At 39.3% G+C, this 70419-nt stretch overlaps 3 protein-coding genes and 1 long non-coding RNA gene across 8 annotated transcripts in view; 1 reads left to right on the plus strand and 3 right to left on the minus strand.

The window, feature by feature from the left end:
* The first annotated feature begins 972 nt into the window (after positions 1-972).
* Positions 973-30256, plus strand: TERT (telomerase reverse transcriptase). Of its 4 annotated transcripts, none has more exons than XM_066185004.1 (15): positions 990-2813; positions 5744-5939; positions 10111-10300; positions 11663-11845; positions 13159-13320; positions 13692-13787; positions 15770-15855; positions 17666-17779; positions 19494-19565; positions 21099-21284; positions 22799-22925; positions 23209-23270; positions 25029-25153; positions 25505-25642; positions 29430-30254. In XM_066185004.1, the coding sequence occupies exons 1-15, from the start codon at positions 1013-1015 to the stop codon at positions 29531-29533; spliced, it is 3642 nt and encodes a 1213-aa protein (XP_066041101.1). In that variant the 5' UTR covers positions 990-1012; the 3' UTR covers positions 29534-30254. The 4 variants fall into 4 exon arrangements, with proteins under 4 accessions (XP_066041112.1, XP_066041106.1, XP_066041101.1 ...); XM_066185011.1 differs by having other exon boundaries at positions 994-2354; positions 29430-30251; XM_066185009.1 differs by lacking the exon at positions 21099-21284 and having other exon boundaries at positions 987-2813; positions 29430-30256.
* A 2537-nt stretch (positions 30257-32793) lies between these two features.
* LOC136290690 (sodium-dependent neutral amino acid transporter B(0)AT3-like) lies at positions 32794-58330 on the minus strand. Of its 2 annotated transcripts, XM_066185019.1 has the most exons (12): positions 58151-58330; positions 49133-49273; positions 47427-47564; positions 46226-46407; positions 45715-45825; positions 40207-40319; positions 39824-39952; positions 39066-39222; positions 37582-37786; positions 35821-35980; positions 35189-35351; positions 32794-34102 (listed from the first exon to the last, which is right to left on the minus strand). In XM_066185019.1, exons 1-12 carry the CDS (start codon positions 58305-58307, stop codon positions 33890-33892), a joined length of 1869 nt encoding a protein of 622 aa, XP_066041116.1. In that variant the 5' UTR covers positions 58308-58330; the 3' UTR covers positions 32794-33889. The 2 variants fall into 2 exon arrangements, with proteins under 2 accessions (XP_066041116.1, XP_066041122.1); XM_066185025.1 differs by lacking the exon at positions 32794-34102 and having other exon boundaries at positions 35345-35422.
* Positions 42326-44008, minus strand: LOC136302357 (uncharacterized). Its single transcript, XR_010724044.1, has 2 exons — positions 43697-44008; positions 42326-42776 (listed from the first exon to the last, which is right to left on the minus strand). It is a non-coding gene; the product is annotated as an uncharacterized lncRNA (long non-coding RNA).
* Positions 58331-60418: 2088 nt separating the features above from the next.
* The window catches only part of SLC6A19 (solute carrier family 6 member 19), a 21144-nt gene continuing 11143 nt past the window's right edge, over positions 60419-70419 (minus strand). The window contains exons 4-12 of the mRNA XM_066205833.1: positions 70149-70330; positions 69283-69393; positions 68420-68532; positions 66025-66153; positions 65119-65275; positions 64777-64981; positions 64042-64201; positions 61655-61817; positions 60419-61116 (exon numbers count right to left, since the gene is read on the minus strand). Coding sequence (XP_066061930.1) covers positions 60910-61116; positions 61655-61817; positions 64042-64201; positions 64777-64981; positions 65119-65275; positions 66025-66153; positions 68420-68532; positions 69283-69393; positions 70149-70330 — 1427 coding nt within the window. The 3' untranslated portion in view covers positions 60419-60909. The remainder of the gene's footprint in view (positions 61117-61654; positions 61818-64041; positions 64202-64776; positions 64982-65118; positions 65276-66024; positions 66154-68419; positions 68533-69282; positions 69394-70148; positions 70331-70419) is intronic.

Below are 70419 nucleotides of genomic sequence, written 5' to 3' on the forward strand. Positions count from 1 at the left end.
CGGCTCCCGCGGCCATCCGCCGCTCCATCCTGGCCCCGGAGCCAGCGGGGAGCGGTGGGAATCAGCCCCTGCCTGTTCTGGGGGCTGGGAGAGCAAAGCCCAGGTGCCGGCCTAGGGCGGGCGGATAGCGCTGCGGGTCTGTGCGTGGGGCTCGTTGACTCCCTGCCTGCCCGTGTGGGTTGGGATGGACAAGCCGACTGTGGCCGGGGAGCGACTGGGGATGGAGAGTGATCCCCACTCTTGAGACATTAGAGAAGAGGCGGGTAGAACGGGCTGCACATCAGTATTTAGGTAGAGGAAAAGCTTTTCAGAGAGGGAAGACCGCTTTTTTCTTAGCGCCGTATGAGTGAAACTTCTGTGGTAGGAAGCAGATGTTGCACACCTAGGACGACTTTTAAATGGGTTTTGGAATTGTGTGCCGAGTCGTTTAGTTGAATTTTCCTTTACATAAAAGGAAACGGAGGCCTCAATAAAATTAGCGTTAGTTCCCTGGAGGTTAGAGCCTGCGCGAGCACGTATGTATATGTATGCGTGCCTGCAAACGTGGATCTGCGAACATGGATTCACTGGAGGCGGTGGAGTCTGAGTTGCTGAGGGACTCTAAGGGAACAGTGTAGGGCGTTTCCTGGGCATAAAAGCCAGGATCAAAAGGGCAGATGTTGAAAAGACTTCCTTCAAGCCGTCAGCTTACATTACTACATGTGAGCATCTTGCATTACACTTGGAAAATCTTAATTTTTGAGGATGAAGCTTGTGAATCGTTACTACTGTTTTGAAAACTGATGTCTAGGGCTGTGTATTTTTGCATGTGTTTTTTTTTTTAAAGGATATATTGTAGTTTATGGAGAAGTGAGTGAAGAAAGCTAATTTTCTCTTTTCCTTGTTTCTTCAGTTATCTAGTCAGAGCGAGGTCACCGCAAGAATCGTTCAGAGACTGTGTGAAAAAAAGAAGAAGAATGTCCTCGCATACGGATACTCCTTACCGGATGAAAACAGTTCTCAATTCCCAGTCATGCCGTTTTCAAGGGTACACAGCTACCTACCCAATACTGTCACGGAAACTCTTCGTATCAGTGGCTTCTGGGAGACACTGTTGAGCCGGATAGGGGATGATGTGATGATGTATTTATTGGAACACTGTGCAGTCTTTATGCTGGTCCCCCCTAGTAATTGTTACCAAGTTTGTGGGCAGCCAGTTTATGAGCTTATTTCACGCAATGTGGACTCATCCCTGGTGTTTGTTAGACAAAGGTTCGCAAAGCGTAAATGTACTAGCTTGCTTAAATATACGCGAAAAAGGCTTACGTTTCATAGAAACTATCTTTTAAAGTTACGTGGATGGAAAGACAGACAAAGATGTGAAGATAATGTCTCCAGAATGAGAAATGAAGGAAATAATGAGAGACAAAGCCTAGTGCCCACTGACCAGTGTTCTGCAAAAGCTGTTTCTGAAGCAAGCGAACAGATTAGAATGGTTACTGAACATCAGGAAAAACAGAGTAGCTCCAGTTCATGTGTTTCAGTTACAGCTCCATCTCTAAAAAGGAAGATTCATAGGGAACAACCTGAAATTCCAGCCAAGAGGGCAAAAATAGGGGAGAAAGTGAGAGAGGAAAAGGCTTGTAGTCTTGCTCCTGAGGTAAACCAAAGTAGTTCTGAGAGGTCTGAAACTGGATGCGTAGCTACAGCTCCATGTGTAGCACCACGTTCTGAAAGCATTTTTAAAACCCCGCATGTTTCTGAAAGAAGTAACAGTGCTGTGTCTGGTCCTTCTTTAGTTCATGCATCTCTTGGCAGGAAGAAGTTTGTGGCAGGTAAAAGCTCTCTTCTGCAGGGAGTTCAGAGTAACAGACCTTTAGAGTCCAACACTGAAATGCAAACAGAATCCCGTAGGAAAAGAGTAGAGATGCCTATGCATGAATCTCAGTTGGCTTCAAGACAAACCAGACCCATGGAGCGCACTTCAGAATGCAGAGGGCAGGAAATTCCCCAACCTGGTTTATCAAAGAAGTTACCAAATAGACTCCTGAGTTCTGCAGCACACATTGAGAGGAAGTCTATCCTGTATTCTTGCAGGAGTTTCCGAGAACGTTTTCCTAAATCGTTTGTGTTGAACCGCTTGCAGGGCTCTCAGGCAGCTGGAAGACGGCTTGTAGAAGCTATATTCTTGAGGCAAAAGCAGGTGCAGCAAAGGCGTAACCAAAGCCTGCCAAAACGCAAGCGGAGAAAGAAGAGGTTGCCCAAACGCTACAGGCAAATGGGGCACACATTTCAGAGACTGCTAAAGAACCACAGAAGGTGTGCTTACGTAGCTCTCTTGAGAAAAAATTGCCCCATCCGGATATCTGAAATCGGTATGAGAAAAATCCAGCTGTCTTGTCAGGCAGCCTTGCCTGGGGAAGCAGAGGTTCAGAAGCAAGCAGAACAGTTTGGGAAAGAGCCTGCTCAGTGTGTGACAAGCAGCAGACGTGAATCTGGTCACACTGATGCGTCAAACAACTTGGCTGCTTCCCTTGTAGAATCTGTGTGTGGGGAGTCGCTGCCCAGTGAGGAGCAAAACCCAGGAGAGGCACGTGATTCAGCTCTCCGGGAGCTGCTCAAGCAGCACAGCAGCCACTGGCAGGTGTACATGTTTGTGAGGGATTGCCTGGAAAAGGTCATCCCCCCTGAGCTTTGGGGTTCAAACTGCAACAAGTGCCGGTTCCTAAAAAATGTCAAAATGTTTATTTCCGGGGGAAGGTCTAAGCTTTCGTTGCTGGCATTGATGTGGAGGATGAGAGTGAATGACTGCATGTGGCTTCGTCTAGGCAAAGGTATTTCTTTTATTAGAGAACTGAGTGCTGGGGCTGTCAGATGATTTGTGTTTATGTTTAAGGTGGGAAGGGAAGGATATTGAATCTGGACTCAGAATTGCTGAGTTCATTGGTGATAACCATAGCTGAGGGAGCAAACCCAGTAGCGTTTGTAACTGATGGTGGAAGGACGCTTAAGCTTGTCGTCTTTCCAAAACTTGTTTGCATTCATGCTGTTGTTGTTTAATAGAATGATGTTTTCATAAACATGAATTCAGAGCCCGGGCTAAACAAAACCTTCCCATCTACTCCTACTATCCAAATTGCAGTAACTCTGAAAATCCATTAAAGTATGACGTAAGTATGTAAGGAATAAACACTCTGCCTGTTTGCTACTGTAAGAGTTCAGAAAGAACTAAAAGCGAGTCAAGACGCTTGCAGTGGCATGTGTTTCTCTGCTATGGGAGTGAAAAAACCCAGGATTTTTTACTCTTTCACATCAGCCCTGTGAGAAAGATGTGAGTATGAGACCCATTCAATACAGGGATTGCCTGCTATAGAATCACAGAATGGTTTGGATTGGAAGTGACCTTAAAGATCTAGTGCCAATGTCCCTGCCATGGGCAGGAACACCTTCCACTAGACCAGGTTGCTCAGTTCCCAATTCAGCCTGTACTTGAATGCTTTCAGGGCTGGAATATGCACAACCAGTCTGGGCAATCTGTTCCAGTGCCTTACCACCCTCGCAGTAAAGAATTTCTTCCTAACATCTAGTCTAAACCTGCTTTCTTCCAGTTTAAAACCTTTCCCCCTTGTCCTGTCACTACATGTCCGTGTAAAAAGGGCTGTCACCATCTGTCACCTTTTCTAGAGCCCTTCTCTAGGATCAAGAGAGCCTTACTGAGCACTGCTTCAGCCTGGCTAATTGGTGGTGCAGAAGTCTGTGGGTCAAGTGGTCCCTGGCCAAAAAGCTGTCGCAAGAGCAACAGCTGATTGCTCCAGACTGTGTATGAATCCATTTCTGTTCAGTTCTCTTTTCAAATGACTGGTGAATCTTCCTTTCCTTGAGTTTGGTTTTTCAGACACTATCCTAGGATTTAAATCCAGGCTGAAGCCGTGCTTCTGAGGTTGATTGCTGTAGGATCTAGTGCATATTTTCATTTTTCTGTGCTTCTGTTCTTCATCTATACAATTATGGATTGCACTCCCTTAACTGGTACGCTTACAATGGTTTTTTTTTTTTACTCAGTGTTGGACTTGGATCCTACAGTAATGCGAGCTGAAAATGGTATTTTTTTGTTAAAAGGTGCAATAAGTTCTGAAATTGTTACATGCTCTTTCAAGTGTAGGAGGAAAATCAAAAGCCTGATGTTTGGGAGCTGATCTCAAAAATAAGGGAGGTTAAACTTTCATAAGAAACTCTTAATTCTAGGAAAAAGTATTTATTTATTCAGAAACTGTGGTTCAAAACTACGATTTCAAATGCTGAGAAGTTAAATATTTTGAAAGGCTTTATTGTAAAATATGTGTTTAATTCATAGTAATTTGGAACATATTATCTTTAAAAAAATGTAATGCACTCTTCTCTGCCTAAATTTCCAGGCAAAGCACTATATGGGCTTATTTTAACTTTCATGGAAGTTCTCCTCTGGGCTTGATGTTTAAATGTGCTTTGAATTGCTTTGCTGCACTGTGGGTGGAATTGTTTTTTCCTCCAAAAGTGGTAGTGGTTTCTTGACAATTTGCTGAATTGTACTCATTGTTTACATCTGTTGTCAAGAAGTTAGAATTACCGATTTCCCGGGCAGCGACCTATCAGCATCCTGATTCAATTCTCGTGTTACAACTGCATGTTGCAACTCTTCAGTTAGAGTTTTCCAGCGGTGGAATTTTTCACTGATGTTTACTGGCTTCTGTTGAAGTAGTACTAGTCTTCTTTAAAGTGCTGCAAATACACAAAAATATCTCTTCCCTGGAGCATGCAGAAACTAAACAGAATAGAAAACTGAAAATTTATTTCTGTTTAATAAGTTTTCTGTCAGGTCTGTTGCATCAAAATTAAGCTGTTTTTAACACATTCCTGTTTTGTGATAAGCAGTGAAACTATTATTTCTGTGTAGTTTCCTTAAGAATCCTATTGCATCTGGGCTAAATTCTACTCTTTAAATGTAATTAGAAAAATTATTATTGGAAGTTGGCCAAAAAAATCAGTATTGTAGCCCAGGGTCTTATTCCCTGTTCATCCGTATTTAGACGTAATTACAGATCTATGAGATCATAAAGTTGACAGTAGTTAGGAATGTTCTGGGTTCATAATTGTTGTCCCATCTAAATATTGGAAGTACTGATGGACTTCAGGTGATACGAATTTTTTCTTTGACTGCAGCAATAGGTTTTATATAGGATGTCTGAAATAAAACCTAATCCTCTAATTAATTGATTTTCACTTAATTGGGAAATATGAATATCATTCTTATCCCCAAATCATCCCAGTTTAATTTTGTTAATTTTTACAGTATACCTAAGTTCTTTTCAGTGTTTTGCCTCCTTTTTTTTAAAGGTTTTGTGTTGTAGTAGACTTGTTTCTTTTTATTTTACCTCTCCTTTCACAATAATCTTGCCTTTGTGCATTACAAATCTTGCACAATCAATGCTGGGGGAAGAAAGTATTTCTCTGGGCTACTATGGCATGTATTTGTATCCTCTATCTCAGTTTGTCACTGCAGAATAGTTCTTGTGTTTATGCTTTAAGCTTGGGTCAGTTGCATTATTTAATGCCCTGAAAATTTGGAATGGCGTCTGTGTAATTGTTTGTACTTAACCTTTTTTATTTCTCATGACCTCGAGCTGAGGCAAGAATGTTGTGCATGTTTCTTGTTTGTATGTTCTGTTTTTTTTACTCATTGCTAAGTTAATAGTTACTATAACTACCTTTGAATTGTTTATTGAAGGTGATCACTTTGTTCCTGGCGATGAACATTGTTTCCGTGAAGAACTTTTGGCCAAATTCCTATACTGGCTGATGGGTACCTATGTCGTTGAGTTGCTCAGATCATTTTTCTATGTCACCGAGACCATGTTCCAGAAAAACATGCTCTTCTTCTACCGAAAGTTTATTTGGGGCAAGTTACAGAACATTGGAATTAGGTAACACTAGAAAACTAATTAAACATTAATGGATATGTAGAAATCATGTGTTTTGTGGTGTAAAGCTATATTTCTCCTTTAATTTATTGCCCATTTATCTTCATTTTGTTTGCTTCATTTCCCAGAGGAAATTTCAACCTGTTATTGTAGCATGCACAGTTTGTAATTTCACAAATATTTTGTGGGAGAAAACGAATTCAAATTTAGACTTCTTTATTAGAAGAGAAATCTTTGCATAATAAAATCCTGGATGAAGAGGATTTTGTTATGATAAATCCATTTTTGATACCTGTTAACAATGAGTAAAACATAGTGATAGAATCCCAAAGTAACCGTGTGAAAGTTCATTTTTAAAATACTCAATTTGCTTTATTTTAATTTAGAAACAACGAAACCAAAACCAAGGCTCTCTGCCGAAACGCTGTAATACTTTATTCATAAAAAGCAGACAGTAGCCTAATGGGTTTAGGGGTTTTTGGGTTTGTTTTTTTTTTTAAGGTTAAGAGTTTTAGAAGCCACAGCTCCTTTTTTAGTATGGCTAGAATTCCATGCTGGGTTTTTTGGTCTTAAAAATGCATGCATGTATTTAAGTTCAAACATTATTTCAGATAAAATTTTAAACAATTAGGTGAAAAAATAGGAAAGGCAATTTTAATGAGCAGTGTTGTGCACCCATCTCCTTAGTTCACATCTTTCAGGTTTTCGTTAAAAATTGCAGGTGTCTGAGAGAGCTTTGGAACTGTCAAAAATTAGCATATTTTATGCCTTGTGTTTTAGTGGCTCTTTTGTATGGTAAACCTTTTGCTTTGCTCTGATCTCTTCGTCCACAATGTTACATTGTGTAATTTTTCCCCTGCTGCCCTGTCACTCCGATTTCAGCATTGATATCTCCAGTACCACTCTTTGCATTTGTGTTTGCACTTAATGGGGTCTCCATCCTGTTTGCAGTTGCAGCACAGAAAATGCACTTTGAATTACAGTAGAACGTAATTTTCAGTCCCACACATTCTGTTTGTCTTGTCTTCAAACTAACAGCTGTAGTGTTGCAGTTAGTGTTTTATGGAGTTTTAATGTACTTAAAGGCTGTCTTTTGTCACAAATTATGATTAAGTACTGATCTTCACTTAGTAGAGATACAGTAAAAATAATAGAAGTAGTAAATAATAGATTTTTGTGGGGTTTGTGATTAAAAAAAACCAAGTAACTTGGAATTTGACTCTTTTGTTCATGTTCCCAGTTTCCCAGAAAACCCAATGTGTAAGGACAAGGTGCTTTGAACTCAGAGACCTTAATCCAGGGTTTCTTTTGATTTCCTCCCCACGTATTTCCTTGCCATGCAGGAAGCCCCTTCTCCCCTTTGGCTTGGAAGGTCCCTAAACTGCAGGTTATTGGAAGCTGGAGAAACATTCCAGGGTAGTTCTGCTATGTGCTTGCCAAAGGCGTGTCCTAAGAGCAGGATGTTTGCTCTTGGCTCCAGGAGTCGTAATTTATAAGGACTTTGAGTCTGATACCGGCAGCTGCAGTTGAGGTTCACTGACAAGGCTTTCAGTGCGGCTCTTTCAACTGTGATGTGTTAGACGAGGTTTGCCACGAGTCCAGCATCCTGCATTCATACAGGTGGCCAGCTGCCAACTTCACGTAGGAGGAAAGCAATTGGGGTTTAGAGATGTTGGGATACAGGTGTTTAGGGCAGCCTTGGCCATTTTGAGGCTGTTCAGATGCTCTCCGCTCTTAACCAGCCAGGCAGTGCTGGTGAAGCAGTGCTAAAGGCTGTTGAGCTGCTTCCATCTTCTCCGGAGGAAGAGTTTTTGGTGACCTCAGTTGTTGCCCTAATGGATGTTCTGTGGTTCTGGTTCTCAGCTGGAGCTGCTCAATGCAGTTGCTCTGAGCTGGTTTGCAGGAAGGCATTGGTAGCCACTGATTCTGTTGAGTTCTTCTGCATCCTCCTTTGGAGGAAGAGAATGGATGGAACAGGCTGGACTGAGTGGACCTGGACCTTAGTTGTGAGCTTACCTTTGCAGAAACTGTGTTGTCATTAGGGAGTAAATCCTCATCTTGAAGGACTGTCCTTTTGAGTAGATCATCCTGGGCAGAATCCCACTCAAATATATGGAGCACAGTTCTGAGATCCTGGATCCTCTATATTAGCCTTGCTGTATTTGTGGATATCAGAGTGTGCTGACATTGTACACAGGCAAGTTTGTGTTAATTTTTGAAGCTATACCAAATTTCATTCCCCAAATTAAAAGTAGAATTTACTAAGAAAAATTCAGTGTTTTGTGATGCAGTTGATTCATGTTACATAACCTGCAGAATGTAAAGTTGTGTTTTAAAAATAATGAACCCAGTGTTGTGGTGAGAGCACCTGTTTTCCTAAAGCTCATGCCCTCCCTGCTTTTGCCACACACAGTGGCTGCCGAGGATTAAAAACGCTGCAGAAATTTTGAAACTCCCCTGTCAGATTGAGGTGAGATGTCAAAAGACAAGAGGACCATGCAGTCAAGTTCCTTCAAGTTTCAGTGCTTAACAGGATTGTGAGGGCTAGTAAAAGCAGCATGATCCGCTGGCTGCTAGATTAGCCCACATTCAAAGTTATTAGCGCTGCTATAAATGCCATGAAATAAGCAATGAATGTTGCTCCTGGCAAAATGGCATCCAGTTCTCCAGCTGGCCAGAGGCAGTAGTGAAGATCTGCCAATAACTGGTCTTTGTCTTCACTTTCAAAGGAAGCCATATTTTTTAATATAGTGATAAGAGGTTCTTTTTTTTTTCCTTCCAGTCCTGGATATGAGCTGTAAAGGGGTGGAAATTTGATCATTAAGTTTTTTCTGTTGGAGTTACTTGTTTTGGCCTGGTTATCTTTCTGATAGTATAGTAGATGTTGTGTTCAGCAAAGAATGTAATTCCATAAAGAGTAGTGATCCCTTACTATGGAAAAGCAATTATTTCTGCTTTCCTTTGGGCAGCATCTGTACCAGAAATTTAACTTGAAGTTTTGAATATAAATCCTCAAAACTTTTTTCAGTAGCTCAGTTCACTAGCCCTGCATGCCAATATATGTTCTAAGTGTCATGCACTGTATTGCTCAGACCCAAGAGTCCCAAGCAGCTGGATCATGAACTTGTATTTGAGTTGTATAGACAGAAAAGAAGTATTTGTGTGTCTCTCTTACCTGCATTCTTGGCTTCTCATGTGTCTTCCAGAGCATCTTTACCAGGTTTCCACCATTCGCCCCCCTGCCTTTTGTTATAGTGTGGCCTCCTTTTGCTAAACCAAACTGTCAGATTGTGTGGGATGTAGAAAGTCTTCCTGCAAATTTAGATTGATGTCCAGTCTTTTGGGAGGACTTGAATTGCCTCACTTACTTCCTGGGGTAATAGAATCATTAGTCTGTAGGGCACATTTCGTCCATCTGAACAACACAGGCAGTGCAGGAGATTGATCCAGGTCTTTTATGTTTCAGGTAGGGTACTTTAACTCTGCATCTTAAGTAAAAACAAGGGCTTTTGTTCCACCACCATTTCGTGATTCATTGTATGGAAAAGTATTGATTTTGATGAAGTTTCATGGAACTGTATATCCTGAGGAGGGGTTCTTAATTTGCCATTAAGGTGAACTTCTTCATTACTTTCTGCTGTTTGCTTGAACTGACACCTGCTCATCAAAGTTGTGGATACCTAAAGCCCTTATATTGTCTGTGTATCCCAGCACCCACCTGAGTTAACTATAACTCCTAATAAGTGGTAGGTCCCCTAACTGTTAGGAGTAGAACAGCCATTGCCGTTTGTAAGTCCTTCCCAGGAGCTCTCTTAGGATGGTTTCCTCTTTTCAACTTTGTTAATGCCTTTCAGAGTTCTGAAACCATGAGCAATATCCAATTTCCTGTTTCTTGCATAAAACATATTTCATAATATTTGTATGTATTCCACTAACCTGTGCTTAGATTTTGTGTTAAGAGGGGTTTTATTTGCATCAAGCAGAAATGTGTGCTTATTGCCATTAAGATACTGTGATATTGTTCTGAAATTCAGAATTTCATATCACTTTCTGTAGAGGTTAGTATTTGTATTACCTTAGAAAAATATTCAACTTTAGTTATCATAAAGACATTAAATATTTTAGTTTTCTGCCTTTTCCTATTGCTTACACAAAGTGTATATTTGTATTTTAGAAACCATTTTGTCAAAGTACAGCTCCGGCCTCTGTCGTCAGAGGAGATTGAAACTATCCGTCAGAAAAGATTTGTTACTATGGCATCAAAGCTCCGGTTTATTCCCAAACCAAATGGGTTGAGACCCATAGTAAAAGTGAACGGTGTTGTCGGACCACGAGCACTCAGCAAGGAAAGCAGAGAAAAGAAGGTTTTTATTTACTTCATTGTTTTATGTGCATTTGATGTAGGTAACTAGTAAATGGAGTAAGGATTTTTTGTTACTTAAAACTACTTTTAACATGGTGGATTGTAACGTTCTGATCAGAGTGGCTGAATGGGTCTGTTGCGGCTTAGCTTCTCCCTTTCCAAAGCTTAATTTACCGCAAGCCTCCAGTTCCAGAATCACAAACTTCTGTTTGCAAACCTATCTTAAGGAATTGGGCCCAATAGAATAACATGGCTTGTAAGGTAATAGAATAACACGGCTTGTAAGGTGATCCCGTTTTTTGATACGGGTGGGTCTGGCCTGTTGGCATTTGCCTGAACACTGATGATGCATATTGAGCTGTGAGGTTGCCTGCTGAGCCAGTGTGGTTCTGGTTTAGAGCTGGGTGTGTTACAGAAGAGGGTCTAAGGAAGAGCAAGGAAGCTGAAGCAAGCACAGTAGAGAGACAGGAAGGAAGCTGAGAGTAATTGCAGTGTGGGAACAGAGACAGAACACTCAGTGCACAGAGTGATTTATTTAACAGGACAGTTAACCAGAAGACACAGTGGCAGCCCAGTTTCACCATCCTGTAAGGCTGCATCAATTGCTTTTCCTTAAGGCTGAGTCTCATTCACAAGATTGAATGTTCCCCAGATGGGTGAGGTGTCAACAGCTTCTTAGCACTAGCTGTTCAGACCATGTAATCCCAGACAGATGAAAAGAGCATCAACTCTAAGCTGTTCTGAACTGTGAAGTGTTATTCCACATAATGGTGTTTACAGAGCTAGTCAACCTGCACGACTTCAGTGCTGCTCTGATGTACTTGACTATCCCCACAGCTGAGTTAAATCTTTGCTGAATTGCTTGAATAAAGTACCTCGAGAGGCCCAGCTGATGGTGCAGCTGGAGTTAGCATAAAATCTCAGAGCACGCCTTCTCTTTGCTGTTTTTGTTGCTGTCATTATCTCCAGCAGAGAGAGTGTATGATGTTTAAGAAGTTATTTTCAGATGGATGGTGGATTTATTTGCTGGCATTCATTTACGTATCGCTGTAACTATTACACCTCGATTTCCAAGAGTCAAGGATAGGAAGAAAACCATTATGATTTTTTTCCTAATGTAATTCCTAAAAAAAAACATTTTACCAAAAAAAAAAAAAAAATAAAAAAATCTCTGTGACTGTTTTGTCACTTAGATGTAGTTACTGCAGTGATATCCAGGCTTTCTGAAAGCTTCAGTTGAACAAAATAACATAGTAAATAGATAAATTTAATCTCAAACTTCATGTAAATTTGTAATCTTTGTATTGAAAAGAATTTAATGTGTTTTAGCATAATTTAAGGTAATTCTCTTTGATCTCTTTAGATTAATCGTTACAACACTCAACTAAAAAATCTGTTTAGTGTGTTAAATTATGAACGGACTATAAACACCAGGTTTTTAGGCTCTTCAGTGTTTGGGAAAGATGATATCTACAAGACATGGAAGCAGTTTGTTATGAAGATTCTTAAATCTGGTGGTGAAATTCCTCATTTCTACTGTGTCAAGGTATGTATTTTTAATTACATATTCAAACTAGCTTTTCAAAACCAGCTTGTGCTGATACTTTTATAGCTGTATTAGCTGTGATCTGACTGCATAATTATTTCTTTTTCTAAATAAATTTTTGTGCATACTTTACAGACTCTGGTTAGTTTTTTGATGGGGTGGTTGATTGTTTTTTGTGAATGGGTGTCCCTGCAGTAGATTTTCCTTTATTTGTGTGTTTTTCTGTCCATCTTTCTGTTGAGCAGGAGCTCTTGCTTCTGTGCATGCACTGAATTATTTGTAGTTACGTTTAGCTGGGTGTAAGAGGGGGAGAAAGATAGAAGCTCAGATAGGCTTTTGAGCCATATGAAAACCAGAAAAAACGTTCTGTGTGCATTTGAAAAAATTCAGACTCTTAAAAAAATTCTCTTCTATGTCAGTATCATTAGTTTTGGTTGAAAGTGAACATATAACTTCTGATTGGTGTCTTTCCAAGAAGTTTCTTCTCCCACTTCGAAAAAATCAGTGCTTGTGGTAGCCCATTATTTAAAGGAGTTTGTTCTTCTTCTTTACACTTTTGTCAGTTCTGTCTAGTAGGCAATATTTTGTGTCTGATTTCAATTCACAGCTTTAAATTGGGGCAATATATACCGAAATATCTAAGTTACACAGTTTTATGTATATTATGGGGGGGTCTCTGTTCTCATCTCTCATATGTTGCTTGTCATCCTGCCCTGAAATAACTTTTGTAATTTTGTCTTATCTTTTGAGCCAAAGGGTCATGTCATCGACATAATTTGTTTTGTAATAATCTTAAGATTGTTGCTTCTACAGAAAGTTTTCTGCTTTTACTGTGACAAGTAGAAGCAGAGGTAGGTGTCCAATACAAAAAGGAAAGGAAGGGAAAGGTAAAATACGTAGGTTTGCAGCTTTCCAAAAGTCTAAGATGTCATCTCCATGGCCATATGGTGTGGAAGGCTTCTTAGAGTATTTATACATAAAAATACCAGCTATTAACTTACATGATGTGTTCAGTGTTAGATTTAAGGTTGCATATGGTTTATACTCTTCTGTTAATAATGAGAACTATGTTAAAACTGATGATGTGGATATTCCTTTCTTACGGAATACTTGATGAGCGGGGAAAGGTTTTTCAGATAAGCAGTGAGTTTTTATTTTGTCACAAATTTGCCCTGAATGATCCAGTAATTTTACTCTCATGTGATCTATCCTTCAGCCTTGCTTACATATTAGAGCAATACTACTTCTATACCACCACAATGTTTACAGCTATATTGCTGAGTATGTAGTTGAAGATATTTCCTCTATTTCAGGCTGATGTGTCCAGGGCTTATGATACCATTCCTCACAATAAACTCGTGGAAGTGATTTCACGGGTGCTGAAGCCTGAGAAGAGAACCGTGTACTGCATTCGGCGCTATGCTGTCATCATGATCACCCCCAGTGGCAGAGCCAAGAGGCTCTACAGGAGACACGTATGACTCCCTGCTTTCTTCTCTTTGCTGTTGTAAACATCTGTTGCTCCAAGGAAATTTTTTCTTTTAGTCACAATTCGGATTTTTAAGTACTTAATAAACCTTTTTTTAGTACTGTTAGATATATTCCAGGGGTAGAAAAGCTTGGTTTTAGTTCATAACTTTAAAAGTTTTTACTCACTCTTGTAAAAATAAAGATAAATGTGTTGTGGAAGTAGAGATTTGTGGGTGAGACATTTCATTTAATGGTAGAAGAATTGTTGGAGTAAAATAACGCAATAAGGCTGGTCCTTTGACCTTCACTGAATAGAAAATTATTGAATTTTCTATTGCTTTTATAATTTTTCTTTACAATTTAAACAATTGTGCAGGTCTCTACTTTCAAGGACTTTATGCCAGACATGAAGCAGTTTGTGTCCCAGCTTCAGGAGAGTTCCTCATTGCAAAATGCGATTGTAGTTGAACAGGTGAGTATTGTGAGGCTTCTTTTCAACTAAAAAAGAAAGCTACAGAAGAATTAGAGGAAGATTGGGATTTTTACTTGTATGTACATCCTATGTGGTGACATTACTTCTCATCTAGTTAACCAGCACCTTCTGTAGAAAGACTTTAGTCATCTCTTCTTTGATGCTTATCAAAACAGAGATCTTATCAACACAGGTTTTGAGTGTTCAGTGGGAGGAATGCACCAGGCAAGAAATCTGACAAAAAGTCCTTCTAGACTGTTCCCAGATTTTCTCATTACTTGATCATACTTTTATTTTAACCAGTGTCTTCTTTTTCCTCTTGTAATTTCCTTGTTTCTTGCAACAGTCCTCAAGTGAGAAATTAACTATCTAGTAAAAGCAAGTATCAACACTTCCTATCTCCAAAACATACAGAAGTAAGAATGAGCAAAATGTATTATAAGCCAAGTAGATAAGGATGGGGCATCTTGACTAGCAAACTGCACAGCTTTTTTGTGTGTTTGTTTTAATTTCTTATTTTAAGCCTAATTAAAAATAAAAGGGGCTCATTTTAAGGATTACCTGTCAAGGTTGATGAGAATGAAATCTTTAGGGGAGTTAAGTGCAACACAAACATCATCAACTTTTTAAGTTTTTGTTTAAAGAGATTTTTTGCTTTCAGTGAATTAAAATATAGTTAAAAATTACATGTATTTTAAACTTACTCCAATTGATGCTTTGTTGCAAGAAGCAAGCATCCTTCTATTTTAATTCTTGTGATACAAGTGTTTGTTCTTAAAGGCTTCCTTTTGTGCAAGGAGCATAACAAAGGCATAGAAGTAGGTGATAGTCTCAGACAGTGTCTTCATACATTTCCTTGCTTGGAATCATGGTGTTCCACAATAACAACCTACAAGATTTCCTGAGCATCAAATGAGCAGAGAGATTCGTTCTTTCAGGCTAGTAATTCCTCTTTAAATTTTTCTTCTCTAAACCTGGCAGTGGAAAATGACAAGGTTGGCAAAAGGTGTTTTCTAACATGCAAGTGGAATGATCTTGTGTATCTGTGGGCATAGGAGTAGAATATATGGCGTGGCTGGTGTAAAATTCCAGGATCCTACAAAAATAAGGAAGTCTAATGAGTACCTGGATGAAAATGGAAACTAGCTGGATTTCTAGCTGGATGTATAAGTTCATTTTGTTATCTTTTTCAAACTGATTTAGAGAACTGTGCTAGGTATTGCATGAGCAGCAGTGTTCTATTTCAGTTGTTTCTATTGAAAACAATTTGTGTGTCATTATCTTAAAGGAACAAAGTATGTTGAGGAAAGTGCCATGTCTGGCTGGGTGTCTGTACCACTGGTACAGACATCACATTATCTTTTCAATGCAAGTAATCATGATCTTGCATGGCTCTATCAAAAGCTATGTTCATTTGTCTGCTGTCTAATCTATGCAAGTAGTAAGTAATTTTATTTTAATTTGAATTAAGTAATTGTTAAGGGTATTTAAATTGTTGTAAATGGATTTTTTATCTTACAACTTTTAACAAAATGTTCCATAAATACTGGATGGACAGCAATGCATGGAAGTACTGGAGAAGTGTGTGTTTCGCAGCAGAATGGGCAAGTGAGTGTATCGGGAATGATAAAGATCATGACGTACAGAAATTGTCCTACAGGATTGAAAATGGCCAAAAGAGCAAGGTCACATATATTGTAATAATCCAATATATTATGCCTGCACTTTAAAAAGTGGGTTTAGACGTTGTATTTGATTTCTCCTAACACAAAACAAAAAAACCTCCAACATCCAACAAAAATTAACTTATTGGATGTCAGCAGCTTTTTAGTATGTATGTTGAGATCTTGGGTTTAGGGTTTGTCTTTTCTCTTCCTTGGGGTTTGAGCTACTGCTATCCACTTTTTTAAAGATTTCTGTGTATCTTTGAAGTATAGTGTATTTTTAATTTCAAATCTTGTTTTGATTTGTCACATTTCTAGAGCTTAACTTTCCAGGAGACAAGTTCCAGCCTGTTTAATTTTTTCCTTCAAATGATACATAACAGCATCCTGGAGATTAGGAACAGGTAAAAAAGAAATTAGTTATTATTTTTATAGCATGCATTGTTTGTTTGTTTTCTGTTAAAAAAATACCTTTAATTGACTCTGGGGATTTTTGATAGCTGTCTTTTAAAGATTTTTTTATTTCACATTATTGAGAAATTTGTGTATCCATTTAAGCTCCCAAAAAGTTTGAAGTGTTTGGAGTCAACTTGATATTGAATAAAATTTCTCTTCCCTACCTGGATGATGTTAGCTATTTACAATCCATTATTCCATAGAATATGGAATAACCTTCATACTGTATTATTCCATAAAATATGGAATAACCTTCATTTAAAACTGCAAGTTTAATTCAAAAGGAATATGCTTTAAAATGGTGGGATCTACAGTGGTGAGCCAAAGCAAGAATAACATCCAAGCAATCATGCAAAGGTCTTGTTAGTCATTTCCCTGTAGTGCAATGGTTTTGCTATTTTGCAGGTTGCAATAAAAATAAAAGGCAGTAGCATTAGGAATTTAAATTATTGGCAACTCCAAAATTAAGAATCAAATGTTACATAAGGTAGTGATGCAGATTTTTCTTGTGTTGGTAGAGATACTGACTTGGTACTTACCTTTTGCCTCTAGGTGGCAAATGTGTACCATGTCTAAAAAAGGAAGGGCTTACATGATCGTTACTTACACATTCAGGGTGATTTATATTAGAATGAATAGCTTCTTGTTCTGGAAAAAATACCTTTGTTTTACAATATATATTTTAGACTCACAGGATTGAGGGAGACTGAGAAATGCTCTCTCTGAGTCACATAAAAGCATGTTTACATTTTTTTCTAGCATTGATGCTTACACTCCCTTTGGCAGGATCATAAGAATGCTCTTGTGGCATACTTTAATAATGACTAAGCACTGTGTGTTTCATGGAATTTTAATGGTTTCAGAGATAATACACCCTGACAAAAACCAGCTTCATACTTTCAAATTCAGTCACAACTTGACTGAAAAAATACTGTTTGTCCTGAAATGAACTTACCCCTTTTAAGTTGTTTGTTCAGTAAATAAATAGACTCTTTTTCTCATTAAAAAAAAAAAAAAATCACAGTTAGTCAAGGTTAACTTGGTGTTTTGAGAAAATGCTGATTATTGAGCTGGGGACCTCTAAGAAATCCTTTAATAACATTTGATACATTTAACAATAGTCTGTAAGAAAATAAAATTACTGCAAGGAATATTTTCAGATGACTGAAAATACAGATAGGGTCAGTACTCAGAAGTAGTATGTGGTCTGAATTTATTCTCTTCAGCTTCACCAAGTCACTCCTGTAATAGTGGTGAAATAGTATCTCACTGCTTCAAAGAAGTGTTGTGAAAATAATTCCCTTGGGTTTTGTGAGCCATACCCATTTGGTTGATGCCAGCATAGAAAATTCTCCCAATGCACTTTGTTTGGTGTATAAGAACACTTCTCTTGAAGCTGTCACAGTAAGATGTAACGTAAGGAATGAAAAACCTTCAGTGGAGGATGTGTCTGCAGCAGAAGGAGGCCTTGTGGTTTGAGATCAGTTGTACAATTTCTTTCATTTAATGGCACTTGTCTCCTGGAGTTTGTTAATATGAAAGGAGTATGTGTATTAGTAGGGGTTTTTTCACTGTTGAAGTTAAAATTTCTAGATCTCTATGTAGATTCTGAGAAGAAAGAACAACAGAAAAATTAAATAAGGCTAACTGGCAAACATATTGCATGTTTCTTATGTTATACTTGGAAAAAATATTTCACAGCTTTTGCGATCTTGTTGCATGTTTTGATTTTTTTTGTTTTCTTTTATTCTTTGGTAGGTACTACTTACAGTGTTGTGGAATTCCACAGGGCTCCATTTTATCAAGCTTACTTTGCAGCTTATTCTATGGAGATATGGAAAACAAATTGCTCTCTGGAATACAGCAAGATGGGTAGGGATGCTTTGTTCTGTTAATAATATATGTTAGACATTTTCTGTGACGTTTAGTTTTGAATTTCAAGGATTTCCAACTTCATTAGGAGTGGTGCACACAAACATCTCTGCAACTTCAGTGAAATTGTGGTGGTTTTTTTGAGGAGAATCTCCTTGTGACAAGATTGAGAAGAAAATGCAGAGAAGCTTTCCTATGTCTTTGGTAGGAGATTTATTCTTAGAAAGAGCACAGTATTTAAGGGTGCTGTAAGGAGCCTAACAAGCTGCTCTTGTGCTCCTGAGAAGTTTATGGCTGTGCCTCACTCATTCCCACTCATTCATTGTGGTCTTCTCACCTCAGACAAGATGAGAAGTTTGTTACAGCCTTTCTGATACTCCAGGCTTCTGCCTGAGGTCTTTCCAAGCCACTGTCTGTAAATCTTAACATTTTATCAAGGTCAGAGCTTTATGGCAGATTTTTTATGGGGTATGTTCGTTCTTGTTTGAAGCCCTGTGTGATTTTGGTAAATCTTCTCAGTCTTTGTGCCTTGCCTATGCCTGCTCCTTAAGGAGCTTGACAGAAAGCTAATCTGATAAAAGCTTTGTGCCTTTATTAGCTGTAAAAATTCTGAGGTTCCTTTTACCTTTGTATGAACAGATCCCAACTGAATCCTGGATTAGGGTATTTAGTCATGAGCTGGACCCTGAAACTTTTTTGTGTTCAGACATCTCCCTTCATTGCTGTGAATTCTTCCCCCCAAAAATGAAAAAGAACTGTGGACATACTCCAGATAAGTGCATCTGTCTGGTGTGTCTTCTTGGGAAGGGGTATCAAAATTTTAGACATTTCCCTACAAAAGTAGTAGTTCTTACAGGCTGGAGGATGCTCTGATGTGAGTCTGAAAAGCTGTCTGTTGGCTTTCAAAGGGTGTTGTTTACGAAACAGTAATTATGAAACTGATTGAGAAGAATGCACTCTTTAATGTAGTCTCTATGTAGAGCTAATTTTAGAATATTGCTTAGGTGTCTGTTGAATGATCTTGGTAATTTAATTTGTCCTTTAAGTCAGAAGAATAAGGTGATTATTGACTTGGCTGGGCCAGGGTGCAGCTCATCTGCTCATAGTGATGTCAGTACTCTTGCTTTGAAGATGAGACTGTACATTGTCATGTCCAGAGCTACTTCTGTGATCTGCTAGGCAGGATTTACCAGAAAAATATGGGCATGCTTGGGGTCTGAATTCTGTTGGAAAATTCAGCCTTTACAGTGGTAGATGGTATTCTGTTTTACATTCAAGCAACAGCGTCATAAACAAGTTATTTATGTGGCAAACAAAGACAAGACTTGGAGCCAATCAAGAATCTACTTATGTACCTGGTCTGGCACCTCTTTTCCTTGTCTGTAGAGAAAGATACTGCAGATTCTCCCTTGGAAAGGTGTAAACCCATGTATCCAGGGAAACCACTGTGGAATAGTTTGTGTGTGGTCAATTCCTTCATGTTTCATCTAGCCAATCTCACTGCTTTTTTATTTTATCTATTTTTTTTTTCATTTACCTTTAGGAAAGAAGCAAAAGTGCGAATTTCTTCATGAGTCTCAATTTGAAGTTCATATTGACCTCTACCATATTGTGAATTAAAATAGGCAGGCACATTATTGCTCTGAAGTGTATGAGAAAACTTTGAAAGGATTACTTATTGAAAAATCTAACATTGGTTTCTTCTTGATTACAGAGTCCTAATACGTCTCATTGATGACTTTTTGCTGCTTACACCACATTTGATGAAGGCAAGAACTTTTCTAAGGTATGCTATTGGAGACATAGTCTTCAAAATAGTAAGCATTGTTACCTTTTATGTAACTCTTTATACACTTAAGTGTAATTGTTTTATGAGTTAACAATCAAGGGCTATTTTGGAATCCTAACATTGCTAATCCTAATATTGCTAACAATTTTCTGGTCATTAACATTCCATGATGAGTATCTAAAGGTATCAATATCATGGTAGTATGCGGTTCACACGGAGCTTTTAAAACAGCAATTCTTAACTGTGCTTCAGATATACCTTTTCTTTAAAAATTAAATCCCAGGAGCTCCTGGTTAGTGTGAAGAGAGGTGTACAGTCTGTCCTTGGGGAGTTCTGCTGATGCCAGAATCAGTTTGAAGGATCCAAAGGACAGATCTTGAAGAAAAGCTTAGCATCTCCGGTGTAGTCAGTTGTATCATGCTCTTCAGTTGTCAGAAAGATGCAGCTCTGTTGTGAGCCTGAAAGGTGATGGAGCAATCAATTAAGTACAGTTTGGTGTATGAATTGTATGAAATAGTGGATAGTGTACTTTGAAGACTTCATTTGTCCTCATTTCCTTATCAGAACAGAAAGAAATTTTTAGGGATCTGTGGGCCTACAGTTCTGGAAATGATAAATTGAACTAACAGTGAGGGCTTCAAGCTATTTATCTCTTACAACAGCTTTTCAGCACAATGTCACTTGAGTAGCAGTGCAGATATTGTCCTTCTTGCCCATTGAAGTTGTCTGCATCTTTGTTCTGTATCACCTTCTGTACCAGCTGTGTTGATTTTCTGTGGAGAAGTACCCTTTTCTCTGAGACATTTCCAGAACTGTTTACAGATCAGATCCTATGAGCTTTCTGCCACAAATGGAGTAGTACCAGTTTTTCCTAAGGTAGTATTAGAACTGAGGGACTCAATAAATTAGTTTTGAGGAGACAGCATTATGACTATGACTCCCCAAGAAGAAGAGCCTACCTCTTCATCTTTTTAAATGGATGAAGCCTGCGCATAAGTACATTGCCAAGTGAGACAAATTGCTCCTTGTCCATGACACTGCTGATCCAGTATGTAGCAGGTGATCAGCAGGCATTCTGGCAGTGAAAACATTCTTAGGGAAAATGTTCCCCTCAAAACTTTTCATCAGATAAGTGAGATTCCTGTTATATGGATTCTCCTTGGTTGTGTTAACTTCCAAACACATTAACTTGTCATCTGTCTTTTTCCAGTGATTTTTATTTCAGAGGTTTCTGTGAGTATGGTTCATACAGCTTGTCTCAAGTGTTGCATGGCTGATGTGCTTAATTTGCATTAATATGTAAAATTTTGTCTCCATTATCCTCAAGTTTATTTATTTAATGTATTTATTTACCTCTAGTGTCTTCACTTTCTGTATTTCTAGCTGTGTTCCTTAACCTGAAGAGTTGGCTGTGGTTCCCTACATTCTTTGATTTCTGCCCTTTTCAAGATCTCGTGTCTTGCAGCATGGTGCCAGTTCTTGTCTGCTTTGCTGGGGGGGGCTTAGCCTAACTGTTTATATCTGTTTTAGGACTTTAACAACAGGTATTCCTGAGTATGGCCTTTTAATAAACCCAAATAAGACAGTGGTGAATTTTCCTGTTGATGATATCCCAGGATGTTCCAAATTTAAACAGCTGCCTGATTGTCGTTTGATGCCGTGGTGTGGTTTGTTACTGGATATAAAAACACTAGAGGTTTACTGCGATTACTCCAGGTAAATAGAGTTGGACACTCCAGTGTCAGCTTGACAGTATCTCGTGCATAGCGAGAGAAGCACAAGGGTGTGTTGAGCATGGTGTAGTTGAATTAATTGCAAAACTGATCTGGATTAATTTGGTATAGACTAGAGGGGCTAGCAGTCCTTTCAACATCAGACGTGTTCCCTCTGGTAGACTTTGGATGCGAAAGAATGTGTGGGGAAGAGAACTTCTCTTTAAACTATTGACCATTTACACAAAACAATCTGAAGTGACATAGAACTCAGGACAGGATAATGTGCCCTACTGAAAAGTTCTGCAGACCCTTTACGTGGACTACTAGAGATGGCATTAGACATTTGTTAAAGATGGAAAAGAAAGCACTGTTTAAACTGAAGGATAATATTGCTTCACTATTTGTCACCGGTAAGGACACGAAAGAATGAGGCAGGCAGCAAGAAGGTTAGCAGGAAAGTTCTATATTTAATTTTCTGACTCTGTCTTATATACCATTCTTTCAGAAGGCACAAGATTGGCTACATAGGTTGCCACTTCTTTGACCTCGTTGGTGAAGACCCCCATCAGTCACCTTTGTCCTCCCAGAGGAGAAATATGTAAAAGAAAGATAAATTCTAAAAATATACATTGTTTTCTTGAAGCTGCGTGAGAACAAAATGCAAGCTCTGAAAAGCAGGCAAAGTTGGGGCGACAACTATTGACCATTTTTAGTATAAACAGCCCTTTAGCATTTAAGTGGAAAATTAGGAGGAGGTTTTCCACCAATAAGGTAGTAAAGTTCCTCAGTGGTCTTCCTAAACTGAAAAGTTTGGTCATTTTAGGAAACGAATTTATGACGTGGTTTCCCGTAGCAAAGGACTAAAATCAACAGCCAAAGAAATTTATACACTAGCTGAGTTCTTGAAAGAAACAGTTTATGTTGAAAAGGGTATTGATACTACTGGTCTGGGAGACACTAATCAGAATCATAAAATCATAGAATTGTTCATTTTGGAAAAGACCATTAAGATAGAGTCCAACCATTAACCCAGCACTGCCAAGCCCGGCACAGTGTTTGTTGCAAGGCTTTGCTTTTGATAAGTTTGACTTAAGAAGCTGGAACATCAGGGTTATTCCAGTAACTAAGGTGGCTTCAAGCCTCAGCTCCTGCATTGCATGGATCATGGATATAGATAAGATGATTGTCACTGGAGTAATTGACAATGTTCTGGCTAGACAATGTGTTAAAGAAATACCCTTAGCTTGTTTTTAAGGTTATTGATTTGGCTTTTTTTAGCAGGTTGAATTTTTCAGCTCTGAGGTATTGAAATCAGCCCTTAGCTAATACCCTTAATGCCACAGGGCGTGGTCTCTTTCAGCACTGAATTTAATTATGGTCATCTTTTAGCTACTGGCTTATTGATTAGCAGGAAATCTCTGTAACATGGGAAGTTAAATGAGACTTACTTTTCAGAATTTAATTAAGTCTATTAGCTTATGGAGTTTAACTACTTTTTTTACTTTTTCTTTCTAGTTATACCTGTACTTCTATCAGATCAAGCCTTTCCTTCAATTCAAGTCTGGCAGCTGGGAAAAATATGAGATACAAACTAAGTGCAGTCCTCAAACTGAAATGTCATAGTTTATTTCTTGATTTACAGGTGGGAATATGAAAATAGTTGTTTGGCAGTATTGTGATTAGTGATGAGGAGCATTAAAACTGCTTTGAGTTCTAACATAAAAGTTTATTTTGAGAGGAAATCCACATAATCTGAAAATGTGGATATCAAAATCTATGGTTCTAGAAGTGATCCTTCACAACATTGTTAACTTAGTTGCATAAAAGTTTTTAAGTTTAACATAAAATGTTTTTTGTCTAGATCTTCAACAGATCCTATTATGACACTAAAATATACTTATAGCTCTGTTTCTGTTCTGTTCTAGATCAACAGCCTTAGAACAGTTCTCATTAACATCTACAAGATATTTTTTCTTCAGGCTTACAGGTAGGTCACTGTCTGCTGAAGTAAGTGTCAATATTTCATTACTCTTTTTTGACACATAGAGGAGGTATAAATTAGAAAGAAGTGTGCCATGTAAGTGTGCAATGTGTATATATATGTATGATGTGTACAGTAGTAAATGTCAGCAGTAGGTCAAGTTACTCTTGTTTCAACACTGTTTTTAAGTAATACTGTTAGGTTTAGGGTACAGGAATATATTTGATAGGTGTGTTTAAGTGATACTTCACCAAATGGACTTTCAGTGTCTTGGTTTTGACAGCTGATATCAAGATAACCAGTCTGTTTTGCTTCAGGAGTATGATAAAGAGCCTTATTAACCATTTTATATTTAGATCAGTTAAATATTAGCCAGTTTATATTTAGAACTTTGTATCTGTTAAAATCATATAAAACTTTGACCATTATAACTTTGGGTAAAGTGAGGTTTCATTCTACCCAGTTAATTGTAGTTTCTTATTGCTGATGCATATTACTTGCTCCTTAGCTGGTAATATGTTGGCATTTGTGAGCTGAGCTTGATCAGCAGAGGAAGTGAATGTTTTAAACAAAGAAAGAAATCAAAACTGATAAGCAAGTTGAAAGAAAATACTAAACTATGTACATTGAAAACTTTGAATGATTGGCAGCAGCAAGTAATTGGGGTTTTATTGTTTTAACACAGAAAATGTGCAAAAAATTCTTCACTCTTCACAGAAATCAGATGTTGCTCTTTTCCTACGCTCACACTGGTTAGGAAGGGACATTTTGGTTTTGTTCTTAAATTCGTCTTGGTCCACATTCAAGGTGTATTCTTTGTCCGAGAAGTGTAATTGGGTTTGTCTGGTACAGCGGTGATGTGTCCAGTTCTTAAACTTCTGTGTTGTGGGTGATTTAAGATTTTTCTCTGATAGATATGATCACTTAGTTACTTCTGTTTGGTTTTATGGTAACATTCTAACAGTCACCTTTATATGCTTTTTAATTTAGAAGACTGTCCACCATGATAACTACATGTCAGGTTAATTCAGCCAAAGACCTGAGCCAAAGCATGAGACTTGGTCTATCCTTTAAATATTGAAAATGTCACAGTTTTTTTAAGCCGTTGCAATATGCTGAGTTAATTTAATAAGTATATACATTGTTGATTAATTAACTATCAGCATTGTAATTGGCTATGTTCAGTATAAGCAGGATTATGATGCCAGAGTCTGAAGATAAAAAAAGTCAGCAGTTTTAAAGTATTTTCGAACAGGTGTAAGAAAGCATACAATACAAATGACTTCTATAGAGTTGGCTTCCAGATAGGCAGTGGAGTGAGTATCCTTGTCTGTGAAATCATTTAGAAGTCTATTTTCCTGCATACCTGAACAGAATTTATTGTGGGGTTTTGCTTTGTTTTTTTCTTCCTCTCACACTTTATCATGAGTGTTCTCTGGTGGCATGGTTGGTGATACGAAATTGGTGATGATGGGTAGTTTAATTTTCCCTGCACATAAGTTATGCTGTCCTCAGAGGAGAAGTCTGTTTCCAAGGCAGATGGCTTCAAGAGCTTCTTTCAGCATAAAATTTAGAAACAAACATCAAAAATGTCTGACATTCCAGGAATGTGTATATATGGGAGAGGTGTCATGCAGTAACAGTGTTGATATAGCTAAAGATTGTTGTGTGCTTTTAAATGTTGTATAGTGCCTAAGCTATGTAGTCATAATTTCACTTAAATTGCAAATAAATTTTGATTAAATAGGCTGTTTTTGTGAACAGGTTCCATGCCTGTGTTCTCCAGTTTCCATTCAACCAGGAAGTTAGAAAAAATCCACATTTCTTCCTAAGGATTATCTCTCAGAATGCATCATGCTGCTATGCTACCCTGAAAACAATAAATGCAGGTATAGGATGTTAATGGCAATGAAGTAGTGGGTTTGGATTTGTTTGGGGTTTGTTTTTTTTTTAGACAAGTAGAACATCTTGAATGTGGAGTCAGATGGTGTAATTTTGGGATAAAGATCAGGAATGGATATTGTGAACTGTGTGATAAGAATCACAGTGCATTTTTCTTCCTAAACTCAGTTTTCTGAAGATTGTATTCGGGCACTAGTTTTTACTTTTCTGTTGATGTACAAGACTTCACTGACTATGCAGGTTTCTAGTAAAAACTCCTGGGTGATTTTATAGAAAGACAGACATACTTCTTAATGCTCATCATTTTCAGTTAAATTATTTTCCGTTTCTATCTCTAGGGATTGCTGAAGGTAACAAAGGTGTATCTGGCATATTCCCTATTGAGGTAGCAGAATGGCTCTGCTACCATGCCTTCACTGTCAAACTGTCAAATCACAGAGCTGTTTACAAATGTCTGCTTACATCCTTAAAAGTCTGTAAGTATTCAGCTATTTTTACAGTTTTGTCTATGGTTAATTGTAATGAAACTTATAAACTTAATGGATTTTTAAAGTTTTCTAATCCTAAAATGTTGTTCTCAGATGTGCATTAATTTGATTTTATTCAAATTTACTGAGTATAAGTAGGCAGATTAAAATGTTTTTCAGCACTGCATTTTCCAGAGCCTTATTCTCACAGGAGAGTTGATGCTTGGCACTCAGTAAGCTTGTACAGTTCAGAAGGCTTAATTAGACTGTGTTAATCTTGTAAGTATTCTCAGCAGGTTTAACTAAATGAAATACAAATGCTCAAGCTTCTATTTGAAAAAATGTAGATTAACTGGAAACTAAATTAGCTCCTCCCACAATTTAAACTCTTACCTGAAAAAGTGTCACCAGGCTCACTTGGAAACAGAAGCACTGGCTCCACTGCATTCTTGTGGAGTTGTAGTGTTGGCATGTCTGACACTTCCATTTGGTGAAAAAAGCTGTGTCCCTGGCCCCTGGGGAGCTCTTTCCTTAAACAGTTGTGCAGTCTGCCTGCTTCCGGCCCCAGAAATGACAGAATTTTCAGTTGTAAGATTTAAAAGTGCACAGCAAGAGGTTTTCCTGAAGCAACCAGTACTGCTGATGAGTTTAGCTGCAGTGATAGCCAGACTCTCAACGCTGACTGTGTAATTTGCACTCTGAATGAGTCATTGCTTGGGCAGTTTTGTTACACAAGACCAAGAAATTCTTGGGTCTCATTCCAGAGTAATGCCTATTTGATTTGAAATGTATCCTAAACTGTCTTTGATAGCTGCACTGAGATCCAGTGCCCAAAAAAGAATGCAGCACTCATTTTGGAAGGAAGCATTTCCTTCCCATATCCAAGGCTTTCAGGAACCCCTGAGTGCAGAGTCTGATTTTTGATGGTGCAGTGTATATGTATCAAGACAACACTTACACTTTTACAGGAAACAAACTGATGGCTGGGATTTTGCCGGCCACATTCTTGAGAGCTATGGACTTTCTGTATATTCCAGGTGTTTCAACTTTTTTAGTTGGTTGTAGCTAGTATTGATTTCATTGCTTCATTAGCATTTTCCCTAAGCCAGAATTCCAACAGCCTTTCCCAGAGGAACTCCTCTGAGTTACTCACTGACACCAAAACCAGAGGCCCCAAGTCTGCTCAGTGCTGCTGAGGAACCAGGACAGGGCTGCTTGCTTCACTTGGAGAGGACAGGCACTGAAGAAATAAGCAGTAATGCAGTAGATACAACCAGTAGGACAGTGGCTTCTCTGGGAGCTGCCTCACTTCTCTAAGATCCTTATAGGGCAAATTTGAGTTTCCATCTCTAATGCTGGAGGTTTTTCTCTTGGGATCTTTGACTGGCAGACCACAATCCAAGCTAGAGCTCCTCCATCTATCTCTGTGCGTGCTTTGCTGTTTAATCTGAAAGTATTTTCAGGGTGGAGGCACAGCCCCAGGCAGCTTTATTGCTCAGCAGAATCTCACCTTCCATGGCTGCATGCATCAGCCATAAAAGTGGTCTCTGCTGTCCACAAAGTCACACCAGCATAGATGCCAGGGAAAGTTGGCTGGGAAGTAGAGGTGAAGTTTTCCTAGTTTGAGTAGCAATTGTAACTAGGTTCCTTCTGCTGTATCCATAGAGCTGCTTGCTTAACTGCAGTACTGACCTGAAACTTGTATGTGGTCAATGCCTAGCTCTGTGCACAGTTTCTAACCCAGGGAGGAAAAGCTGATGACCTGTCAGTTGCCTTCTCCGGCAGTGACAATTGCTTTGAGAAAGGAAATAATCTTTCTTCCTAAATTCCTGGGGAAGCCTATTAATGTTGTACTTCCTGAGTATTGTAGAGGTGGAGCACAATACTCCACCTGAGTATTGTGGAGTTGGAAAAGTCCAAAGGTGCACAGAAAGTCAGTGGCGATGTTCTCTTGAAAAGAGTAATTCTCAGCTATTCTTTCATAAATCTTACCTTCTCTGAGGCGAAATCTGTTCTTCACATCCATAGTGTTAAGACAACCCACTCTTTATCTACAAAGTCTTTTGGAAATATGTAGGCTTCAAATACACTACTGAGAGATCAAGGCTTCAGAAATCTTTGCTTTACAGCTGCCTGAACAATTAGCAGGCTGTGACTTGTGTCTGTGCTGTGAAACTTTTAAGATGGAAACTTTCACTGTGATTGGTTGACAGGTCACTGGGGCCCAAGTAATTCAAATGCTATCTCTATTTGCTTATAGCCACCTGAAATCTTACCTGTACTTCCACTAGCCCTGTTCCACTGGTGCAGCAAGGGTTGATACAATAATTGGTGGAGTTGTACAAAGTCATCTTGTGGTGATGAGTTACATGCATACCCTTAGTGCGAACAGGCATCATTATCTCTGTATCTCCAAGGTCTCTGGTCATGGGTGAAGGCTGTTTTTCAGTCCCTGATTGTACATGGTGTTTATATTTCTATTTTCTTCTGGATTTAGTACAATCCTAAGTGTCCTGATCCTTTGGGCACACATTAAAATCCATTTACAAAGATACTGATAGTTTTCTATGCAGTTACAAGTTAGTTTTGTTTTCCCTGCACCAGACCTAGTCCTGGGCAATGTTATTGTAATCAGAACATTATCTTGTAGAGACGGTTACTGAAGAACTAAACATTATGTAGAGATATCAGAACTAATTCTAAACATGGTATTTTAAGTTTGGTCTTCTGGAAATCTGGTAGGATGTGCAGATGTCAGGAGTCATGACAGGGAAGTTACTGACTTTCAGGTGGCATCCTGTGAAGTTAGCTCAGTATCACTGTATGCTGCAGTAATCTGTAGCACAGAGATAAACAAGGCTGGTGAAAGCCCCTGTGTTGACTTAACAGCTGCAATTTCTGTTGTCCTTTTGGAGTTTGTATTGGCTGTATAAAACCTATTACATCTGTAAGATCATGTTGACAGGAATCGATATAAATGTGGTTTTCTCTTGTGTCCCTGCACGTGCCTTTCCATTACGTTCTTGGGAATCAATATCAAGCTTATAGGTTTTGGGGAGGAGGTTCTTCCCGCTATTCCCAAACCTGTTAAATATCAGCATCAGGGGCTTCTATGAATTGTCATCATTCTTCAGAGTTAAGTATTTAAAACACAGTTATTGTTTAACATCTCTCCTGTTATCACCAGCTGGGAAAGAGCAAGAGTCTTTTCTTATCGCAATAAGATATAAATACATCATCTGTCTCCTTTCCAGATACAGGGCAAATGTTTATTGAGGACTTCTGGCTTTCTGCACCATTGACAATTTTGCCCACTCTGTTTAATGACAGACTTAAACTGTTGCTAGGATTTTACATGTTCTTCCCAATCTGTAAAAAGTCCTTTTTGCTGTCTGTGTTTCTATTGATGGGACATTGAGTCTTTTAAAGTAACTATGGTTTAATGGAAGGCCTTATTTGGTGGGTAAAGTTGTTAAACAAATGGGCATATACTTTTCAAAATCCAATGAAGTTCTCAAATCTAAACAAAAAGTAGTCACACAAACAGAAAGTAGGAGGAATTTGCTCCCTGATTTTCTTTGATACAATTTTGAACCTTTTTATTTGTTAGGCTGATAAAAATGTGGAAGAACAGTAGCATATTTTATTATAGCTTTTTTTGTCCCCATATTCCTGGTGTTTCTACTTTTTAGTTGCTTTTAGCTAGTATTGATTTCATTGCTTCATTAGTATTTTTCCTAAGCCAGAATTAATAGTTATTTGCAGTTGTAATGAATTGTGTCTGATATTTTGGTAGGTAAGAGGCGGCTAATCATGAGGATTCCAGAGGATACTGTGGCACTACTGCACGCAGTGACAGAACCGTCTCTTTGTCAAGATTTCAGAGCTATCCTGGACTAACTGATAGTGGTTTATTTCATAATTTTCCCAGGTTTGAAAGTAACTGTTATGTCTTAAGGTGACTATTCTGTAGTTTATTTTTTGTAGAGTGGGCCAAAAGCAATTTCACTCTGAAGTTTTATGTGTTTGTTTCTCAGATACCATACAGGGATATAAAAAGAGCAGATTTGTTAATACCTTCTTGTTTGGGTTATTTGTTTGTGGGGTGTTTTTTGTAAATGCACAGGCTGTTTGAAGTCATTTAGTTGGTTATGTTCTGTGATTCCCATCTTCTTGATGAAGGAATCATTAAACTGTGTTCTGTACAAAATTATTTAATTTCTTGTTTCAGTGAGTTGTCTTGAAGGGCTGTTTTTTACTTCTCTGCATTGCAGACTATTTTATAATAAAATGGCTGGTTAATTGCAATTATGTGTATTTGTTTCCAAGGCCTTTATTTTGTAGTAGTGTAGTAATCTTTAATATGCTGGTTTATGTCACAAAAAGCAGTTATCTGCACAGGGTAAATGCATTTCATGGCAAGATGCAGAGGTTAGAAATTAGTTTAATTTGCTTTGCAGATCAAACTAATGTATGCCAAAATTCCACTGTCCAAGCTGATTGTTTGTTGTGTGCTTTATTTATTTTGAATACTTGTGATATTTTTAATGTAGTGTTGTACAGAATGATGCTGGTGCATTTATACCTACAAAACAAAACTTCTTGATTAGATAATATACCAAGTATGTTGCTTTTCTGTTTGCATATCTTTGGCTCTTTAAAAATTTTTAAGTTTTTGGCTCTTTGAAAATTTTTTACGAGGACATACAGTCATAGAAAAAAGGAGGATGACTTTAAACTGGGAGTTGGTTTACATTCAGTATAAGGAAGAAATCCTTTACTGTGAGAGTGCTTAGATGCTGGAAGAGGTTGCCCAGAGAAGTCATGGTTGCCTCATCCCTGGCAAATCCCCACCACACAGGGACCAGTGGTTGATTTGCAGTATTGTAATCTGTCCATTAACATCATAACTCAGTTCAAAATGTACAGTCAGTCATACACGTTTAGGTTTTTTCTGCCTGAGAAGTGGCACTCTTAAAATACAGTTTAAAAAAGTCACAGAGCACTTGTTCCTGCTAGACATGAAGAACACTCTTGCTCTCCAGCCAGCTGCTCAAACATTTAAACATCCCCATGCCCCTCCAGTGGTCTGCAGTGATACTGGATGAGAGACCACAGTCAGGGACAACATCGGATAAGAGGGACCTGGCGGTGCAGAAAGCTTTATTTTTTTGGGATCATGTGGCAGGAATAGACAGCAACATGCTCCAACATGAACAGTGAAATGTAAACTTCAGCGATGGCTTGGATTAGCCCATTTTTCTCTGTGAGAATATAAACTTATGATGTGGTCTTGGCTGAAGGTGTAATTTTATGAAAAGGAATACAGTGTAATGCTTGCAATTCTCTGCGCTGATATTTGCCTTTCCCAACAATTACTGCCTGAGTCATCACTTAGAGTAGCTGTTTGTAAACAGATACAAATACAGAGTAGAAATTGCAAGAGAAGATTATTTCATTTAAAATACTCTTCCCTCAAAAAGGCAAGTGAAAGTAAAGCTGAAACTGGTATGTGTTTTAGCAAGTGGAGGATGTGGAGATTTGAAGAACTGGCAGTCTATACTGGAAACTTGAAGTTGCTGCTGTGGCTTATGATAATTGGAAAAAAAATACTATATATGTAAGGAATAGATTAACCATGGCAGGGGCATACAATTTTTGCTCTAAAAATAGATGTTTGTAATGTTAGGAAGGTAGAAATATTCCATAAAGCTGTTCCAGCACAGAACTGTTCTAAAAGAAGTAGTGTGATCCTTTATGGTGGTAAAATATATTCTACTTAGTTGGTAGCAAGGCAGTGCGTCAAACAGCAACTGCTGACAGGAAACGTTTGAGTAGAGTGAATAACCTGAATCTAGAAATATTAAATGAATTACCTTAGGAGCATTCTGAATCTGTAATGTGGATTTTTCAACAATCATTGTACAGCTGGGAGAATTTCAAAAGATTTGGGAGTTGTGGTGGAAGTTAAGGTCTCACTATTTAAGGAAAGGTAAGTAGAGAGATTGAGAGCTAGACCACTGAATGCAACTCCCTGTGCAACCTGCACTTGCAAGTGTTGCAAGCCACTCAGGAAATTGAGCTTGCTGGAGGGTTTAAATGGGGAGGGGAAGAAACAGGGCTGGACATTGTTTTTAGCTTGTGTACAGAGCTGTAAGGAAGGAATTTGTCAGAAGCCTCTCTTGGGGAATCACAGTGTCTTGGATGCAGCCATCAAACATGTACTTCTCTCCCCACTGTTTCATTTTGGGAAGGAAATATGGACTGGGAATCTCAGGCTGAGGTAGGTATCAAATTTCACAATGTAGGAAACGGCCTGTGTTCCAGAAGGATTGTGCTTTTCTTTCTGCATCTGTTTTCTGTTTATTGTATTATGATAATTTGGATGTGTCCTTACTTATAGTGCTGTTCCAATGCTCCTTTTGAGGCTTTTTCCTTTAATAGGCAATTGATCTTGTTTTAGGGCTGTGAATTCTGGTTAAGGTTGAACATCACCATGGCTGTGTTTGTGTCTTTTCCTGATTTACCCCCAAAGAACCCAGGTGGTTTTTGCAGCCTAGACAATACCTGGAAAGTCTTGTCTGTAAGAATGTTATGAATTCACAGCAGCAAATTCAAGGAAAGAAGATTGGATGGACTGTGGAGATAAAGGATTGGGAAAAGAGTGAGTGGAAGCTGTTGCATACACATGCTCCCTCAAGTGACACAGTCAAGCTATTTGGGAGAAAAATGTACCTATAGGATATCCTCTTCATGGATAAGAAGGGGAACTTGTAGGACTAACTTTACTGGAATAAGGCTACAGTTTTGGCAGAGGAATTTTGGTAGAGGAAGCATCAGAAGTGCACTGACAACAGAAAAGCAGTGTTCAGGCAAGAGTTGCTCAACACATTTTTCTGCATGCCTACTTGAGCTAAACAGTAACTCCAGCTTGTGTTTCCCAGCCGTCATTTGTAGTTACTGGAGCTGAAAATTGTCCTACCCAAAAGTCCTGTCCTGGGCTGAACTGCATGTCTGGTGATCCATAAAGTCTCCCTTTTGGTGAATGGAAGGGACAGCTCAAAAGTCAAGTCTGGATACCATGACAGTGACTCAGGATGGATTTAAAGACATGAAAGTCTTTTAGATCTAGTTTAATTGTCTTTTCAGCTTCTGTCTGTACTGGTTGCATGTGTTTTTGTTTAAGAACAGATCACTGTCTACTTCAACCTGCTGCATATAGTTGCCTATAGGATTTTAATGAACATTTAACTATCTGCAGTTAGAAACATGAGTATAAAATGTATGCTTTACTTAGTTAAAAATTCTTATTTATGTATTTGCATCTTCATTACCCTAATCCTTTCTCTTCCTTGACTCAATTACTCAGTGTGAAGGCATTTTCATGCTTTATTCTCACATATTCCCCATATTTTTTCAGAGGCTGCTGGTTCCTCAAGTTATCTTGACAAGAGGAATCCTCATCTCTCAGCACTAAAGAGTGGCCAGGATCTGCAGCCAAGTACAGGAAGTCCTGTTTTTCAGTAAAGATTAATTTCATTGTCATGTCCTGTAAGATTGCAGTTCACTGAAAGACTGCTATACATCTGCACTTTTGTTATGCTGTTCAGCTATTGTGTTCAGTATGAGAAATAAAGGGGAAAAAATGGGAGCTTCTTTTTTACAGCATTTTCCACTACAGTGAATTCTGGAATCTGCTAAGATAAGAGATTTGTGCAGAATTATTTGCTCAAATTTACTTCACATATATTTTTTTTATCTGCTGATGCTTTATCTTTACTCCTTGCAATGCTTGAGAGTATGAAATAATCACGAAGTGACTGCTGTTTAAGTGTGTGTAGGGATTTGCAAAAATTAGAGTGTAGTGGAAAAGAGCAGTTCTTAGTCTTAGAGAGCTCCCATTCTGCATCTCCCAGAGCAGGGGGGCAGGGCAGTTAATGAAGCTGTAGGTGCTTGTGTTCCAATTTATGTTGCTTATCCTTAGGAACAGACCAGTTTTTTAGAAGTGAAGAAAGACAGAAGCTAGCAGCAATACTTAACAGGCTTTCCAAGTTTAAATTCTGGCTGGAGAGATACATGAAGCTGTGAAATTGGTTGAAATTAAAGGAAACACTTCAGCATTGTTTACAGAGTGTAGTGATTGCTGTAAGTGTATGAACTGTGTATACCAGGTTGGTTGGATGATGCCAAATGACAGCTAATAATGTCTAACAAAGGCTGTCTTATTTTTGTTACAGACAGGTATACAATGGGTATTTATTCTTTTGGATGAGAAAAGTTGCTGTTAACCCCCTGACAGGAGAAGACTTCTGGTGGTACAAGGCTTGGGTCCTTGCTCCTGCGCTTTTGTTTGACCAGGTGGAAGAGCGCTACCAGAGGTACACACATGCAAGGAAGGGCAGCCAACAACACACAAATGGCCTGCACCCAAGGTGGATAAACTTTCTCCTCTTTCATGGGGAAGCCTTCCTGTGGAGATAAAAAGGCAAGCAAAAGAAATAATTTGTAGGTACACTTAGATTTTGCTGTGATTTCTATTTTAATTTTCTTACGCTGCTTTAGTAAGGATAGCGAAAGTTTTACTCTGTGTACAGTAGCACTCAGTGGCTGTGTCCTCTGCCAACCCTTCTTGTGGGTCTAGAGACAGCTGTAAATGTTTTACAGTTTCAAAGATGTATACTTGGAATTGTGACACATTCCTAGGGATGAGAGGATTGCCCAGTGTTATCAAGCCTTCACCCTCTCGTGGTTAAACTATGTTCATTCTTGTACTCAAAACTTTTCAATTTTCATCACTTTTTCACTCAGTTTCAGCAATTACTGAGCATGTTCTTTGTCAAATAGGGAGGATGTGTACCAGAGATTTTGAGGGAATGATGATAAAGCAATTTCTGCAAGTCCCTGGCTATGAGTTTTATTTGGGATGATAGATACTTGATGGCATTTGGGGGAGGCACTGCTGCTGTGTAATCCTCATATAGTTTAAGAACAGAATCAATCTTCAAGCCACTACACGGTGTATTTGAGAGCTGCAATTGTTGTTGGATGGTGACATCCAGATCAAATGTTCCTAGCATGGACATATCTTTGTTGCCAAATTAACCAACACTGTTTCCAGACCACTGCCTCCTTGTCTTCCTGTCAAAAATACACATTCATGTTCACCAGAACCCCAGTGATATTGGTAGTTCTCAGTGAGAAATGCCTTCATCCCTGACGTCTGTTATGCAGCTGTAAAGCTCTGCTCAGGCATTTGTTCTACCTCTGAACCCCCTGTGGGTATCTGTGACATGTTTCACTTCAGCACTTCTGAGCATTACACACATTCATAAGAGATACGGAACACAGAATAAGCTGGACACCTCAAGAAGAGACACATTTTAGTATGTGTAACCTCTTTGCACACTGGAGCCTTCTCATTCTGAGCACTACATCACTTCAGGCAATATTCAGTGGGTAAGCAGTAGATAACAGTGATCTTAAAGGATCTGGTAAGGGAGGAAAATAGATAATTCTTCCTCTTATTAGAAGTTCTGTAAATATTTGAGAACATACATATTTAGGGTTCCAGGCTGTGTAGCTTGGCGTCTTCTGCATCTGCAGAGTAACAAAGGCCATGAAGACAATTAGCAGGAGCAGAGGACTAATAAACCTCCATGTGATCTGCCAGTAGAGATTGAGTTTTCTTCCAGTCATCCATTCCACATCTTTACTGAACCTTGTAAAAGAAGGCATGTTTATGATGATATCAAATCTAGAGTGGTAACAGTTTCCCTTTTTTATAGTTCCCTGTAAGTTGGAAACACAGGTTACAGCACTGTAAATCTTTTCTATTCCACACCATTCTTTATTAACTTACTACTTGCTTGAGTAAATAATATCATTCAAGTAGGTCTTTATTGATGCATACCAGAGATGAATGACCAATTTACATTGTCAGTTTAGTTACATGAGCACCTAGTGTAAGCTTTCTAAGCATAAATAAATGATGATAATATTGCAGCAGTTCTGAAAACTATTCAGATATTTAAAATAAAAACACAAAATTGCCAGGGGAACAAACATAGCATGTTTGAAGAAGTCTCAGTTAACCAGCACCAAATCAAATCAGGTCAGGGCCAAAGTTACTGCAACTTGAGCTGCATTTATGTCTTACAAGGAAAAAATTCCATCTCTTTCCAACATACCTTTTAATTTTATAGATGTACACAACTCCAATCACTTCAAAGAAAGCGATGACTAGAAGAGGCACTGAGCCTGCATATCTGTCAAAAATGTCAATCCAGTAACTCCCTGAACCCAGTGTAAAAGACAGAGCAATGAGGAAGCTAGTTAGACATATTATACCTGAAGAAAAAAAAAAGATATCTTTGTTAGTGGAGTACTGAACTTGAAGGTTTGTTTTTGTTCTAAATTTTTGTTTATTGCTTTGTTTTTGGTCTAATAATTTTTATTCTCTCCCCCTCTATGGAGTTACAACAAGCTGTTTTCTCCTTAGGGGAGCTAGTACCACTTCTCAGACTCAGTTTTCCCCCGTGTGTTGGCCAAGAGCACCACTGTTGCAGGAGGAATGCATTCGTGTGACTCAGAGCATCCTTCAGTTGTTCATACTTACTTCCATCAGCCTGGGCTGTGCTGTGACCCAGTGTTAATTTTTGACTGCTCTGGTGAGTTTTCAAGTGCCTCATTTCCGTGGAGCCATAGTCTTAAACCACAGGCAGGTGGCGCCTTGGAAGTGTAAGGACTCCTTGGATTTCTGCCCTCGTTTCCTCAAGGAGCCCAGAGCTACAAATGTGTGTGTCCCTTACATTCCAGCATGCATCATTTGGGTTTTCAGCACAGTTCTGCACAGCCAGTTCCCCTTTAGCCAAGATTTAGATTTGGGGTAATTTTAGAGGGAAAAAGTGGGAAGGAAAGGAGGAAACAAAGGTATTGCTGGACACACACACGGGCTACAAATCAATGTGTGTGTATTTCTAATGTGTTGCTAATTGCGTCTTACTCTGAGATGGCCGTTGGTTCCATTCTTTAAAATGTTTGCTCCAGACTGGTTTTTGTTGTTGTTGTTCTTTTTTTTTTTTAGTTCACAGTTGGAAAATCAGTTTAAAAATAACATTGTTAGCTTGTCAAGTTGGGAATAAATGCACTTCCACGTAAAAAATTGTAAAATTAGGGATACAATTTAGATGCCACAGGAGGACTCTATAAAAGGCATAACGGCAAGAATTTTAAAGGGCGCATTGCAGAAATATGAATCCATTACTTGCGACTGCCATAGATTTTTCTGGACCAGTTTTACAGTAGGATCTCTCAGACTCTCAAAGAGTCTGGTTCTTAAGTAGCAGGTTTTGTTCAGTAACCGTCTCTGGTTGAAAAAATTCCAGTTTTGGTGCCACAACAGGATCACACACCTTCATTCCTCATTTTTCAAGTGGTAATTTTCTACTCTGACGTGTTCACAGTAAATGTGAAGCAATCTCTAGCAGCGTAAACCTGGGGGAAATAGGGATGAATGGCCTCTCTTACAGTGGTAAGTTCAAGTGCAGGTGGTTATGGCAGACCAGCTGATGTCACTGAGTGCCTTAGAGTGATTTGTATCAGTGCCAAATGCTTAAGGGAAGACAAGGATCATCCTGGTGACTGCAACAGCTCAGAGTGAACTTGACTCCAGGAATAGCAATTTAACAAGCTTTCTCCAAATGGAACAGCTTGACTTGCAAACTAGAAAAAAAACTGGCAAAGGCAATATAATATTGTCACCTGACAGCTTCTGCCATAACTGCTAGCTCATCTCTCTGCTTATTTTCTGCAAACACAACCCACTGCCCTTACTTACACCATGAGATTCTGCTAAACTATTAATTATTAATTCCTCTGTGATATTAACTAATCATTAGTTTGTGCATCTGTAAGGAAGCCACCTCCTTTGAACAAAGCAAATACCTTACCAGATATTAGCTCTTTGGGTGCTGATTTAGGTATAATTTGAAGCTCTAGAAGAGGAGTGAAGACACCCTCAACGTTTCCAAACATCGAAGAAAGGCCCAAGCTGAACAGCATTATGAAAAACAGGATGGCCCAGGCTTGGGAGCCCGGCATGAGGATGATAGCTTGAGTGAAAACAATGAAAGCCAAGCCAGTTCCTGAGACACTCTGCAGAATTCACAAACAGATAAAAATACACATTACAATGTCATTTTTCGTGCATAAAGTAACTATAACACACTGCTGTCCTTCTCTGGAGTCAAGGTTGCTGGTCAGCCTGTGGCCTCTGTGGCAGCCAGCTGCTGAGAAAATGGGTAGCGAGGACTTTAATTTTAAATGTTCGGCTAGAGATATCTAGACAATCATAGAGCTGAATTTTAGCCTGCACAGGGAGATGGGTTCAGAGTGAAGCAGACTGGAGGGTTGTAGTTGTAATAGCAATTGTTTTGCTACTACCATCTTAAATGTGCTTTTTAAAAATCTATGATTTAGTAGCTCCTGGAAAAAAAAAAAGAGGTATAAATAAGGATATGATTACCACTTTTAACACCAAGAGAATTCATGAATCATTGATCACAAAACCCCCTATTAATGGCCAAGGCAGAAAAGACTGATAGGGAAAAAGCCAATTTCAACCAGATGTCTTTTGATTAAGTCTCCCAAGGACAAGGATATTTAAATCTAAGCTTTGAAAAATGCTAACATTGCTATAATTTGGAAGTAAAATATTTCAAACTGTAAATCAGAAATATGTGCCATCAGGAGAAGTCAGACAAAAGAAACTGACTTGTACCAGGGCTGGAATGTTGTCCTTGGACTTTTCCATCCTGTAAGTAAAATAGCCTATTTGACCATTATTGTATGTTAGGCCTGTCATGCCTTAGCACACATACTAACTGTGCCAAACAGGATCCCTGGAGCAAGTGGAATGAGGTAGGACAAGAAAATAGAGGAGAGACGTCTGTTTCTTCTGAGAAATGTTTTAGGAGGATTGGAAAATAAGGAGGGGAAGAGGATCATGGTGTATTTTGGTGGTGAACAGTGTACATGGTAATGGATTTTTTGATACTTTCCTTAATACAAATTCAGGAAATTGCGATTCAGCATCCTTTTTCTACAATCTTTCATCTAGGTGTGTTCCCCTGTTATGTTATTTCTGTAAACCAAACCAGGACTGAATCTAGTGTCCATGGTAGATTTCTAGTGGGAGCACCCTGGAAGATTAGTTTTCTGATAATGATGTGCAGTTTTGTTTGCCATAACACAGCTATACATTCAGGCTATCCTACAGCAGTATTATTTCAAATGTTGAAAGATTGATTTGTTGCATGATTATGTGTAATATATCATTGCATGCAGAACAAAATACATGTACTTAAAAGAAAAAGCAAAATACCAATCCTTCTACATAACTTTAAGGATTACCTGTTGAAAGTAGTTATGGTACCTGATCAAGAAATTCTTGAAGATCACAGTTTTTCAGTTTGAGTCCTGCAATTTTTTCTGGATATGATGAATTCAAAAAACTAATCCAGGATGTATAGTTCTGTCTCATGATGCTTTCTTCTGGAAGATCAAATTCATTGATGATATTGATAATGTTCCTGCCAGAGAAGCCAACATATTTAAACTTTAGTTTAAAAGTTTGCAGATGATGTGGCTGGAAATGCTATGCTGTGTATTCAGATGCTACTCCAAAGGTGTGTTTACTCTCTGTGCTGCTATTTACAATATAAAGGAAAATATTAATTGACAACTTACATATAAAATAATAGAAAATATTCAGACTATTTAATGTTGTCTCAGGCAAAAACTGAGTATTTATGCAGATGCAGTCTCTAAAACCTTTTTGTTTTATCAGGTCTCCAGATCTCCACTACTTGTATTTAATAAGTTAGTGAAATAAATTTCTGTGAAATATGAAAAGGTGTGGATTTTTACTACTTCTAGCCTGAGAGGAAGGTGCAAACCTTGATGCACTACTTGAAATGGATTGTTCTGTAATTTGTCTTGCTTCTTACAAATGATCATCCTTAACTCAGTCCCATAGTACTTTATATTTTTACATTAAACTTCTCCATACAGATGGTTTTCCTTTCTAATGAAAATAAATTCTCTAAATACATGTCTTTCAAATAACACATTATCACATTATCTATTTAGACACTGAAACCACGGTATAACTTTGGGACACAACTTTCTCACCTGTCCAAGCAGTCCCAGTAGGCAGTGGTTGCTTTAAACCCCAAAACAGAAAAGACTGGGATGGAAGCATAGAGGGATGTCATGCTGTTCACAATTGCTACTGTCACAGCATCCTTTTCACAGTCATTTCTAGAGATAGCATTCCAAAAAGTGAAGTGATTAAAAAAAGGCAGGTTTTTCAGTTATTTCTGCGAATGTTTTTTCATTTCTTCCCTCCCTCCCTTTCCCCCTTCTGTTAGAAAGTCTACTGGGGTTTTTAAAAAGACAGATACTTTCCTAAGGATTCTTTAGAAAAATTAAGGAAAGCAATTTGAAAATGTAAAGAAATTGCCAAAAGTGCAGCAAGAATTGAGCTAGCCAATAAAGGTTGTCGTTCTACTCACTTTGTTGGATTGTAGCTGGCAAATGCAATAAGCCCTCCAAAAGCCAAAGAGAGGGAGAAGAAAATCTGTGTAGCTGCATCAAGCCATACACGGGGATTTTTCAAAGTGTTCAGCTGATGTAATTGGAAGAAATGCATGTATTAGGCTTAAATTAATTTTTTTTTCTTGCAGTTCTCATAGCTCACCTGTTATTTCACTTCTGAAATTTTGAGCTGTGTTGCCATCTAAATACTATGAAAATAGGAGTAGGTACTAAACAGATCAGTAAAACAGGTGTTTTCAAGAGTATCATTGAAGCTATTTAAAGGTGTGCAACAATTATAGAATCTTCTTCATTGTATACTTTGTATGTTTGATGATAAAAATGTGCTTCTAAGTGATAGACACTAGGAACACAAAAGGGCAAGTACATTTTTCCTCAATTACTTTTTTTTTAAAATTTGCATACTTAGCCTACAGTTAAAGAATATTGTCCTCCTAAAACTATATAAACAAATACTAAACCTTCATTGTTTTAAGATGGAAAGTGATTCCATAGCCTTCCAAATTTGCTTAAAAAATTTAATAGAAGTGACTTAAAGCACAAGCAGACAAGAAAAGAACAGTTATTGAAAACAGCATCTGCAATTCAAAGTGTGTGAAAACAGCAATAAAAGATAGAAGGTCCGCATAGGAAATACAAGGAAAAAGGAGAAACTGACAATAAAATTTGAATTTTTTTTGTGAGGGCATTGTGATACAGGAAGGTAAATTAAAAAGCAATGAATGGGGGATTACAGAGAAAATGTTCAGCAGTTTTAAATAGCTGCACTAAGGAATCTTGACATTGAAATCAATATAAAAGAAAGAGATAAAGCATAAGTAATGTGCAAAATATAAATGTGATCAATAAGTGTTACTTTCCTGCAGAAACTACAACGTGGTGTGTTATACCCTACCATGTGAATTGCTTTCTGGTCCATTGTCACAAAGGGGGAATAGAAGAATGTTTTACTAAGAATGTTTTGAAAGCTAGATAGTTCAAAAGTAATGCTGGGGCTGTAGACTATTTCACTTTGTTTTACAGCAGTCTTCTAGTAAAATCTGCATCCCAGTCATGCAGGACAACTTGTGTGTTTTGTGTGTGTGTGCTAGTGATCCAAGTCCGTGACTGGGAACACAGGTAGGCGTGAGAGGTAAGTATGCCAAAAGACCCTTCATAGCATTTGGGGTTTCTCTGAAGCTGGCCTGAGCTCGGAGAGCGAAAATAATGGGTCTGCCTCTGTGCATGGATTCAAGCAGTGCCATTACTGCAGGTGCTCTCCCCACAGGGAGGCCAGTGCTTCGACCACAGCAGAACTGGTGTCACCTTTTGTACAACACAACATTGCAAGCAGATTCGTGGCTGAAATGCTTCAGCAAAGGCAAACCCTTCTAGAGGTTTATTTTGGAAGATCATAGTCAAGCCCTCAAAGGCCGGAGTGCTCACTGGCAGGACCTTATGCAGGTGCTGTGTCAGTGCAGAAACTTGGCACTCACGTGGCTCTGTGGCCTTCACGCTTTGATTATGTGCTGCCAAGTCAATTGCTGGTGCTGACAGATGTGACTCCGGAAAGTCTGGCTTTCTGACTGGGAACTCTGGCAAATGAGTCTGGAGTTTAGAATGATTCATAGTTTAGAATGATACTAGGTGCAGTGCATTTATTGACTCCAAAAGGTACTAAGCAACCCCCAAACTTGAAAAGATAATGCGCAGGCAAGCATGTCATGGCAATGTCATTATCTGGTCTTCAGCAAATTATTGAAAGCCTTATTTTATATTTATATGACATACAGATTTTATAAGCATATCTTCAGAAGAAAAAAATGTGCTGATGCCAGAAACGTGGATGAAGATACACAATCAGTGCTAGTGAATGAACAGGGCAGGGGAGTAAAGAGGAAAGGAAATACAATTGCTCCCTTGGGAGCAGTAAGATGTTTGGATTCTTGAATATGTAAAGGACAGACAGAAACAGAATTAAAAATTACTGAGGTCCCTGTGATGTGTAATTTTGGTGTAAGAACGGCTAATGATTTTGTGAACAGAGGATTCGGGGCCTGTGCTGCATTTTTTTGCTTTTGGTGGTTTTGTTTTGGGTTTTGTTTTTGTTTTTGTTTTTTTTTTTTGCCCTTCTCACTGCTGGTTAAATAGCTGCTGAGTTCTGGGCACAGGCAACAGTTGCCCAACCAAGTTCTCGGAATCGTTCATTGCCGGAGAACCTTCAAATATTTACAGTCTCTGAAGCTCTTTCAAAGGTGAAAGAGACTGGAGAAGGAGACATTTGTATTCCACAGGTGTCCCCTGAAGCTGAACCATGCAGACTGTTGATGATGTATGATGGAATCTTGGTTCTGCTGCCTCTGATCATTTATTTTTCCAAAAACCTTTCCAAAAGTCTGTTCCAGCTCCTGTGTGGCTTCATCCTTGTACAACTTCTGCTTTCTCCTCAGGTGTCACTTCAGGATACTTTTTTCTTTTCTTGGCAGCTTTGTTTTCCAAGTAACCAAGAATCTGGAGAAGGTGAGTGAATCATCAGACTTCTCTATGCCTGAAAGTCAATTAAAAGAAGTAATCATTATTTGCCCTGAAATTTAGGGTAGAAAGTGTGTCGGATGACAGAAGCTGATTATGTATTTTTGCGTGAAAATGAAAACACAGCCTTGCATAATTAATATCCACATGCATGCTTTTATTATTTGTGGTACTTGCTAACAAGAACTAAAATACAAACTTGGAAAGTGAATAAACTTTAAAATTGTGGTTTTGAAAAACAACTAAATTCAATTGGGTGATGATGATTTTGAAACTGAGTAAGATGGGAGTTTTTGTGCTAGGTATTAGTTTTACAGACTTTCGAAAACAGGTGTCACAGTAACAAGGTAATGGATGTAGCAGATGTTACAGAGAAACTACAATATCTGCTGCACTGCAAAGTTGGAAAGAAGTTGGAAAATACTGCCTCCAGTCAGGGAAGAATGTCAAGAAAGTTGATTTTATTTATTTTAAAAGCAAGCTGAAACAGACAGTAGGTGATTTAATCCTTACTTTCTTTTGCTAAAACTTTTTTCTGCAAAAAGACAGGAAAAGAAGGAGAGCACACATTTAAGAAATATGCTTTACAGTTTTGTAAACTGATGTGGCCTGTGTGGGCCAAGTACATCTCTGCCAAAAATCTGACAGCCCTCCTGTACAACTCACTTTGGGACATCCCCTGTGGAGAAGTGTTAAAGAAAAACCTGTGTTTGCTCAAAGGGGGGGTGGGAATAGCCTAACAGCAAAGGCAGTACTGGTACTGCAGTTGTGGGGAAGGGGACAAAGCGAAAGGCAGTGTTGAACTGTGCTTATTGTCCTTTTAAGTCCTTGAAGCGCCACAACCCTGTGTAGCAACTGGAAGGTTAGTTTAACAAAACCATCTGTCTTACACTAACTTTCTGTGCAGTGGCAACATCGACAGCAGATATCACTTACCAGGCTGTTCCATCAGCTTTTCCACATTTGTAGATCAGAACATCACTAAAACCATCTTCAGATGACTTTTCAAGGATGTCCCCAGGATCTGCTTCCTCAAATCAGCTAACCATTCAGCTGCGGGTTGACTGATTTTCATTCTGACTTCTGTCGACAGTGTATAAATCCATCTGGCTTTTTTACGATGATCTGCTCCTCCTCAGCACTGCCATACCTCCAGGCTTTGTGAGTACACACAGATCGAGTTTTCTGCATTCGGTTCAGGATCATTGCAAACTAAATCCCAAAAATGCCTGAGCTCTTCCAGAGAAACCTGGCAGCCCAGCTGAGACCAAATGATAATAGGTCAAGGCGATCATGTTATGATTGTGTTGTCTAAGCTGCTTTCTTCCCTAAGACACTGCACCAAGCTCTTAAAAGTCCTGTCTGGGCCCTTCAAAAATGTGTCTGTCCTGATCTGTGAAAACCAATCTTTGTCCTTGAGCTCTGAAAGCATTTAGATGGGTGTCTGTGCCACTGGGCTTGTAAAAGGATGGATAAAATGGTGTCTCATCTGAGCTTTCTCTTGCTCTTGTGCCTTTCCAGCCTGGCATATAAAGTATCTCTGAGCTTCTTGGCTTGTGTTTTCCTTAATGTCTGTGTTGTTGTGGAAAGGAAGGGAAAGGGAAAGGAAGGGCTTCTGTGTTTGAAGCACTGCTGTGGCTGCGGAGGCAGTGGATGTGAAACATTAATTTTGAAGAATTAAAGATTTTAGTTAAACCAGATATTGCTGAAGTAAGACAGATAGACTTCCCTTTTGATAAGCAGAAGCCGGATTTAAGGAACTGATAAATCATGAGGCCTGTCAACTTATGTTTGTGTATTCTGACTAATCAATAGGCTTCAAGAAGGACAATGAATTCATAAATCAAATACTCCTAGGAAAACAGGATTCAGTTGTCACACAACACTAAAAGGTTAAAAAGTCAAAGCAAAGAAGACTTACTTACTTCATCATTTTGAGACCCTGCCCCATAAAAAAGACCACCGACCCATTTCAAAGAACAAACCACGCATGCTTATGAATATACATTTGTGTTTTGGGTATTCAATACTTCTGTACATAAAAAGACCCTGTGATCTTCTGTAGGGGCGCGTGTGTTTGGGAGCTATCCCGCACACTGCCCGGCGTCGTAATGAAACATACACTTTCTAACTTTAAACTGTTAGAGAGTCTTTTGTCCGTCATAGTTGGATATCGGCATTAGGGCGATATTTATATTTTTTTAACAATTCAGATGCTCAAAAACATGTCAGTGAGTGCTGCTTTTCCTCCTCTACACCCACCACTTCATGGAGCCTTTTAGCATGAAGGCAGAGTTGTGGGGAGCCTACAGTGGATAGCAACCACTTAGTGGGACAGGCTGACTTTACGTTTGGGAATGCTGCCAAGGACAATGTAGAAAAAGTGCTTCTGAAATGGCCAGCATGTGGAGGGATCTGGAGCTCCTGTCCTTATGAGAAGTTTAGAAAAATGGGAGAGGGGCTGTTCTCCAGCAGTTATGTCTTCTAGGAGGAGATATGGGAGAGGGTGGAAATGCTATAAAGAAACAGGGGCAGGAGAAAATTACATTCAACCTTCCAAAAGAATCACTTTACAGTGTAATTCCTCGGTTGCTCTCTCTGTGAATTCTTAGAAGATTAAAGCTGTGTAAATTCTGTAGCAGTGACAGGGAAATGCCATCTTTCTCATGTACTTGTGAAGTACATCAGTTTCACTTACACATTCAAGACTGAGGTAGACATAACACTCTTAAACTTAATTTTCCAGTTTTTTTCAGATATGCTTACTACTGAACTGTTAAATTCTTTGCTGCTTCTTTACTTGTGAAAATATATTAAAATACTTAAGTCACTTCATCTCATAAAAAAGCTTAGCTGAGCTCTTGGATAGACATCTAAACCAGGAGTTGTTGGAAAATGGGTACACAGTATGAAATCTGAGGGGAAGTAAAAGGAAAAATATTACTAGTACTTACATTAGGGGTGAAGAGGTAAATCAGACCTTCAGTGGCTCCTGGTAGAGTGAGTCCTTGAATAAGGAATATGGTCAGGACCAGATACGGAAATATTGCTGTTACATAAATTGCCTAAAGTAAGGAGGTCAGAAGACAGTTACTGGCAATAAGTTCAATAAATCCTATTCAAATTATTGCAACATATAATCATAATAATATTAGCTCAGACAGCTACAGATGAATATGGCCATCTTTCAAGTAAGCAGGGTGTACTTCTGCAGAATATATTTGTCACAAAATGGCACTTAAAACTGTGTGAGGGAAGGCTGGTAGGGCAAAAGTGTTTGCAATGGGAAATGAGAGAAGCATCATTTTAAGCCACTTGTACCGCTGTTCTCACTTTGTTGGACAAGGAGCACACTGAATGATGCCAGTATGGTAAATGGGGAAGGCTTTCCTTGTGGTAAAAACTCAGTTTCTGGAGGGCAAGTTTTCAAACTGTAGGATCATCACTTCTCTACCCTTTCCATACCTTCCCTGTGGTTTCAATTCCTCGGATGGTGCAGAGATAGACAATTAACCAGCAAGCTGCTAAGCACAAAATGAGCCACCACTGTAACTTGCCACTCTCAGCAATATCAGGTGTTATGTTCAAAGTTTTCCTGTACCAAAAATAATTTACTGCAGTGCTTTCATAACATTCTTCATTGTACCCTGAAAAAAAAAAAAAAAAAGGCAAGTGTTAGAATAAATTGTGGGCTGCAAAATCAAATACAGAGACGGACTTTCTGCAGTCTCTGTAATGTGCAGCAAGACAAATTCTCACAGTAGGCTGAGACTGAGACCTTCACCAGAACATCACTAGCATTTTATAGAGGGGATCATTTTCTAATTAGAAACAGTGTTGTACTTGGTGCATGGTAAAATCTAAACTAATTGTAGTGGAAACTGTGAATTTTTTTAACTGTATAGTTACAAGTTGGTGGAGCCATAACAAACTTCAGGCACCTGAGGATACATCTAAGTCCAGACTCCCCTGGCTATGTCATGGTCCTGTGGTGGGGAAAGACCCAGGCATTGGCTTCGTTGGTTTGAGTTTCCAGGACTTCTGTGAACAGGAACTGCAGAACAGAACAGGCATCTGCATGCAGGGGAGTGAGCATTCCCTAGCCAGGCTCTGTGCCTGAAGGAAAGGGAACTGGAAACAGGTTTACACCACAACCTGTGATGTCTATTTGTTTTCTACTCTAGAACAGTCCTAAGGCCTCCAAAATAAAGTTTAATTCTGCTGTGTTTTAACTTTTTTCTTCGCCTTAAACTCAGGTGATATTTCTTGCTGTTCTCTGGAACTTGTTCTCTCTCATGCTCTGAGAAAAAAAAAAGGAAACTGAAAAGTAGTTTTAAAAACCTGAGAGCTTTCATCCTTATCCTGCTTATGTACACTGTCTCTTTAGTCTTAGTAAAGGTTTTGTAATGGATAACAGGACTTGTTCTTTATTTTGTTTCCTATTTTAAAGTCAAGCAAAAGGACTCTTGGACTTTCTGGCTATTGTTGTTCCTGTGAGGATGATGAATTTGAGTAGGCTAGCATGGCTCTTACACCTTTTTAACAGAAAACCAAAGGAGGACTTGTGCAAAACCTAGGGCCAAATAAAGTATGGTTTCTTGATTAGCCCAGAGTCTGACATTTGTGATCCTTCTTTTGCTAGCAGTGGTCATGGAGGTGTACTTACCTGTTCTGTTTTCATTTAGAGGACAAACGCTCCAAGGAAGAGGTTCTTGAAAGGAGTTTATGAAATACCACATCACCCAAGTTAAAACTGTGTTGTAGTATAAGCTCACCAGAATTGACACCATCCATGAACCAACTCCTGTAAGAAAGCACAAGATCTCACTTTAGAAAAGCTTTGGAAAATGTTCTTAGTCACTCATAGCACTAGCGCTCTTAGAAGCTCGCATTTCCTATTTTTTCAAGATTTTCTTCTCCATTCCCCTGATCCCATTCTGAGATTTTCCCATGAAAGATGGGCATTTGTGTGTCCTCAGAAGCCAAACACTTGTGCACAGTCCCCCAGATCACCAGCCCTGCTCCAGGAATGCTGAGACTCTCTACTTGCACAGAAGGTTAGGGCTGAAATCTTTGCTCTAGTATGTAATCCATTGTTTTCTACAGTACTGGACAACTTCAATAGCAGAGAGCAAAAGAGACCAAACTTTTATAGTGTGCTGTATTTGCATGAGGCCACTGTTGTCCCAAATCATGCACATATGCCCTAAATTGGTAACTGTTTTACTCCTGTGATGGGGAGGGAAGAATATCAACACCACTGTTTCTGCTTGCTTGCATTTTTGTGAAGGGAGTATGAACATGCCTGATTGTAGGAGATGGGTCTAGCTGGAAGCACCACCTGCTGCTTGGTATTTCTTCCTTGTTGGCCTCTGGCCCTTAGATGACCCCCCTTGCCCACCCCTTGTCCTCCCACACAGGCCCACAGGCAGGGCTGTCAGTGCCAAGCCCATTTCAGGCACCTGCTTAAAGCAGGTCATGATCCAGCCGGGCTGGCTAAAGCATCCAGCAGTTTCCCCTTGCTCTGCAGGCACAAGGGTGTTATCTCAAATACCCAGTAGAGTCAATGCCTTAATCTCCTCATGGTGGCTATTCTGGATCACTTTTTGCAGCCTAACAATGGACACAGGGCACCAGATGTGTTTTTTCATATATCCAATAAATAGAAAAGAATTTGCAATACAGGACAGCACACCAGTCTGATGCACACTGCCATGTGGACTGTCCCTCGTGCCCAGCTGTGTTGATAAAATCCCTTCAGTAGCCCCACCCTCTTGTGAGGCTTTGGACTCATTTAGGAGGTACCAGGATCCTTAATTTCCCATCTTTTTGTCCTTCCTCAAGTCTGACTATTCATGGACAGAGAAGACTGGGTCCTGGAGGGGCTGTGAGGGAGGAGCAAGAAGCACTGTGAGCAGGCAGCTCTTGTTGAGCACTAGGGTATGGTTGGAATGGGGCAGCAGAGCCCATGTTCATTATGCTCCCTACAGCAAAAGTTATTAGGTTTGCATTTTAGGCTCCTAAAATGTGCCTGGAGTAACAGCTGATGAGAGCAATACAGAATTACAGAAATCACAGAATGGTTTGTGTTGGAAGGGACATTAAGAGACCATCTAGTGCCATCCCCCCTGCCATTGACAGAGACACTTCAACTAGACCAGGTTGCTCAGAACCCCATGGCCAACATGGCCTTGAATGTTTCCAGGGAAACCACCCTTCAATATCTCACCACCCTCACTGCAAAATATTTCTTTTTAATCCTAACACTCGTTTCTTTTTATATCATAAAAAGCATCAGGCACAGGTCTGTAGGAAGTGAGTGCTGGGTGGGAGCTGTCTGCAGTTCCTTGAGCTGGGACTGAAGAGATGTACCAACGCCTCCAAGGTAAGGAGAGATGGTGTTCCAGGCTCCAATGCTGCCTTTCCTCAGGTACTGCCCTAGGGCCAGCTCGAGATGTAGCAGTGGGATTCCTTCGAAGAGAAGAGCGATGAAGTATGGGATCAGGAAAGCCCCTGAAAAGACATTTAAGTGTGATTAAGCCACATGATTATCGGCATTTCACTGAAATTACTGGTTTATAATTACTCTGCTTTATGAGCCTAACAAAGTCCTTGTAGGATGTGTTGAGAGAGGGATCATTGCTAGGGACACCTACCGACTAACACCTGTTGCTGGTAATTTTGGTAGTGAAGATGGAGGAGGAGGAGGGACTGGGATGCTTTAGTGCTGCAGGACACTTCCCTCAGGCATTGCTACAGTCCATAATAAGTAGCCTCACAATTTCATCCATTTCTCTTTCTTTTAAGCATCTTCTTTTGACCCCCTTCTCATAAAGCACAAAGGTTTGCCTGTCCCTTATACTATCATTTCCCTTCAGTGCATTGCCTTGTTCCTTTTCCAAAAGCTCTCAGGCCTGTGCTCGTCCATCCTGCACTGGAAAAGCATTATTATGTGATGTATTTCACCAAGAGACCACGTTATTTTATTGCATGAAGCTCCGCTCAGACCACAAAGCCTCTAATGAAAAACTGAAAGCAAGGCTGAAGTTATTCTCTGAGATGTGAGCCATGGAACTTCATTTCTTCCCAGTGTGTATTCTTTATGTCTTTTTTGTTTTCCTCACAACGTCTCCCTTGGGCCAGAAGCAGTGTGTCCTGTTGGTTGCCTGTGGGAAGGGACCAATCCTACCAAGGAATCAGCCTGGCTGATTCCTGCTAAACTGTGTGCAATGCCTCACTTCCCCCGCCTTCCCTCAGAAGGGACACACGTTTGGGTCTCCCATCTTTTGCACCAATGCTGGTTTACAAGAGATCAGAAGTTTCATCAATATGTTTGAACCACCTGCCCAAATGTCTGATTAAATTGAAATAGATTGGTGTTAATTGCCATGACCAACAACCACTGTGACCACGAAGTTTCTTTTCTCCAGGGAAACAAAGATAGCAGTCCTGCCTCAGCCACCTCCCAATCCTCCTACAAATATGAACAGGTTCTGTGCTCCTCACAGCTTTGTCAATAAACCTATGCCTTGCTCTACCATTTCTGCTTTGCCTCCAGACCTCATATCTGGGTCTGCTCAGCTCTGCTCTTCTAGCTCTGGAAACTTTCTTTATGCTCTGTCTTTGGCCCTGAGAGAGAGGTGGGGGAATGCACAAGGATTTTTGGTCTCCACCTGGAATGGCGCCTGGGTTCTGCAATCACTGGCTATTTAGAAGGGCTGGGCAGATAGATAAAATCTTATCTCCTGAGCTAGTCTTGTATTGCAATAACTTTGCTACCTCTTGCTAAGTGCTGCAATAGATACATACAACACCCAGAGAAAGTGTGTTGTTGGATGGTTTAGCCTTTTATCAAGTCATGCATAGGAACAAAATTCACAGAGCTCTTCTCAGCCAATAAATGTTTGTAAACTGCCAAACTTGGAAATAAATGTCTCACCTTAAGATCTCTGTTCTTGAAATGTTTTTAGCTGAGAAGCAGATTTGAAAAAGGAACCTCAGAGTTAATTCCCAGTACATTAAATCCTCAGGCTGAGGTCCCTTCCAGAAGAGCCCAGTGACCTCTTGCCATGCTCAGTCCTGTGGCCTGTTTCAAACCTGATGCAGTATCCCTCTCCACAGCACATGTGAGAGTGCCAGCCCAACCCTTCTGACAGTCTGTTGCCGTGGACTGTCTCCTGGGAGGAGCAAACTACTGAGGCAAGTGACCAGAGCACTCCAGTATGGAGCTCTACTTCTTCATCCATCTGCCTGGCTCTCCACCAGCTGTGGGCGGCAGCTGTCTCGCTGTGATCCATGCTGAGCCCTCACTAGCAGAGCACTCCATAAGAGACTAGCCTATCTCCCATATCATATCTCCTGGGAAATAACTGCATAATAATAACAGTGCAAACTGTTATCTCTCTCCCCTTTTCTGTTTTCTAGTTGAACCACTGGCAGCAGAGTGTGTTTAGACATTCTGCTGATAAAAGCATGCTTACTTTGTGCTGGCCTGTGTGTATCTTCAGGCATATTTACAGCATGGCAAAACATAATGTCAGGCTTGGAAAAAAAATACTGGTTTTCCAAGAGAATGATATAAATGATCTGCTATCTGCAAATACGAAAATATGACAAAATAATGAGTTAACAAGAAATAGTTTATGAAGGTAATCTTTCTCAAACCTAATTCAAATAAATGGCTTGTAGTGTAAAATAAATTTTTAGTTATTCATTCCTTTGCATTACGATACTTTTAGGCAAAAAGAAAAGAGGAAAAGAACAGACAGTCTGCTGAAGCACTTGAAGCTTACTCTTTTCCACAATAAAATCCCTCACCTATAGAAAATCATGGAGAAACATCAACAGTAAGCCATCAGATACGGAATAGTGAGTAGGAACCCTCTGGAGCCCTCGACCCCTAATAGATAGAGGACGATGTGGCAGAAGGCAAAAACTAAGTACCTTTTTTTAAAAATGCCATGAAAAATCTAACCATGGAGAAAGCAAGCAGAAAATCCAAGAAGCAGAGAAACTAAGACACAGCAGGTATCACAAACCAGAGCATTCAAACACAACCACAGCAAGTCCTCAGCAGAACCCAAAGGATGTTAAGCACAGGCACAGCAGAACTCTGTAGATTTGGCTTCCATGGGGCATGGGAAAAGGAAACTTTAACAGAACAAAATCATAAAGCACAAGTAACAAATTATCTTGTATCTGTCCATTCTAAAAAAAAAAAAAAAAAAAAAAAAAAAAAAAAAAAAAGTTTAGGGGTTCTATTCCTCTCGAAAAGTCAAAAAGGAAAATGTTAGTGGTGAGACATTTTTAAGTACTGTAAAAGCCTGGAGAAATGCCCATAAAAGTCAGAAGTATTGCCAAAGTGTGATTTAGTTGCATCTCTGGGGTGTGACTTAGGAAAATTTTAGTCTACAACATTCCTTCTGTCAGAAAGACTCTGAAGATTCATAAGTATCCATCCTGCAAGTAGATACATGCGGTACTAAAAGAAGGTCAAGGGGAAAAAACCCCAAACTCTTCAAAACTTACGTAAGTTAAAAGTTCTTTTGGAAGGAGTCCTGCACGAGGATATCACAAAGCTGTGGAACAATCCCTGTGCACATGAGAGGGTGCAGAAGGCCTACAAAAGCTTTTTCAAATCAGGCTATCAGCAAGTGCAACTACTGCACTACTGGTAAGCTGGTGTCATTATCAAGAGAGTCCCAAGTGAAGAAGAGCACCAGTGTGTAACAAGATTGCTGAAGAACCATTGGAGTGGAGACAGCTCCACAACCATAGCAGTAGGAAAGAAAGGAGCAGGTGCACTCGAGATACACAGAGGGTTTTTAAAACCTGACCCCTCGATTGCAATGCATGGGCTAGTCAGGTCAGAATAGCAACTGCCCAACCATATGCAGCAAAATGACACTTGAAGGGCACAACCTTTGTTATATCACCTGCACGTGACAGTCTGGGTGGGAAGTGCATGAACCACTACCAGCCTGGGGAGAGCTACCAGTGCTCCCCAGGACACAGAGATCAGGAGGCTCTAGAAGGAGCGCAGTTTAAAGTTGATTCTTAAAAAGCGGCCAGCAAAGCAGAGTGAAACAACCAAATTGGGTTTGTCACTTGGAAAGAGACCAACAGACTGGACTAGTGGAAATGTAAAGCAGTTTGAAGTATCAGCCAGGTGACCTCCTAATCTACGTGTATACCAAGACCAGCAGAAATCGATACGCCTCAGTGAGAAGCAGAGAAGACTCAGTAGGTTTGCTTGATATTGGGATACTAAGACTTCCTGAATGGTGGAGAAAAACTTGGAAGGACTGATCTATGTGCTCAATCTTGCGTCTTACCAGTGCCTGTGGATCAGCTAGCAGAAAAAAAGCAAGAGACTTGAAAGGATGATTTAAAGGCACAACAGCATTTGAAAGGCCATGAATAATATTTTTCCTTCAGATAGAGATTTAGGAGTAGAAAAAATAATTATAATTAAGATTGAAATGACCCGGAAAGTGGCAAAACAGTAATTTTGAAGGAAATGCATCTGTAGAGTCTGAAAAATTCAGAAAGCACATCTCAATGTGATAAAATGCAGCAAGCATTTGGAGATCCACTTCATCAGTTCTGTTCATACCTAGGAGGAATGGTGATGAGTGCACTTTTCTGAAAGACTAGTAACTTAATGGCAAGATACCTGTGATAATTTATGCAATTTTATGCAGTAGAAGGGAACTACTTGTTCTGATACAGAGAAGAAGATACTAGCTATTGATGGGGGATTTTTCAGACCTGTTCCACTCTCTCCATGGCAGTTCAGCTAAGCAGTGTGGTATAGTCAACATGGTAAGGAATTACATCCAGACATCAGATAGGAAAAAAGCAACTTAATCACACTCAGCCCTCTCTCTAGAAAATAGCACTTCATGACCTCTTTTATGTCTTCTGCACATGCCTCAATCCAGATGAAAAGCATGAGCTACTTTAAGCCTTGCATTTGTGCAGCACAGTTTTGATGGCACTGATATTGCCTTGCAGGCCACATTACACATCTTACTGACTGAAACTTGGCAGGATTGAATTTCCCACATAAATGAGTATATCTCCGTGAACAACAGTGAGGCAGCTAAGGCCGTGTCCAGAAAGCTGTAGGGGCAATGGCCATTTCAAATGAAGATGGGTAACACCCACAGATGACTCATAAAATAAGCTTGGTGAACTTCCCTGTGAAGGATGCAAGCAGGCAGCTTTCAAATACAAGCATGCACCAACCTGAGCTGTAAAGGGAATCAAATATAACAAATTGTGAAAGGATTGAGTCCACATGTCACAGCTTTTCAGGGTTTAAGCAGGACATGGCAACAAACTAGAAATTGAAGTTTGTTACTTGCTGTAACCCAGTTTTTCTCTCAGAAAAGCGAACAGTTCTGCTCTTCCCAACATACTATGTTTGTTTGGGTTGGTTTGGGGTTTTTTGTTTGTTTGCTGTTTTTGTTTGTTTTGGTTTTTGTTTGTTGTTGTTGTTTTGGTTGGGTTTTTGTGGTTTTGTTTTGTTTTTTACAGTATCTTCCAGTAATACAATTTGTTCCTCTTAGGTTTTGTTTTCTTTTGAGGACACAGTGAACCAGGCATTTTGCAGCACGTAGTTCAAATCTGAGCAAAGGGTCAAGTAGCCATGGGTTATGAAAGCCTGTAAATGGTTGTCCTAGAAGTAAACAGTTCTCCCTTTGTAGCATGACTGTAGTGTTTATGTGTATCTATTTTCCGAGAAAGAAACTGTATTTTATATTAAAGATATTTTTCAGTCATTTTATAGGCTCAGGCACTACTATACACGTTTTTAATACCCATGGGTTAAGCAAGCATGTATATATATATATGATATATATATGAGATATATACGAGAGATATATATATAGATATAGATATATATAGATAGATATATATATATACACATACACTAGCTATAATCAAAAGTAAACTGCTGCAGTAATTTCTAGCTAGAACTGGGTTGATTTCTTTAAGTATACTCAGATGACTCCACGTGTGCACATATAGATGTATGACTTGTTAGTGTCTCTGTTTTAAGTGACAAACTCTATACTGGGCTATTTAGGGACTTCTTTTCAATCCCAGTTGCCTGGGAACGTTTGTGTTTGTCTCCACCAACTGTGGCAAACAACCTTCATACCCATTAGTCACGAAAAGTAAATAACTAACTTAACTCAGGCAATAAATCTAAATAATCAGTAACGGCAGCAGGTGATAAATGTCAGCAGAACTGATATTATTTTAGATCCGAGTTATTGAGTAACGCTAATGTGCGGTGAATCAGGGCCAGAGGTCTGATGGGAACAGCTGACATGAGACAAATGTACAAGCACTTGTTTTCATCTCTTGTTTTTGAAAAGATGCAGAAACAAGTATATCACGTGAACCAGCTGTAAAACTACCCCAGAAGCCATTCGGCCTTCAAGCATGTCTAGGCCATATCCATACCTGGTTTCTCCATGCTTGTGGTTGTGGCTGCAGGCAGAAAGCCATGGTACCTGTCAGGACTACCAGTTAAACACAGTGCTCTGGTCTCTCCCATGTGCACATCTTCACATGCACACTCACAGGATTTATGCTCCAGTACCCATGAAAATCAATTGGGCTTTTGCATGTTGTTTGAATTGTTTGCTTTCAAAAATGCAAGCGCAAACCACATCACTGCTTTAAATTAACAGAATAAAAATGCAGCTACCTTATACACAGATGTAAATGCAAGAGCTCTGTCTCCTCAGTGATCTTTTTAACTCACTCAACTTTTCCAATGCAGGTTTTCTAGGATAAATTATTCACAAATTGTTCAGCACTCTTTTACAGGGTCCATCCTGCTATTGAGCTCTTCGAGCCCTTTATTGAACTCCAGTGACTAAACACTTGCTGCACATCCATACATTGACCTTAATTCACCCCTGTCTTGTGCCACTGTTGGTGGTGATGCAAAGTAGCTGTTTTCCATTGCTGAGTCTGTTGGCTGTTTTAAGCTGGTTTTTCATTGGCAGCATTACTACTCAGGGAGCAAAGGAGCAACTCAGCCCTTGCACCTGCAGCATTTTCCTGTTTTTACTCTCTTTAAATCTGCTGTAGCCCCTGTCTTTTTTGTCCCTAGAAGTTCCTGTGGGAAAAAGTGGAGTTCTGGAGCTGGATAAACAAGCAAGCAGAATTTCTGAGCACTGTTAAGTCCATAAGACAGATGACCTCCTTGCAGTCAGTCTCATGCTTCTCTTGGGTCGGGGAGGTCTGTAGGGTAGGGATGCAGGGGACCTCAGAAGAGAGGATGGAGGGGAGAGATCAAACCTCAGGAGCAGATGAGCATTGCTATCTTCTGAAGTGAGACTGGAATCTGAAGACATTGAAACACCACTGGCCACAGCTGGCCATGGAGAAGCAACAATTGGTGCTTCATAGGAAAGTGTGAGAGCCTTTTTATGGCCAGTAGAACAATATTTCATCTTAATCCTGAATTTGCACAAATTTTGTGCAAAAATTTGTAGCTGGTGGCTCCAGAAGCTGCTCCATGCAATGAAATGTGTGGAGAAGCTATATATTGCTATGGCCCTGCCTGGGATCTCAAACTTTCCACTGAGCACTTTGTGTTAATCATTCACTACATTACAAAAACATCACATTATGTTTGCTTTATTATGGTATTTGTTAATCCTGAATGTTTTTTCCCTTGCTTTCCAAGATAGAAAGGCCACCTGAGATGCTGTAGAGGATTTGACCTACAGCTCCTGCTCTATAAGAATATTTTCCTTGTAGATCTCATGCCATATCTGCTAGGGAGATGTCTCCCTAAAGATGTCATCATGTCTCATTAATGCCAGTATCATTAACTGAATTGACAGGGTTTTTTTCCAGTAATTCCCATGGACAAACACAGAGAAACAGTGTGCACTTCCGACTTCCTAGCCACCCAGTGATGGCAGTTTTCTGCGGGAGTTTCACTGGGTGTCGTATTTTTTAAATAAATAATGAAAACCATCAAGTGTCCTGGGAGGAATCTAACCTACTGCTTCCTGTCTTTTCTTATTTCTATTTGTGTAACTGTAACTCACTGCTGTTCCATATTCAGCCTTAAAAAGCTCCTTGCCACCAAAATAATTTCCATTTTCTTGTTTATAGGCTATAAAAATGTACTCTTTACTTTTCAACTTCACGACCTAAATATATTGAATTCTTAAGTTGTTTCTTGTTCAGGAAGTTTTCTAACCCTTGAATAATTGCTGGGGCTTTTCTGCATTTTCTCTAATATTTAAAGTTGATTTTGAAAAGTGGACTTTCAGAAAAAGTCAGAGATTCAGAAGTTGTCTTACTATAGGCAGCAATATCTCTACCTACTTCTTAGTGTTCTACTTACATCTGCCAAGATTCTTTCTCTTGATACACCCTGCTATAGCTCATTCATTGAGCCACTTACCATAGTCCCTAAGTGGCTGCTTCTCTCTGAAACACCTTCCATCACAGGCTACATCCATTCTTGGTTCCTTGGTTGATCAAAATATATGTAGCTCATCAAGTAATACAGACACCTTAGTAAAACAAACTCGGATGTGATAATATTTTCTGTCATTTGACAGTTTCTCCAGGTGTGAATTTTCGGTTTCTCCAATTAATTGAAAGATAGCAAATAATACTGGGCTAAAACAATTTGCTCACTCTTCTTTAGATTGCTTACTGTGGCAGTTCAAAAGCTTCTGTGAACAGTGAGTTACCAAGTACTCTTTCTAGATCCATTTATATTTACCAAATTGTCTGCTTCTAAAGCAATTCTTTGTGGAACTGGTGCCCAGGCACATGCTTAGGCAGCTGTCCATGACACCTGGCAGGCTTCTGTTGCTGCTCCATCAGCTGAGCATTTTAAACAGCCTCACAGACAACCAAAAGCACAATTCAGTTTTGTGCAGGGGCAATTCCAGATCATGAAGTAGCTCCTAAGAGAACCAGAGGAGGGTGGGGAATGACTCACCATCACAAAGGGAAGTTCAGTGGCCATTTGTCTAGGGGCCAGTTCCCTCAGGCCTCCCCAGGACTTCTTTTCTCCTTAAGGTAACCAGCTGCAGGCTCAGTTTCCTGCTTACACTGGGACTTTATTAGCAGTATAAAAACTTTAACAGACATTTGTTCTATCATCAGTCTGGTCAGCCTCAGTCTGGTCTTCCTAAACGAACTTATCATTTTATAATTAATTATACTTCTATAGAAAGAGCTAATTAACTGGCGTGAAACATTAATGACAATTAGTGTTATTAAAAAAGGGATATAACTGATATAAATTATGTAATTTCCATGCCCATCAGAAGTTAGTATAGTTGTAGGAGAATTGCAGTTCAGTATTTTGGCAAAGTTCCGTTCCAGCCTTACCGCCTCCATGTATCTGACACAAGTATGGAAATCTCCACACGTTCCCCAGGCCAACGGCAAATCCGATACAGCTTAAAATGTACTGGAACTTATTGTCCCACTTGGGTCTGCCATCTTCTTTAGGCATTTCAGGTGCTGCTGATAAATCTTTTGACATTTTAATGAAATATCCGTGGCTCCTTAGCCTTTTTCCCTAAAAATGGGAAGATGCTTCAAAACCTGTCTCTCCTACAGGTTTTATACTGGGTGACAGAAGAATCTTGGAAGAGAGGTGGAGCTTTCTTTTTATCTGATGCAAAGGGTTGTGTCATTGCCAAGGCTGCAGTTTAAAGACAAAACCAGGAATTATTATTATATAGTTACCATTCTTGCCTTTTTTGCAGCTCCTTCCATAGTTAGACAGCTTGCAAATATGTTGTTAATGGGTAACTCAAGAACACACAGGTTTTTATTTTCTGTTCTTCTTATGTTCTCAGACTCTGTCAGAGAAGTGTGACACTGAATATAATTAAAAAGAAACCTTTGCAGCGGACTAATTAAAATTGCAAAATACCTGTAAAAATCTGTGAATAAAATGTTAGCATTTCCTTTCTTAGTTTATTAATAGAAGTAAATAAATGAAGGCATCTTTTCCAAGTGCAAAAAGTAAATTAGAAAAAAAGCCAAGAAAAATTACACCTTGTATGTTCAGACATTAGAATTTGGTCCATTTGCACGATAGTTGCTAGAAGTTAATCACTTTCCACCTGTCAATGAATCTCCAGTGACTATTTTATTATTCATTAAATAGTTACTGATTAATGCAAGAGCTGAATGCTTTCCTTCAATAGAAAGTATGTGAGAATATTTTTCTGTTTTCTTTCAGTCATACCAGGGTTTTGCTGGTGTGCATGCCAAATCAGTTCGCTCCACACTAAACAGAGCAGCCAGTCAGCTTGCTTGCTTCAGTAAATCAACCATTTATGCCCGGATTCCCCTCTCTAAATGGGAAGAGTTTCTAAGTGAAGGTGTATTGTTTTCCCCAAAATAAAAGCCCTGCTCTGCAGCTAAGCACACAAATGTGATCAGGTTGCAGATCATCCAGCCAGAGGCCTGTTTCAGGTCAATGCTACATGACTCTCCCCAGGCTGTCAGAGATCATCTGCTTACACCTCTGCAAATATCCAGACTCACAGACAGAGCAACTCAACTTCCCAGTGTCTTATCAGGGTTATTTCAGAGGGCACACACAAGCTGGACACACAGGGTGGTTTGACAGCACTTGCACTTGTCAGTGGTACCAGGGCACACACCACCATTGTTCCTTTCCCTGCTGCTCTTCTGACCAGGAGATGCCTTGGGCTGGGCTTGGGCCCTTCCAACAACACCCTGAATTCCACAACTGGCACCTGCAGCCAGCCACTTCACACGTGGTGTTACTCATTCCTGATGGCTGAGCTTTTTAGCAGCAGAAAAATCTGACAACAAAATGCTCTTCCCATTAACGAGCAGTATCTTCAAATAGTTAAAATAGTTACTTACATTAATGTAATTTTTAAAAACTGAATATGGAATGTAAATTAATTTAATCATTCAGGTTCTCTGGAATGGGTTGCCCAGAGAAGCTGTGGATGCCCCATCCCTGCAACTCTTCATGTCCAGGTTGGATGGGGCTTGGAAAAACCTGGCCAAGTGGAAGGTGTCCCTGTCCCTGGCAGGGGGGTTGGAACTGGATGATCTTCAAGGTCTTTTCCAAACCCAACCATTGATTCTATGATTCCATGAAGTGCACATGCAATGTCTGGCACTTAACTCAATTTAGAGGAGACATGGGGACATGGGCACTGCTCCAGGCACTCTGCCTGGGTGCTCTAACAGTGCCCATTTCCCTCTCCGATGGCCACATGAGGAATGGGACTCCTCACGGAGCTCCACTGGGTCACATGGAAGTTAAAAAATTCAAATAGTTTTAAGGTAAGTGTGTGTGTGTGTGTACATAAACCAGAGCCACCTAGACCTTGATGGCAACAGAGGAGAGCAATATTTGCACCTTTGTGTGCCTTGGATCTCCCATCAGCATGGTTTCCCCAGGCAAGTCGTGCACCTCTTGATCATGGGAGCCACAGAAGGCAGATTTTGCTGTTTCCTGAACTGCTGTTTCCCCATTGCAAGATTACCTCTGCTGTCATCAGCAGAAGCAGCACTATCTCCTAGGAACTTGGAAGTTATAGACAATTTATAAAATATAAAGAATTCTAAATGAATCAAGCTGTTATTCTCATACTTAAAAACATTTTTATTAAATATTTAAATTTTTCTATGAGACAAATAATATTAGTGGCTTTGTGCAACATAGTGGCATGTAAAGTAAAAACAATTTAATGTGCAAGAAAGGACAGTATTAAGTTCCCTTCATATTGGCCACCCAACCAGAATGATTACACATGTAAGAGTCACGTATGGCATTCCATGTACACTTCATCCCCAAGCGGAGAGGATGGAAGCCGGTTTCAAACAAGCTGGCTTCAGAACCAGGAACAGGACAAATGATTTGGCCTGGTGCCCCAATCACTTGCAAATGTCACTGTTTTACTTCCAGGAGCCAGCCCAACAACTCTTCACGGTGCATAGCATTGTTAAGCAAATGTTTACCTGGAAACAACATATGGTTATCTTTTCATGAAAATAAAACTAACTTCAGATTCTTAAAAAAAATATTTTTTTTCACTTTCCTCACTGACAGAACATCCTTCCACATTTGGAAAAAACGTAAAAAGGTTTTATGATGAATACTTTAAGTTTCCATTAATAGAAGTCTCAGATGTAGCAATAAGGCCAGCACGATCATTTTTTTTCTGACAGTGGTTCCTGATGGCTTTGTAGATGGCAAAGGTAGGGATGGCCAAACTGGGCACTCCAGCAAGGATTACAATGACAGCGTACACCCAGGGGGGGTATTCAACCTTCTCTGTTTTGGGGAACTCCTCCTGAAAGAGCAAACAACAAAGTTGTAGAAAGTCATGAGGAGCAAATACCTGGGAACATGCACACACTCAATAATTCAACAGAACAAAAATGTGATCAGAACGCTGGCCGGCCATAATGGCACAACAGGTTGCCAATTCCACAGTAACTTTCAGCTCAAGTGTTTTCAGCCTCAGCTGTTTTGGATTTATTTTTACTTAAAAATGATGTAAAGAAAATGTCATGAAAGCAGTAAAAGCCAGGAAGGGAGACTGGGGCAGCTGGAACACTTCCTTGGCACAAAGGAATGTGGGAATGGGGGGCCTGGCAGGACACCAGGGCCTTACGGCCTTTTTGTGGGAAGGTTGAAATCAGAGGGTGAGGGAGGGCTGAAACATTATTAAGAGGGAAGTGAGGTTACAAAGGAGGAGAAAAGAGAGCAGTCCCATTTCCATGTCTTGTGGCAAGTTTGCCAGAAAATTGTTTCAGATGAAAGATGAATATAACTGACAGTGACTCTTACAATAAAGAATACTTAAATATTTTGGTTTATACACTTACATAGCTAGGGTCCCAAACACTGTAGAGCAGTTCTTGGTTGACTTTCACCACAAAATAAAAGAAAAAGATAACTAACATGATGAGAGGACTGATGAGTCTCCAGGTAACCTGCCAGAAAATGTTGGGCTTGTGTCCAATCATGAACTCAATATCCTTGTTAAACCTAGAAAGAAAACCAGGAAGTTCAGACTTAAAAGCTGGCCAGAATCAAAGAAGGCCTGCTAATAAACAGGGAAGTCCAAAGTACCCCTATCTATGGTTCCCAGGAATTTGGTAATTTCAGTTTGAGACCAGAATTGACCACATCAGGAGTTAGGCCTCAGTAGTTCAAATTAAGGCAAGTCTGAAAAATTATTTTTGGAAACGTAGTATCTTGAAGATATCTGTTAGGCATATGTGAAATAGTTTCAACAGGAAAGAGTCAATGCAGATGGATTTTCCCCAGAACATATTGCAGTATTGCTGCAAAATTTTTTGATAAGTATCTCAGTACGGCATAAAGTAAACAGAGTGACACAATATTTAAAAGGAACAAAAGAAAATAGAAGTAATTTAATAATTAGATTATAATATTGGCTTAATTTGGATATCTACCAGTTTCCTCAGGTTGAATAAAGCAACAATATTTAATTTTGCACATTATTAAAACACCTACAATTGTGCTATTTCGATTATTCATGGAACATGCTGTGGTCAGTGGGGCAAAAATATTTCCACAAGAAGAAACAAGCATTGCATTGAGAATGGTACTGTCTGCATCAGTCCTGAACCAAATTATGGCCTCTCCATATAATGCAACACCCTGTGCACACACTTCTTAATAAATAGTTACTTTGGAAGTTTTTGGGTTCTGTTTTAGTCCTTTTGTCTGCATATTCTATGGGGATAAACCTGAGGGGACTATTCAGTTGGTCCTTCAACTATGAACAACACACTGAATCCACTTGAAACTCAATTACTACGTAAATTTATTTTATCTTTTCATCCCTAACTTCTAAGATCTAGGTGTCTTAAAATGATATGGAGCCCCATGTCCCAACTGCAGCGAACCTTCAGGTGTATTCATGTGTATCATGGAATACACACATGTTCTCCTTCAAGCAACAGAGCCATCTTTCTAACGATGACCCTTTCTCAAAAAATGTCACAGAAACTCATCTGGAGAAGATAACACCTTTTTGGGCAGCCCTGAAAACTCTGTTCTCAAAGAGGGCTACAGTGATCTGTACTGGCCAGGAACATTAAAGTTTGGTATGAGGCTCTTTTCTGAATCAACCACACACACACATTGCCCCCAGTTTATGGACTCAACCCATGCTTGTGTCCTAGGAATAATTTTAATTTACTTTGTAAGGAGTTCCGAGATCTGAAAGGGAAGGAAAAGTGATCAGCATAGACTTTTCTGTCCATAACAAATTAAAATAAGCCTTCTTTCTCAAAGGTACACCATCTAATTTGCCTTACCTGATTCATGCTTCCTCAAGTAGTATAAAAGCGTGGGAAAATGGGCCACAAGGGCATTCACCCCACTGCCAGGAGCAGCAGCTGAATCTGGCACAAGTTCAAGTAAAACTTGTGGGTGGTTGAATTCCCTGTATTTATTTCACATTTCTTACATATTAATTGTAAACATGAAGATGTTTGAATTTGATTTATTACATCTCTAGAAAGTTGAGAGTATGATTACTCACTGCTACAACTGATAAAGTCCTGGATTTATCAGCTAAGAATATATCTCAGTGGCCTTGGATCTGCAAGCTGCTGTAAACTATTATCTGCAGCCTGCCTGGAGATCCCTGTGTTGTTCAGTATAATTTAGCACTCCCTGTAAACACTCCTGGGATACACCTCTGTGTTAAACTTTCAGCTCAGTGCCAATGTGCTTGTACTTTGTTTCTGCTAATTAAATGTTTAATACAGTTATCCTGAAGAAGAGTTACTATAAATGTCACCATATTTAAAAGGCAAATGAGCTATAGTGGCTCTTATGTAACTGTTGCAAATATCTACACTCTGCTGTCTACTTTAAAAATAAATTATTTGCATTCATATCATCGCACTCCAGGGCTCTTGTTGATGCCTAATATTCTCTAGCAATATCCTAGGGATGTCTTTATTTGAACTGGTTATTAAAAAGCATTATTTATTATAATGTATTACTAAAGGGGAAAGCTTTCATATACAAATTCCTAATGAGCATTATTTCTTTTTGCTGAGAACTCTTTAAGAAACCTGAAACATATAAGCAACCCTAAATTACAGCTGCATCATTTCATTGATTTCTATAGCAGAAATTCTGTGCACAGAGATGTAGCAAGATTGTAGAGTATACAACAATAATCACTTTATGTATTGATATCAAGTAATGGCTAAGTTTTATTTCATACCTGTCTATTCCATAAATGTAGACGACTGAAAACATCTCACAAAATGCAATTATCAGCAGGGGAATGGAGCCAGCAAAACCATCAAATAGAGTCAGCCAGTAATTACCAGAATTCAGCACAAAAATGAAAGCTATCAAATAACATGCCAAACAAATGAGACCTGTGGGAAAAAGAAAACAAAACAACAGCACACTTAGGCAAAGAAAGTAAAAGCAAAACGAGAAAGAAAAATAATTCCCCAGCAGCTATAAAGCTTTAAAAGTATCTTTTGCAGCCTGAAGGCCTCCCCTTTGTTTTTTAATGGCATTCTAGGGAGGCTGGCTTCTATTTGGGTAAAACTCTCCTAACATTACACAAGTGGCAGATGTTGCAAACAAAAAGGGAGAAAGCTGAGGAAACAGGTCCTCTTCCTTATAGCTGGTGAGATAATGTTGCTCTGAGAGAAATCATGCCTGGGTGAAGGACTCAGATCCTCCAGCTTTCCAGTGGAGGAGACAGTGGTCATCATGAACAGGGTGATGGGCAAGCCTAAGGGTTAACAGCTGCCTGTGGTCTCAGAAGGAACCTCCCATGAGCTGCCCCATTTGGGAACATGAGAAAATCTCCAGTAGGTTATCTGGGAGTCTTAAGACCATTCCAGATCAGAAGATAGAAGCAGGGTGGGCTGCTGTTTCAGCACACAAGCTGCTCTCTGGGGAGGGTGGGGAGGTCACTTGTCTCTAAAAAAGCACTTACCAGTAATAAGTTCCTTAGGCACTCTGGGGGGTATAATCTTGAGATCTTGTAAAGGTACAAGCACACCTTCCATATTTCCAAACATAGATGACAAACCCAAGCAGAAGAGCATGATGAAGAAGAGAATGGACCACAAAGGTGAGACGGGCATTTTGGTGATAGCTTCAGTGAAGACAATAAAGGCTAGGCCAGTCCCTTCAGCTCCCTGGGGAAGATTTAGGATCATGAACATCACACGGCACCTAAATTTACATTGGTAGCCACTAGACTTGGCAATTAAATAGTTGCTATGCATTCCTACCACATTTAAGGTATCAATATGTGTTAGGATGTTCAACTTACATCATTCAGGAAAGTTTCCAGATCACAGGTTTCAAACTTGAGGCTTGCAAAAATTGCTGGATTAGTCATGTTGCACAACTGCTGCATTTGTTCAAAGTTATCTTGGGTTACGTTACCTTCTGGCAAATCAAATGCATTCATCAGGGTAAGAATATTTCTGAAAAAGTGAAATGTAAGTAATTTGAAATTATTAATTTGTAAGCATCATCAGGATTCATTTATGTCATCAAACAAGTTATCAAGAGTACTATATCAAGATCAGATTTGACATTGGAAAGTCCAGCAAATGTGCATGTGCTCTTTCTTCCCAGGTGAATATAACGCTGCCTTTCATGGCAGAGATGACTCTAAATGGATGGACACTCTAGGAACCTGCGCAGGAGGTAGGTGCCTGTCTTAGCATTGCAGACTAAACACCAGCCTCCAGACTGGACAGCTTATGGGAATGTCTAAGTTGTCTGCAGCTGTGAATCTTGCAGTTTCACGGTTGACTGTGGAGGAACTAGACTGGAAACCACAGAGTCTGACTGCCCTGCTAAAATGAGGCATCTCTGATGAGACCTAAGCTTTTGAGCCCTCCAGGAGGAAACCTAAATATGGAGCTAACAAAGGAACCAGGGAATGTTACATTTATGCCATATGTCAGCATGGAGAATAATGTAAAATATAGTTGCTTATGCAACATTTATGTAGGAAGTAAGATGACTTAAACAATTAGCACTTTCTATGGGATTTGTTCTGCAAGATTCCATATTTTTTATAAGTAATGAGTGATTCTGATGCCATGTGGGTCAAGACCTGCAATTATTCAGAAATGATGAATCCATTATCAACAGGCTAACAGACTGCCTCAGGCAAAAAAACACCTGCATATTCTGTGGGGTTTTTTTTCCCCCAATAACTCACTTGTCAAAACAGTCATCATATCTTGCTGTGGCTCTGAATCCAATGATGGAGTAGATGACGGTTGCAGCGTAGATGGATGTGAAACCATTGATCACTGAAACGATCACAGCATCTTTCTCACAGTTGTTGCTGCAATTCAAAGAGAAGGAACAATGGATGTCAATCACATTCCCAAAATAAATAGTAGAACTGGCTACCAAGACTAAGAAAAAAGTAGTCTAGGATTCACAGGTACATCAGTATACCCTCTAAAAGCACACAAGTAGTGCTGTAAGATTTAGTAAATTAAAACTTGGTTCCTTAAGCAATTTAATAGCTATGGTTTTGATTTCTTTGGGGGTTTTTTCCCCTTCAAATAATCCTGTTCATAAGGAATAATTGTCTGAGCTGTTTCCATGTTTGGCTCATGGGAAGTAAAGTATAAGGGGCAAAAGAGACTCCTCCTTTTCAAGCTTGTCATGGATGTGTGCAGAAACACGTTGTCATGGGCTGAGCCTTCACTGCCGATGTATTGTGCTGCAAGATGAAAGATTTGGGCTTAAATTCAAATGCTCAGGAGAAGTGAGCAGAAGTTCACCTTTAACAGCACTTAGGTATGGTGAAATTGCAGCAGCCAAGAGCACTTGGGAACAGTTTTGTTTGACCACTGAAGAAAAGATGGTTCAAAATGTTCTCAAGTTTTGGAAGAACAGTGGAACATTATGCTGATAAGATGGAACAGAAAAACTCTTTGTAGAAACACCTCTGCTGCAGGCACTCCTTGCCAGTGTGCCTGTGCTAATACAAAGAATTTGCAGAGCCAGAAACAGACTTTCATCCAAGGTAATAGATAAAATATCAATATAAAATTAGTTAACGGTTTTAAGAGAAGGCTGTAAAATAGTAGATACCTTATTTCTCCTGGGCAAGAGAGGGGTATTGAGATAAATTTGATGTTCTCATATTTAATTTTCTGAACATGTTCAAGAGAACAGAAAAGCCTGTTCAACCAAGACCTATCACACCGTGTCCTTTCTCCATTTATAGGGTTGCAAATAGGCTTCTGCTGCATGTAGAGCATTGAATGGAAATTCCTTGCTGTAGTCTTGTGTCAGTTTTTGCCACATAACAGGAGACTCTCAATGACAGGCTTGAAAAACATTTCTTCCTTTTAGAGAAGGTAAGATGCTCAAGCTCCATCTCATTATGAATTAGGGAATTCTTGATGGCATTGAAACCTTATTGTATATTCTGATGTTTTTATACTCCCAAGCAATCCAGGGGCAGTCACTGACACCTGGTCCAGCAGGTGCTAAATTGCAGGTGCCCCCACAACACAGTGTAACACTGTGGAATTTGCATGGGGATGTTTTAACTTATATTCCTTGGGAGTTTAATGACTTTGTTGAGTCATTAAGACATGAATCATTGAGCATTGAATGAAAATGGCCTGAATGCAACTGCCCCATGTGTTGGCAAACCCAGAGGACACTGCTCCTTTGCTTTGTGTAATGAAAGAAAGAAGGAAAGAAAGGTGGAAAGGTGGATGCTCCCCGTTCTGACCCTATAGCTGTGGGACATTGACTTGGACTTTAAGCGAGGCTTGACACCTCACACTGAGACTTGCAGGCACCAAAAATTCCCGGTGATCTTTTCAAAAACACGTGAAATCAGGAGTGGTTGCAAGGTACTTCCTCAGTGACTGAAATGCTGCTGTGGTGTAATTGAACCCAAACCAAAAATGAAACACAAACTCCTTAATGCATGACCAAACAACATGTCCAAAACTTAATTCAGAGATGTTTATCAAAAATACTAGGTTTCCTTTCAAGGGTGCTGAAGGGATGCAGGCTCCATGAGGCATTGGTGTTTGCTCCAATATTTTATGAGGGAGAGTGTTGAATATAGCACTTGCTATAGCAATTATAGCATAATTTGCAGGCTGGGTCAGTCCCTGGGTGATGGAATTTCTCACTCCCTGGCCCCACAGCACACATATAAAGGAATTAAATTTTAATTTCAAGATTAGATGTATCACTTAATCTCAAAGGTGAAGTTTTAAATTGTATTCTGTGAATTGATTTGAAATATGTGCTTTACCACCTGCTCTGAGACCAAGGGCATCATCATGCACCGAGCACTCCCACAGAGAATACTCCTGCTCATCAGCTGGTGGTGGGCAACCAGTCCCTTTCTTCCTATCCTGATCACCACATCTTTCTCTAGGAAGTCAGCCAGAACAGGGACCTGAAATCTTGGTTTGGGAGAGCTGGGAGCAGTCAGAGGAGATGCACCTTACATGTCTGAGGGGAGGCTGTCCCAGTCCTAAGTAGCACAATAACAGGGCAAAATAGAGATGTTTCATTTGAAAGAATGAAATATTCATATAATATTTGGGGTTTGCCTGGCTACTTACTGAACAGAGTTGTAACTGGAGAATGAAATGAGGCCTCCAAAGGCCAGGGAGAAGGAGTAAAACACCTGAGCTCCTGCATCCAGCCACGTCACTGGGTTCGCCAGCTCCGTAACCTGAGGCATCAGACATACAAGTTTAAGCACAGCCAACATTGCTCTTTCAACTGAGTATGAGAGATTTAAAACAACAATTAAAACAAGAACATTAACCATGCAAAACTCACTGCTCTTGAAGAATTTCAACAAATAGATCAATATTTTTGTCAAACTTAGTTTTTTTAATAAAAGAAAACCTATCTGAAGTTTATATGTAAGTACTTTGAAAATTAATTAAAAAAATGTTTTGCATAACTGACAGCTGCCATACCTGTTTTCAGAAAAGGTGTTTATTACTTAACATTAATAATGCTCATTCAGAGATCTGCTTATGGGAAGTGAGCCCTCTTTTAATTTTGTTTAACAACTGTTAAATAATTAAACCATTCTCTTAGGTTTTTTGTTCATATGCCAGTTAGGCGGATTCTATTCCCGAATACATGATTTATGCTTTAAATTTAGGCTGATTCTTAGGTAGAATGCAGGAAAATAAATCAAGCCAAATAAATGACAACCACACTGCTCTGTGATGATCATTCAATTTGTTAAAACAGATTTTGAAGAAGGATGCAGAGAGAGAAAATATTTGTGTATTTGTACACTTGTTATATCCAGTGGAGAGGATTCAACTCACAGAATGAAAGTTTTTAAGGTGTCTGAGGGATAGTTAGAAAAGCACCGGTGGGGAGGACTAATTTTCAATCAGTTGTTAATTACAGAGAGAACTACACCATGTTTCACTGAGCAATGACCCAAGCAGTGACTCACATTAGGGGTGAAGAGATATACAATTCCATTGGTTGATCCTTTCAGCGTCAACCCACGGATCAGGAAAATGGTAAGCACCACGTAGGGGAGAGTTGATGTCACATACACAGCCTGCACCAAAAAATAATGTCAATAAACCACTCAAATAAACAAAACACTTGAATTAAAAAAAAAGGGAAGAAAATAGAGAAATAAAGTGTGGTGAATAACAATAATGGTGAGCTTCAAGCGAGTCACAATTATCATACTACAGTAATAAATGTTCAGTACAATAGTATTTGTGGTACATTTTGATAATAAACACTTTTTTTAGCAATAGTAGTCTGTTTAAGAGAAATTGTTATGGTTGAAATTCAACTCAGATCATTCAAAAGCAGCATCAGAAATAATCTACACCCTGAGACCAGGCTGATGCAAGGATGGACTCTCACGGCTATGCTGGGCAGAAGAATGTTGGTCACTCTTTCATAGAGATAATATTTAGGACTTACACAAACCTAAATAAATCTGTATAGGTATGTTTTGAAGAGAATAGCCATAATTAAAAGAGAGTCCCTTGATCTTTCATTAAAGATTAATATTAGTGTTAAAGTGATAATACTTTAAAAAGTGTTACTAGGACCTGTAAGGAGAAGGAAGACTGACAAAAACTTGGTCACAAAAATCTCCACATAAATCAAATCAATTCAGATTCCATTTAATTCACCTTCATTCTTCAAAAAGCAGTCCCGGTGATGACAAAAAATTTTGGACATGCTTTGACTCAAAAACCAGACAACTTCTACAGCATTATTTATTCTGTATAAATAAGGGATCACAACAGCATGATTAATATAATCTCGCAAAAAGTCCCCAAAATAGAGTACCTTTCCTGTTGTTTCAATGCCTCTGATTGTGCACACATACAGCACACCCCATGCACAGGTTAAACACAGCAAAAGCCACCACTGGATACTGCCAGAATCCTCAATGGAAGTGGAGATGTTCAGTGTTTCTCTGTACCAGAAATAATCTACAGGAGAGCTCTTGGCACACTCTTCTATATAATCTGTAACCACAAAATGGTTGTAATTCTGTATGTCTTTTATTTACCTGGGAAAAAAAAGAAGCTGAATAATAAACATCAGTGTTTTATAT

This window comes from Chamaea fasciata, unplaced genomic scaffold (genome assembly GCF_029207755.1).
Source record: "Chamaea fasciata isolate MVZ Bird 193981 ecotype frontalis unplaced genomic scaffold, bChaFas1.0.hap1 SCAF_1, whole genome shotgun sequence".
Taxonomy (NCBI): domain Eukaryota; kingdom Metazoa; phylum Chordata; class Aves; order Passeriformes; family Sylviidae; genus Chamaea; species Chamaea fasciata.

Bases quoted from the DNA above. Each gene is read 5' to 3' on its own strand.
- LOC136290690 (XM_066185019.1), bottom strand. From the start codon at position 58,307: ATGTCAAAAGATTTATCAGCAGCACCTGAAATGCCTAAAGAAGATGGC. The intron at 40,320-45,714 runs GTAAGTACTAGT...CAATTACATCAG, and splicing joins TTTACCTCTTCACCCCTAAT to CTGAACACTTTGAAAAATCC. The intron at 35,981-37,581 runs GTAAGGTATTTG...TTTTTTCTTCAG, and splicing joins ACCCAAAGAGCTAATATCTG to GTATAATATGTCTAACTAGC.
- TERT (XM_066185004.1), top strand. From the start codon at position 1,013: ATGCCGTTTTCAAGGGTACACAGCTACCTACCCAATACTGTCACGGAA. The intron at 13,321-13,691 runs GTATGACTCCCT...ACAATTGTGCAG, and splicing joins AGAGGCTCTACAGGAGACAC to GTCTCTACTTTCAAGGACTT. The intron at 22,926-23,208 runs GTGGGAATATGA...GTTCTGTTCTAG, and splicing joins GTTTATTTCTTGATTTACAG to ATCAACAGCCTTAGAACAGT.